The sequence below is a fragment of the Nicotiana tabacum genome, chromosome 6, assembly GCF_000715075.1.
Source record: "Nicotiana tabacum cultivar K326 chromosome 6, ASM71507v2, whole genome shotgun sequence".
Lineage (NCBI taxonomy): Eukaryota > Viridiplantae > Streptophyta > Magnoliopsida > Solanales > Solanaceae > Nicotiana > Nicotiana tabacum.
The window spans coordinates 147,414,557-147,486,645 of NC_134085.1; the positions used below are offsets into that span (position 1 = coordinate 147,414,557).

The window sequence follows — 72,089 nt, forward strand, 5'->3', positions numbered from 1 at the left end:
TTTGAAATATTGGCTAGCATAACAGCGGGAGATTCGATATGACGGAAAGGGGCTGCTTGATATGAAGAAGGATATAACATAATTTTGAATTGGAAGATATTGTCGCACATTTAGTTAAAATCCACGAGGAGTGAATGGACTTGTGCAGCTGGTGGATGAGCACGGGCTCAGGATGGATTAGTGATGTCGTAGTAATTGTACCCCATGCTGCGACGCTGGAAGATGCAGGCGCGTAGTCTCCAAATTTGGGGGATGTCTCCTATGAGCATATCAGCGATCGCGTGGTTGGCAAAGCTTCGGCGAAGGATTCTATTAGCTATCCGGTAAGAGGTCTAATATATGAATGTTGCTAGAGATTCAGAGTGTTCATGAAATGCTAAAGGAAGGATTTCGAGGAATCTGGCAGTTTAATTGCGCAAGGTCATGTCAATAAGAGATAAAGAACCTTGGTGGGTTCAGAAGTTGTGTAATAGTGGCTTCAAGCTAAGTGGGAGAGTCCTACCACCTACGGTTGGATTGTTTGGTCGCCTAGTTGTGAGAATTCTAGATATCGGCATATTGATGGGTTAAAGGAAAGAGAACATCAGTAGTAATTTGAGCAAATTAATTGAAGAATGAGTTCTATAATTGGCATCATCGATTCATGTTCGGGCATTAGGAAGACACAGGAATTATGCTTCGCATAGAAGTGAGTTGCAAGGAAGGTGATTCAGCCAGGTGCTTCTTTGAGAGGGCGGTCATGTGCTAGCGGAGCCTTGCAGTTGATTATATTCGGGACCATGTCAGAGTGGGTGACTCTCAACAAAGGTCCTAGAGAATTCAAATGTCAAAAATGCGGTGCCTAAGGGTTCAAGCCCGCAGTATGGTTAAGAATCAAGCTTTTGTAGTAGCTTATGATAAGAGTCTCAGAATGTTTACTTTGGATTGTAAAGGAATTATCAGAACGGGTATATAAGTTGAAGATGTGAAGGCGCATGCAAGGAGTGTATGAAACGATTCATAGGTTTGGAGATAGGGTGGTCTCGTGGGATGGTGTCACTCAAGGTGAGTGCAGATTCAGGTTGGTGATGTAAGGAATGGAGCTATTATTATCTCTAAGGCAAGTTAAGGATGAATTAGAAGAAGATAGATTGGTTAGTCATGGTTGAATTGACATAGTGATGGCGGTGCGTGCGAGGCTCGACGGCCGCCGTAATTGATAATGTTTGGACGTATTCAAGTATTATGGCCTGTTATGTATCGGCGGGTCCCGGAAGGGTGTGGTGGTTTAGGCCACTACTTGAGGATTTGGATGTTCTACGATTATGAAAATTCACTTGTGTGTTGCTATGGTTCTCCTGAAATGAGTTAAGTGAAAAGTTTCTATTTGATGAAGTATTAGTCTATTAATGGTTCCGGAGTAATGGAAAAAAATTGTGTTCTATCACATGGCTTGTTAGGTGCAGTGAATGGTATGAAATTTGAAGGTGAGGATCAAAGTTGCAGTTCGGTGTTTGATGAGGATGTCATGAGCTCGGATGAGCAGGAAGGGGATTTGGATATTTGGAGTAAGTTGGTATTGTCTACAGCGTCGCCTGAGATCGGTGATTTGTGAAAGAGGCTTTGCATCCTGGTTATGGAGTCTTGATTGCTTTTCAATGTTAGTGCGACTGGTGGTATGGATAAGCAGACTTGTTATCTATTACGGAAGGTTGTGGGAGCGTGCCCCACGGGGAGGTTGTATAAGTGTGGCATGTAGTTACTTGATTGATTGAAGAGTTAAACCAAGTATGAAGATTGTGGTGATGTCGTTAAATTGAGAATTGATGCCTAGAGGGCACTCGGTTTATTGGGTTATGGACTGTGGAGGATTACTCCGGTTATGATGGTTGTTCTTGTGTGTTATGAGAAAATGGGAGTTATTATGGACCTTTGAAAGGTTATTAGCTTAGTTCAGTGCGATCAGAATCAACTTGAGGTCTCTGGATGGATTTAAGTGTGAATATGGGCTCTATATCAGGCCAGATGTGTTCATTTCAGTAATTCACTCCTTATGGAAGAGTAGTCGGGGTGTTATTTCGTCGTTAACTATTTCATGTAATAATATATTACGCCATGTGAGTTATGAGACGACTTGGTGAATTTCTTATGTGTTGAGGTTCCGCCTAGAGATGATGTTATATGAGCAAAATGGCTCTTGAGATTCAGATCGTACATCGCACCTCAGTTGTGCTTGAGTTTGTAGCTTATAGCGCTATATGTCTCCCTAGGGATGGTATTATGCACTTAGCGTGCTTGTGACCGACATTCGGTATTTTGTTGTAATGAGCAATCTGGCTCGGTGTGTATCTCCTTATGTGAATTTTATGGGTGGATGGGGTGGCACGCCGCCATGGGTATGTTGTTTGGATCGGGTTGCGCGCCGCAATAGTGTGATGTTGAGTACAGATTCCTATATCTATTTTTATGTGTTTTGTTTCCTATCTTTCTGAGGAAAACTCATATTAGTTGTATGCCCGCGTCGCATGTATGATTCGCGAGCAGCGTGTTTGTTTAATTATGTTGACCACGTCGTATGTATGATTCGCAAGTAGGGTAATTGGATTTCCTTTTCAGAGTTCGTTTTCTTTTGTATCGCGTTGAGTTGGTAGCCCATTGGCACATTGTGGCATCATATAAGACTTCTGGTCATGCTGGGTGGCTTATTGCCTGAGCAGTTCGTACCGGGTGAGATGAGATCATTGGATTTAGGATCAGTGCAATCTAATTATATGAAGTATATTAAGGAGCTAAGACCATTATTTGGTTTAGAATGAGGTGATGGTTCTTGTTAGGAGTATAGACCCAATGATGTGTTGATTCAGCAGTTGGTTATAAATTTCTACACATCTCTTTCGTCGTGGCGGTATTGTAAGAGTTAGAGAAAGATCTATGTATGTCATGAGGTGCAATGGGAGCATCAGATTCGTGGAATTTCGAATAATTTGATCAGAGAATGTTATTGTGGTCCTGTGAGTAAAGTGGTGCAAGGTGTGAATTCAGCTAAGGTATGCAGTCATGTTTTGGTGCTGCGTGTAGTTAATGATATGGTGGGCATATGCTGGAACAGGCCTGGCAGAGAATTCCGAATGTTGGAATTGGGCTCTAAGGCTTATTTGCTTAAGTGAAAAAGGATATCTTCAGATTGATCGAGCTAGGGTGCCCAGCTGAGTTGTGGTAGCACGGGTAGGTGCTTGAGGTGTTAAACAATGGTTTCGGGCAACTCCAGCGCAGTTCGTAGCATGTTCAAGGACGAATGTATGTTTAAGTGGGAAAGAATGTAAGAACCCGACCGGTCGTTTTGAGCTCTAGCATGTCGTTCAACAGTTTGAGTCCATGAGCTGGCACTTCAGGTATTATGACTTGTGCGGACGGTCGAAATTGAATTCTGGGAAGTTCGGAGTTGACTTGGAAAGAGAATTCTCATTTGGGAAGCTTTAAGTTGAAAGAATTGACTAAGGTTGAATTTTTGAGTAAACGACATCGGAATCGGGATTCGAAGGTTCCAGCAAGTTCGTATAATGATTTCGGACTCGGACGTATGTCCGGACTGGGTTTTGGAAGACCCGGGAACGTTTCGGCGACTATTGTGGAAGTTAGCATTTTGGAAAAATCTCATAAGTTTGGGTTGAAGTGCATTTTAGTGTTATCGATGTTTGCTTGGGATTCCGAGTCTGGGAATAGCTCCGTATGGTGATTCTGGTGTTGGGAGAACGATCAGAAGTGAATTCGGAGGTCTGAGGGTCATTTTGGAATCATTTGACTAAAAATAGAAATTTGAAGGTTTTTAAGGAGTTTGACCAGAAGTGGACTTTTTGATATCGTGGTCAGAATCCAATTCCGAAAGTTGGAGTAGTTTCGTAACGTTGAATGCGACTTGTATGCAAAATTTGAGGTCAATCGGACGTGATCTAATAGGTTTCAACATCAAATGTAGAAGTTTGAAATTCTAAAGTTCATTAAGCTTGAATTGGAGTGCGATTCATGTTTTAGTGTTGTTCAATGTAATTTGAGGCATCGACTAAGTTCGTATCATGTTATGGGACTTTTTAGTATACTTGGTTGGGATCTCATGGGACTCGGATGAGTTGTGGAGGAGTTTTTGGAAGAGTTTGACGTTTTGAGCATAAGCATGTAATGATCCAAAGGTCCATTTTTAGTTTTAGAGATCGAAACTAGATTTCGAGACTTCCGGGATTTTGATAATGAATTATAGGAGTGATCTAGAAAGTTTGGTCTAATTTCATCAAGTCGCGATTGAGTTTTTAGCGCAAAACATAAGTTAATTTTTTAATGAGCGAAATTGGTATCGCATTGAGTAAATAAGCTCCGAACTGAGTTTCTATTGAAGGAATAGGTTCGTATTATTATTTGGGACTCATAGTAACAAGAATCGTCGAATTCCGAGTTGGTATGATGAAGTTATAGCATTTTTAGTGAAATTAAAAGCAGCTGAAATTTCTGGGCAGCTGCTGTGTTTTTCGCAGGTGCGTGAACAGTAACCGCAGGTTCGTGAACAGTACCGCACCTGCATGAACAGTAACCGTAGGTGTGAAAATGCTGGACAGCGTATAAATCGAGCAGTCCGAAATTTTTACTCATTTTTGGAGCTATGGAGCTCGGATTAAAGCAATTTTTGAGGCTATTTTCACCATATGGATTGGGGTAAGTGTTATATATCCAAAAGTGATTATATTTAATGATTCCATGGTTATTTTCATCAAGTATTAGTGAATCAAATGGAAGAAATTGGAGAAAATTTGCGATCTTTTCAAAAATGAAGATTCTGGATTTGGAGGTCGATTCGTTATCGGAATTTGATAAAATTGGTATAGTTGAACTCATATCGAAATGGGTTTTCGAATTTTATGAGTTTTTTGGAATCCGGACATGTGGGCCCGAGGGCAATTTTGTCAACTCTTCTAGCGGAGTTAGGAATTTATCTAATTTGAATTGCTGTGAGTATTAGAGCCTATATTTATGGATTTTCTCATTATCTTGGCTAGTTTTGGAGTGTTGCGCATTGATTTGAGTCGTCGGAAGGGCTTGAAAGCCGGTTATGGAACCTCGGAGCGAGGTGAGTCTCCTTTCTAACCTTATAAGAGGAATTGTTCCTGTAGGTGAAATAATTGGTTATGTGCTTCTATTTGTGGGGGCTACGTACGGACGAGGTGACGAGAGTCCGTGCGTAACTACTATTATATGTAAGTCCGGGTAGTCTAGGACCCAAAAGCATGCTATACTTGGAATATCTGTAATCTTGTTGGCAGTTGAATTGCTTAAATCCTATAGAATCGGTAAATAAACTTAAAAAAGGATTAAACTTCATTTTCTTAAATCGCTAAAAGAGAATTGGCTTTTATTTGGATAAACATTCCCCGATAAATTCTTAATTGGCTGTTTGAGCATGTATTTCTATGTGTACCTGCGTCGCATGTATGATTCGCGAGCAGGGTGATTGTTTATTTAAATTTGACTGCGTCACATGTATGATTCACGAGCGGGGTAATAGACGCATCTATGGTTCGCGCTATTCGACCCTCGGCAGTGCACATTTTTCATTTATGTTGGATCGGGCCGTACGACCTCGGCATGATATGCGCATGCTTGTATTGCTTGCCTGAGAGTTTTAAATATTGATAATTGCCCTTCCTGGCCAGAGATAAATTGATAAAGATAATGAAAAGTAAATCCTTGGAAATCCTTTATTATTTGAGAAGTTGTTTACCTGCTTTCCGGTTTTATGAGTTAAGTTTTGCTTTATGAAATCCATAAGTTCCTCATACTTTTACTATATTATTATTGGACCATTAGTAAGTGTGGAAGTCGACCTCTCGTCTCTGCTTCTTCGAGATTAGACTGGATAATCATTGGGTATACGTTGTTTTCGTACTCATACTACACTTGTTGTGCATTTTTGTTGCACAGGTTCATATGTGGCTAGTGGCTTAGTGGCATAGCAACATCGTTGATACAGAGACTTAGGTGAGCTGCATTTATCGAGACGACCCGCAGCCAGCAGACTCACCTTCAGAGTATTTTACTGTGTTTTTCATTTCTGTCCACTTTGTATTCCGGACAGTTACTGTATTTTATTCCATTCTCTAGTAAATGCTCATGAACTTATGACACCGGGTTCTGGGATGATTATGGGGTATCTTGTATTAACTTCTTAACATTCATATTTGATTTGAAACGATTATCTTTTACAGGTAAAATTGAAGGAAAATCATAGTTTTCAAAATTATTAAAACGAGAATTTACTTAAGTATTTTGATTGGCTTGCCTGACAGCGGTATCCGACGCCATCACGACCCTTACACCTTGCTTTTCACAATATTCCATTGATCTATTAACATTTAAAGGAAAATAAGTACCATGCCTACCCTGTAATAGATATGTGTCGATTCTTCCACATTCATCTGTTAAAAGAGAAAGAAAACAACATTACTTCTTTTTAAGTAATCAACCGAGGTGCTATATTGGTTAAAATGGTCAAGTTTTATGATTTTTTTTTAGCTTCAAACATAGTATGGTATGTTATTAAATTGTTATAGGAAATACAGTTTCCGGCTAAGATATATATTTGGTGTGATGCAATAGTAAAGTGATTTTTTTGATACAAAATAAAGAGCGGTGACTTTGTTACATTATTTTTAATAGTTAAGTGATTTTTTTATTATATAATTAAAAAAAATAACTTTATTACATTATTTTCCATAGTTTAGTGATCATATAAATAATTAACTCATAAATTTATTCATACAATAACATAGTAGTTGCTTATAATACTTTTTTTTTGTGGTCTTGAAAGATTAGTATTATATAACATAAAGGAAGTAGGGCAAATGCCATAATTGCTACTATCTAGAATTTACGATATGAAGTCGATAACTCATTGCATATTAAAAGGTGCCACAAGTCAAAAGAGGAGCAAAGATATAAATTCTTATTACAGAATGTGGTTCATTGTCCAATTGGCAAAGTCAGAGAATAGACAAAGTTCTTGCAATCAAACAGCAAAGTCAATGGGCAATGGGGATTGATTCTTTTCTACCTTACCATATCTCTTTGGGCAATCAATAAAGTTTGCTATCTTCAGCTACTGCTTATCCTGTACCTGTAGTGAATAGTCGGAACCCTCCCTTTTTAGACGCTCTAGAGTGTCGTTTTTATTTTCTTGAATTTCCTAAGTGATGGGCACTATTTCCTCAAACTTCAAAAGGGGCATTTTGAAGAGGTAACAAAATTGACTAGCATATGGAATGTTGATTAAAATATACATTTTATGATAAATACATTGGTGATTATTTGACTTATTATTCGCCAATTGTCAATACTAGCTATTACGAACATATCGCATATTTCACCTTTTTGGTTTCACAATATTTAACATAAAATAACAAAAATCAAGAAAGACTATTGCTGTTGAACTTGGAATTGGTCATGGTGATTGCTGTGGTCACGTTGTATACAGAGAAAAATTATAATAGTATGAAGCACTACTCCATTACTTAGTCTAATTTTATTGAAGTTTTACGTGAAGGGGCATAACTGGTAAACTTAATCTATGTGACCAGAAGGTCAAGAGTTCGAGCTGTGAAAAATAGTATCTTACAAAAATGTAGGGTAAAGTTGCGTAAAATAGACACTTGTGGTCCGGCCCTTCCCCGGACCCGCGCATAGCACGAGCGTAGTGCTCTGGGTTGTAATTTTATGATTTAATAGTCAAATTACCAATGGGTAAAAACAACTCTAGATGAAACTTATTTGTCTGGAGAAAATTTCATATCTTAATTAGGGGTGGCAAATGGGCGGGTTGGGTTGAATTTGGGCGGGTCAAGATAGGTTAGGTCAATAAATGGGTCATTGCCCAACCTAGCCTATAGTGTACTTGGGCTAAGATGGGATGGGTCAAGATGGGCTAAACAATGAGTCATAACCCAATCCGCCCAACTTGACCCATGTTTTAGAACCATGCTCATCTTGCATAAAAAAACTTTTTACCTTAAAATGTTAAGTTGAAAAATATTTTACGGGTAGGGGTGGGTGGTGCAAAAAAACGAAAAAACAGAAAACAGAAACAAATACCAAAAAAAAAGCAAAAAATTTTCTTTGAGCGGGTTTTGGGGGGGAGGGGGTAGGGGTGGGTGGTGCAGAAAATTGAAAATACAAAAAAAAAGGAAATTTTTTTTTGAGGGGGTTTGCGTGGGGGGGGGGGGGAGGTGGTGCAGAAAAACAAAAGAACAGAAAATTGAAAATTTTAAAAAAAGTAAAATTGGGGCAATTAAGTAAATTTCTAAATAAGTTGTGTTGAGATCCTTTTGTTTTGGGTGAGTTTCATGGGTTGTATTTGGGCTACTTAATGGATCATAATTACAACAACAACATACCCAGTAAAATCCATCTAGTGGGGTATGGGGAGAGTGGAGTGTACGCAGACCTTACCCCTACCCCGAAAAAGGGTAGAGAGGCTGTTTCTGGGAGACTCCCGGCTCAATAGGAGAGACAATAATATCAGAAAAGAAACAAGAGAAAAGGCATAACAACAAAAGATGCCAGAAAGAAAAATAACAACAACGAATAAGTGAAAGGATAATAACACAAAACTATGCAAAACAACAATGTGAACACAACATAGATCGCTAACAAACCTAAACAAAACTCTATCAAACTACCCGGTAGAAAGAGGGAGGAACTCTCGACTACCCCCTAGCCTACCACCCTAATGCTCGACATCCACATGTTCCTATCAAGAGCCATGTCTTCGGAAATCTGAAGCTGCACCATGTCCTTCCTGATCACATCGCCCCAATACTTCTTAAGTCGCCCTCTGCCTCTTCTCGTATCTGCCAAAGTCAACCGCTCACACCTCCTAACCGGTGCATCTAAGTTTCTCCTCCGCACGTGTCTGAACCATCTAAGCCGCCCTTCCCGCATGTTGTCGTCCACGGGAGCCATGTCCACCCTCTCCCGAATATCTTCATTCCGAAACTTATCCAGCCTAGTGTGCCCACACATCCATCTCAACATCCTCATTTCTGCTACTTTTATCTTCTGGATATGTGAATTCTTGACTGGTCAACACTCAGCTCCATACAACATGGCCGGTCTAACCACCACTCTATAGAACTTACCTTTGAGCTTGGGTATAACAGAACCCAAATTGACCCATAAACTAAATATTTGTAGCCCAACCCATTAATCCCTGAATGGGTTGGGCAGGTTGGATGGATTTGAGCTCAAATTGTCACCCCCAATCTGAATCTAATCAACATTTTTCCTAATCTACATATACAGCTACCAATAACTAATACTAGTAGAGATTCATCATGTATAACTAACAAAAACAGAGCGATAACTTTGATCAAAGTATAATCAATATGAGATAATGAATTCTAACTACAATCTTTATGTTAAGTCAACTAAAAATCACTCACTAGAAATAACAACTTACATCACTCTGAAAGATAAATAAATAAATGATTATGCTAGTAAGGGTCCATTATTAAAGCCCCAAACCAACATATGTTAATTGTCATGACGTGAATTATCCTTGTCCGATGTATCAAACTCAAAGGATGAATCTTTTCTACTGCTCCTTATCCGCAAAAGTCCATAAAGCTTCTTGAACTCTCTCACACTATCCTTGCAAAAGATTCCCGAGTCACCCGTTTCTTCCACGGTTCGAACCGACCCGCTCTCACTCAACCGCCGTGCATGCCGAGTCGCCGCCCTTGACTCGGTGTTGATATGCAAAGCAGAAATGACAGATTTCAATGCCCGGGTCGGGGAACTCCGGTTCGAAATCATAATCTCGCTGATCTCAGCCGGGCTCAAAACCGCCCCGGTTTGAAAAATCTCCTCTACTTGTGGGAACAGCTTGTGATCTTTTAAACCCAAATGACTATTCGCTAGGCTTTTGAACGCATTAAAATCACATAAAGGGAAGTGTATGTGAACATCAATTCTTCCTGGCCTTAGAACCGTTGGATCAATTTGATCTTTATTATTCACGGTAAAGATCATAATTCGCTCTTCCCCACAACACGAGAATATTCCATCCAAAAAATTAAGAATCCCAGATAAGCTCACAGCCGTTGATTTGTTCCCTAAATAACTATCGAGATCTTCGATAACAATCAGCGACTTGTTCGTAGTCTGTAACAGAAGCAGCTTCAGATCCGAATCGTCTGCTACTTTAGATAAATCAACGTCGTACACGTCGTATTTAAGCATATTCGCTGCTCCGGCGATGAATGTTGATTTTCCGGTGCCGGAAGGTCCGTAGAGGAGATAACTCCGTTTCCAAACTTTGCCGAGACGATGATAGTACTGTTTTGACTTTTGGAAATTTTCTAAATCAGATTTGACTTTGTTTTTGAGATCCGCGTCCATCACGATAGTGTCAAAAGTTGCTGGATGTGTAAACGGCACTGATCTCCACCGTCCATTTCTCAGAGGTTCGTTATCTACGTTCACGAATAATCTCACCTCCTTTTTTCTCTGCTCAATTTCATCGAACACAGAGTGTATATGTTGAAGGTAGGGTTGTAAAATTCGACGCTTGTCGTTTTTCCTGATTTTCATAACAAGCGATTTCAGGCCTGTGTTTTCGTCCTGTTCATTGATCCAACAAACTCTGGCGCAGAGGAAATTGTCAACGACGATTTGGTTTGAATCCAAAACGAGGTTGATTTCATTGGACTTGTCGCCGGAGAAAAGGTTGGTGAAATCAGAATCTTCAACACACGGCAGAGAATTCAGATAAGTGCAAACTTTTCTATACAATTGATTTTCCTGCATGTTGTGGTTGAATTGCGGGACTCTGTAGAACTGGTACACATAACAACCGTCCTCGAACAGTCGCCACCATTTCTTCAGAATTTGCACTAACGAAGTTTTCAATACAAACTTCAGAAGAAAACATGAAGCAATAATTGCAATCACATACAGAAACATGATTAAAAAAAGGGGTGGGGTATGAAATGAAATCAAACAGGGAAATGAACTAAAATGATGATAATAACAAGGTGGAAGAAATCATGAAGGTTGTAGTAAAGAAAGAATATAAAGTGCTGAGAAAAGCATAAAGAAAGTAGTAGCAATAAAGTGTATAAATTAAGAGGATGGGCGATTGGCAGGTTGGAACAATGAATAAGTCTTTATAAATGAATTTGATGTGTTTGAAATTAGGAGACGGCTACAGACGGGGGACGGCATTTGTTAGGTTTAATTGGTCAAATGAGAAATAATGGGGTTTTGTCTATCATTTTTATGATGCTCCTCGTTGTTTCTTCGTTGTGTTTATCTGACTAAACATTTGTTTTTGTTAGACTAAATACGTAATTCTATATACGAATTGTATTCATATGAATACTAGTCCGACATAATGTGTTTATTAGTAAGACTAAAGATTTTTTTTCTTGTGGTTTTCTTATTAAAACGAGTACATTTTTCTATATCAATTATTCCCATATGTGATGTTATAGTTAAAAATTCGCGTTGGTCATATTTGATTTTGACCAACTGAAGTAGCGTTTTTCAATTTCAGCAGCAATTTAAAGTCACGTTCAATATTCAAATTGCTTATGTGCTTTATTATATCCTTAAAAGTTGTTGCGTCTATTTCTGTCTTTTTCTAACATCCCTTTTTTATACTTTTCCAGAATAAAAAAAGGGTTTATTTTGCAGATGCTTTCTCTTATTTCTATGGAAGGGATGAGACAAAATATGTATCCACACTAAGTGTTTAAACCATGTTACATTTAATTCATGGTTAAAAGTAAATTGAAGAAAAAATGTATATAAAATACATAAGGTATATAACTGTTGATTTTGTATGAACATTGATGTGAACAAGTATTTTCTAAGAAGGGGGGCGGTAGTATTAATATAAAGACGTTCGAAACCAAAGAATTTTAAGAATTATCAAGTGATACTAAAATATCATATGGACCGTCTAGATATTTCAACCATGATATATTTCAACGGCACGTACTTTATCCTACCGCCTATGGGTACAATTGTTTGAAATTAGGTCCAGTGCATCTATATTCCACAAAGATTAGTCTACTTGAAAATCCGTTTCCAAAATATAGGGTCTCTACTGTTGAGTTTTTGTTTAAGATGAAATAGTCTTAAAATTAGAGTGAATGGGAAATGGGATTTGGATTCGGATTTGGTCAAATGATCGATCGATTGATTAATTTTTTGGACCAAATTTATTTGTTAATAGTGAATATTAACGTGATATAATCCGTATTTATAACGAATGTTTTCCAATCCGTGTATTGTGTTGCAACACTAAGCAACAATGCAGCCTAGTGCACCTCCCACAATGGTGCAAGTGTTCCTCCCACCAAGCAAGTGTATATACCACCATGTAAGTGCTTTCTCCATGATCTAGTGCTTGTTGCACTATGGAAGGGGCGGATTTCTCTCAAATAACTGCTATAAATAGAGCATAAGTTGGAGAGAAAGAAGAACACATCGGAAAAAACACTTGAAACACTCTGTATACACTTAATATACACTCTGTATACACTGGATATACACTCTGCATATACTGGATATACACTCTGTATACACTGCGTATACACTGGAAAAACGAATTGCAATTTGATATTCTCTTCAGTAAGAATTCAACATTGGCTATACTTTGCATTCCTTCATCTCAGAATTTCCATTCGACTTCTGAGTTGTCCTCCTTATTCTGCATTGTTTTTAACTACAAACAAAGCATCCATAAGTGTGATTTGTTGCCGAACTTTGTGTTCGTTGAAACACTGGGGTTTGAAGTACCGCTACACCAGTGTGTAATTCGTTCTATCCTGGGAGGAAATAATCTATAACCTTGGGTACTAGGAGGGGATTAAATTCCTTAAGGAAACGCTGTGAATTCAGTGGGCTCGAATTAATTTCTGTTTTTTTATTTATATTTACGTTTATAAGCTAACGTTCTAATTTCCAGAATCATTATTTACAAGTACAGAGGAACAACAATCTTAAGGAATTTAATAATTTAATAATTTAATTTCTGTATTTGTGTTACTTTTATTATTCTGGAAACTATAACCTTTGTGGTTTTTTGTGTACTCCCGTTTCGAGAGTTAAGCCTTCGTGGCGGTTTGTTGGAGATTAAAATCTACGTGATTTTTACTCCAGTTTTAAAACATTCGTGGCATTTTGTTGGAGATTAAAGTCTACGTGATTTTTCACTCCAGTTTTAAACGTTTATTAAACGTTTTATTGTGTCATTTTTACAGTAAAAATGGCGAATGACGGAAATCAAGATGTTCCGATGATGACTGCCAACGCATCGACAAGTCGAACTCCGGCGTTGGCACCGGCAGAGAAACCCGGAAAATTTTCCGGGATGGATTTCAAGCGCTGGCAGCAAAAGGTTCTTCTACTTGACTACGTTATGTCTACAGAAGTTCATCAAGGAAGATGTTCCTGATCTTCCAGATGAAACTCCAGAGAATGATAGCTTTCTCGTGATTGAGGCATGGAAGCATTCTGACTTCTTGTGCAGGAATTATATTCTTAGCGGGCTGGAGGATAATCTGTATAATGTATACAGTGGCGTGGAGACGTCAAAAGAATTGTGGAATGCACTTGAAAAGAAGTACAAAACTGAAGATGCCGGGATGAAGAAATTCGTCGCCGCAAAATTTTTGGACTACAAAATGGTAGATAGCAAGTCTGTTATTACCCAAGTCTAGGAATTGCAAGTGATTATTCATGATCTACTTGCTGAAGGTATGTTTCAAATAAATACTGATATTGAAAGTAATTTTTTTAGTAATTTTACTAACGGAATTTTCATTGAAGGTCTTGTCATCAATGAAGCATTCCAAGTAGCAGCAATAATTGAGAAGTTGCCTCCATTGTGGAAGGACTTCAAAAATTATTTGAAACACAAACGAAAGGAGATGTCCCTTGAAAATCTCATTGTTCGATTGAGAATCGAAGAGGACAACAAAGCTGCTGAGAGAAGAGGCCGTGGAAATTCAACAATAATGAGAGCAAATATTGTTGAAGATAACAAAAAGAGAAAGAAGGCTTCTGGTCCGAAATACAACCCAAGCAAGAAGCGGTTCAGTGGAAACTGCTACAACTGTGGGAAAACCGGACACAAATCTACGGAGTGTCGTGCTCGGAAGAAAGACAAGCAAAGGGGTCAAGCAAACATGGTAGAAAAGCATGATGATGTTGATGACTTGTGCGCCATGCTTTCTGAATGCAACCTGGTAGGAAACCCAAAGGAGTGGTGGATTGATTCTGGAGCCACTCGCCATGTTTGTGCTGTGAGGGAAGCATTTTCTACATATGCTTCTGATGGACCCGAAGAGACGCTCTCTATGGGAAATGCTGCTACAGAAAATTGAAGGATACGGTAAGATATTTCTCAAGATGACTTCTGGCAAGGTCATGACTTTGAACAACGTCCTTCATGTTCCTGAGATTAGGAAGAACTTAGTCTCTACCGGACTTCTTGTAAAGCACGGTTTCAAGTGCGTTTTTGTATCTGACAAGGTAGTGATTAGTAAGAATGAAATGTTTGTAGGAAAAGGTTACCTTACTGAGGGCCTTTTCAAGCTGAATGTAATAATTGTTGAAACTAATAATAAAACTTCAGCTTCTTCTTACTTACTTGAGTCAAATGATTTATGGCATGTACGTTTAGGTCATGTCAATTATAAAACCTTGCGAAAAATGATAAACTTGGAAGTATTGCCTAAGTTTGAATGCGAAAAATCAAAATGTCAAATATGTGTGGAATCTAAGTATGTTAAACATCCTTATAAGTCGGTTGAAAGGAATTCAAATCATTTAGACTTAATTCACACAGATATTTGTGACATGAAGTCAATACCATCTCGCGGTGGAAAGAAGTATTTCATAACTTTTATTGACGATAGTACTCGATATTGCTATGTTTACTTACTTAATAGTAAAGATGAAGCAATAGACACATTCAAGCAATACAAAAATGAAGTTGAAACGCAACTTAACAAGAAAATCAAAATGATAAGAAGTGATAGGGGTGGTGAATATGAATCTCCTTTTGAACAAATATGTTTAGAATATGGAATTATTCATCAAACAACAGCCCCTTACACTCCCCAATCCAATGGGATTGCGGAAAGAAAGAATCGTTCATTAAAGGAGATGATGAACGCATTGTTGATAAGTTCTGGTTTGCCACAGAACTTGTGGGGGGAAGCCATTCTTACGGCCAGCCGAATACTAAATCGAGTACCCCATAGTAAAACACAATCCATTCCATATGAAAAATGGAAAAGAAGGAAGCCCAACTTGAATTATTTTAAAGTGTGGGGGTGTTTGGCAAAGGTGCAAGTTCCTAAACCCAAAAGGGTAAAAATAGGACCGAAAACAGTTGATTGTGTTTTCATAGGATATGCAACTAATAGTAAAGCATATCGATTTCTGGTTCATAAATCAGAAAATCCTGACATTCATAATAATACGGTTATAGAATCAGATAATGCTGAGTTCTTTGAAAATATATATCCGTATAAAAAGGAATGCGAGTCGATTGGTGAAGTATCTAAACGACCTCGGGAAGAAACAAAAGAAAGTACATTTAATCAGGGGGATCCAAGACGTAGTAAACGTCAAAGAACGTCTACTTCGTTTGGACCAGATTTTGTGACTTTCTTATTGGAAAATGAGCCTCGAACATTTAAAGAAGCTATGTCTTCTTCGGAATCATTGTTCTGGAAAGAGGCAGTCAATAATGAAATAGAATCCATATTGAACAACCATACATGGGAATTGGTTGATCTTCCTCCTGGAAATAAACCTTTGGGTTCTAAATGGATTTTTAAGAGAAAAATGAAAGATGATGGCACTATTGATAAATTCAAGGCAAGACTTGTTGTCAAAGGGTATAGACAACGAGAAGGTCTTGACTACTTTGATACATACTCCCCAGTTACAAGGATTACGTCCATACGGATGTTAGTAGCATTAGCTGCAGTGTATGGTCTTGAAATTCATCAAATGGATGTTAAAACGGCCTTCTTAAATGGAGAGTTGGAGGAAGAAATTTACATGGAACAACCTGAAGGGTTTGTGGTTCCACGTAAAGAAAATAAGGTATGTAGACTTGTTAAGTCCCTTTACGGACTAAAACAAGCACCCAAACAATGGCATGCGAAATTTGACCAAACAATGTTGTCAAATGGTTTTAAGATAAATGAATGTGATAAATGTGTGTACATTAAAAATGTTCCAAATCACATAGTCATTGTTTGCCTATATGTGGATGATATGCTGATAATGAGTAATAACATTGCCAACATAAATGCTACTAAGCGTATGCTAACTAGCAAGTTTGATATGAAGGACTTGGGAATTGCAGATTTAATTCTGGGGATTAAGATCCAAAAGACTCCTCAAGGCCTGGCATTGTCACAATCTCATTATATTAAGACAGTACTTGAAAAATTCAAGCACTTGGGCTTTAAAGTTGCAAAGACTCCAATTGACGTGAATCTTGCACTATCAAAGAACAAAGGCCAAAGCATATCACAATTGGATTATGCTCGTGTGTTGGGATGCTTAATGTACATCATGAATTGTACACGACCAGATATAGCTTGTGCAATAAGTAAACTAAGTCGATACACGAGCAATCCAGGCCAATCTCACTGGATGGCAATGAAACGAGTTTTGGGATACTTAGAACATACCCAAAACTTTGATTTGCACTACAGTAAATATCCTGCGGTGATTGAAGGATATTGTGATGCAAATTGGATCACCGGTTCAACTGATTCGAAGTCCACAAGTGGATATGTATTCACTATTGGTGGAGGAGCGGTATCTTGGAAGTCGTCCAAACAAACATGTATTGCCCGCTCTACAATGGAGGCTGAGTTCATAGCCTTAGATAAAGCCGGTGAAGAAGCTGAATGGCTCCGGAATTTCTTGGAAGATATTCCATTTTGGCCCAAACCGTTGGCACCAATATGCATACACTGTGATAGCCAAGCGGCAATTGGAAGGGCTGGGAGCGTTATGTATAACGGTAAATCTCGTCATATACGACGAAGACATAAAACCGTTAGGCAACTTCTCTCTAGAGGAATTATCACGATTGACTATGTAAAGTCAAGTGATAATGTGTCAGATCCACTTACAAAAGGCCTAACTAGAGAGGTAGTTGAGAAATCATCGAGGGAATGGGACTATGGCCGAGAACAAGTCATTGTGGCGGTAACTCTACCTAGAAGACTAGAGATCCCAAGATCTAGGTTCAAGGAGATCAAACAAAGTCATTAATGACGGTTCAACATTGTCAACAAAATTTGTTTTAGCCCATTCTCGTGATGAGACAATGTTCAGTACCAAGGATAAATCATTAAGGCTTTTTAATGATTTCTAAATTTGATACAGGGTATATCAAATAGTGTATCTATGAGATGACACGTTTAGGAATCACCTATGTATGTGTGAAGTGTTAGCCGCTTCAAGGAGAATTTTGCAAGGCCAATTCTCTACGCACTTATGAAACCAGGCAGTGTTCATGGCTGAAACGAACACAACAATGAGAACCAAAGACGGTTAAGGGATTGATTGTGTGACTTATGGTTGTCTAGGTATACATTAAAGTTCGACGGTTCAAAGATATCAAATCTACGGAAAGTTCAAAGGGAAACCTACTTATCCAGATGCAATTAATTCTTGTTTGCAAATCACACAAGTTTTTCATGCATACTTCCATGATATAGCCATTCCCCATTCATGTGGGGGATTGTTGAGTTTTTGTTTAAGATGAAATAGTCTTAAAATTAGAGTGAATGGGAAATGGGACTTGGATTCGGATTTGGTCAAATGATCGATCGATTGATTAATTTTTTGGACCAAATTTATTTGTTAATAGTGAATATTAACGTGATATAATCCGTGTTTGTAACGGATGTTTTCCAATCCGTGTATTGTGTTGCAACACTAAGCAACAATGCAGCCTAGTGCACCTCCCACAATGGTGCAAGTGTTCCTCCCACCAAGCAAGTGTATATACCACCATGTAAGTGCTTTCTCCATGATCTAGTGCTTGTTGCACCATGGAAGGGGCGGATTTCTCTCAAATAACTGCTATAAATAGAGCATAAGTTGGAGAGAAAGAAGAACACATCGGAAAAAACACTTGAAACACTCTGTATACACTTAATATACACTCTGTATACACTGGATATACACTCTGCATATACTGGATATACACTCTGTATACACTGCGTATACACTGGAAAAACGAATTGCAATTTGATATTCTCTTCAGTAAGAATTCAACATTGTCTATACTTTGCATTCCTTCCTCTCAGAATTTCCATTCGACTTCTGAGTTGTCCTCCTTATTCTGCATTGTTTTTAACTACAAACAAAACATCCATAAGTGTGATTTGTTGCCGAACTTTGTGTTCGTTGAAACACTGGGGTTTGAAGTACCGCTACACCAGTGTGTAATTCGTTCTATCCTGGGAGGAAATAATCTATAACCTTGGGTACTAGGAGGGGATTAAATTCCTTAAGGAAACGCTGTGAATTCAGTGGGCTCGAATTAATTTCTGTTTTTTTATTTATATTTACGTTTATAAGCTAACGTTCTAATTTCCAGAATCATTATTTACAAGTACAGAGGAACAACAATCTTAAGGAATTTAATAATTTAATAATTTAATTTCTGTATTTGTGTTACTTTTATTATTCTGGAAACTATAACCTTGTTTCCAACCTTTGTGGTTTTTTGTGTACTCCCGTTTGGAGAGTTAAGCCTTCGTGGTTTGACTGATTCAGGTTAGTGTTGATAGAGTAACACTCTTTAAAGTTGTCATTATAGAGCTCTAACCAAGATCCTTGTGTTAAAAATGAATCGATCCCAACTATCCTACCATACTCAAAGTTATAAGATTTGAATTGATTTTCATCCTTTTATCATCAAGTATTTTCCTATAGTATAAAACAAGGACATGAAGATTACTGCGAGACTGTGAAAGGTTAGGTCGGGTTTTTTCGATAATATCTAAGGTTAGTTACACTCGTTGTATGACACGTGATATTTCTAGTTCCCTTTCAGTCGTCTATTGTGGCATTATTGGAGTTTTAACGAATCCCGGGAACTAAAACTTGTATAATCCATACACCTGTCATCTTTTTTACGCTCTTGCGGGTTTGCCTACCATTAGGACGCAGGGCGAAGTATAGCAATAACTACTTTTAATCCTGTTATTTAAAATATATTCATAATTTATACTGTATTTTAAGATTAGCTAATTTATCCAAACTTCAGGATTTAGTATTCTGAATTTGGAAATTCATAATTTACTTACCTGAATTTTTGAGCTGCTAATTTGAAATTCAAGATTAAGTATCCTGAATTTTTGAACTACTAATTTAAAATTCAGGACATAAGATTCGAACTTTAAGACACATTGTTCAAACTTTAGGACACAATGTCCTGAAATTTGAATTTTGAGGTTTAATCTTTAGGACGTTGTGTCCTAAAGTTTGAGTGAAATTGGCTAATTTTTAAACATATTGTAAATTGTAGATATATTTTATACAGCATGTTAAAAGTGGTTATCTGGTGTCATTTCCACTAGGAAATACTACGCTCTTGCAGGTTTGCAAGTACTAAGCTCCCATTTGGTCATGGATTTTGGTTATATTTTTCAAAAAAAATGAAAATATTATTTGTTCATAGAACATAATCAGTTTTTTAGAGAAAAAAAATTTGCTCACAAAATTTCAATTTTGTTTTCAAATAAAATGCATGTCCAAACACAACTTTAACTTCAAAAAATTATTTTTCAATACAATTTTTTTTTTAAAAAAATTCAATTAAATTTATGTCCAAAAGTTACCTAAATAAGAATGAATATTTTGGTTCTGCACGATTTAAGATCAGTTGGTTTTGGTGCGATATTAAAGTTTCTGCTCAGACCAATTATTGATAGGGTAGAAGCTTGCAATTATAATCATTTGCATTTGTACATGAACACTGATGACTCTGTCTTTGGGTTCCACAAGTAGCGAAGTTCCCCTAGATCCTCACAAGCCTAGACCCCGATTCACTTCCTTTTCCAAACTTTGAGGCAAAAGGACATCACAAGGCAGAACGGGAAAAACAGGGATATTTTCCAATCCCGACACTTCTTTGACGTTTTCAATCAACATTAACTGCCACTACAAAAACAAGACTTATTCTAGAGGAGCTGGTCCCTACGGTCTAAATGAAATATCCTAAGCCGTATTTTGCTCATTAATTAGTTTAAACTTCCCATCCTCGAATCCTTTACGCACATCTATAGTCATAGGAAGTTGCCGAATTTTAATCCAAGATGAATTAAAAGAAAAAATGGGTAGACTCGTTGGAGGGTATGACTCCATGCTCAATAAAATGAATAAAAATCATGAACGATTCAATTCAAAGTTCACTAACAGCTTGTTTGGATGGTTGTTACTAGTCGTTTCATAATGTATCGTATTATATTGTATCGTTTGATGAATACAATTTTTGGATAGACTGTATCGTTTGTCATCGTTTCATGATATCACGCATCAACAATATGAATAATAAACTTGCAATATTATTAAAAAAAATTATGATACAAGGTAGAATTATTATATAAGAAGATAGGGAAAAGGATAAAATAAGATTATTTATTAATAATGAAGGGCGAGATGAGAAGAAAAAATAAGGTAACGACGCGACCACACCAAATCGATCGTTACATAAAGTGGCACTTTTCGTCGTTATGTAACTACGGATTTAACGATATGATACGATAAAATTTAAGTAACAATCAAAACGAACATTGGATTTAAAGTAACGATACGATACAATAGGTAACAACCATCCAAACAAGCCGTAAAGAGTAAAGACAAACAAGTTAAATGATTTTTTTTTTCATTAGCTTAAATTTTGTTAACCGATATAAAGTAGAAAGTATCCGCTGAAATAGCTAGCTGGATTTACGTGATTATACACGATTATACATATATTATACACAAATTATAGATATATTATATATCTAGTTATTTTTAATTTAAGCAATTTAGTGGATGGCTCTTAGTAATTCCACTAAAATTCTAGTGAAAGTGAAGTTGAAGGCGGTGGTAACGGTGTCGAGGAGCTTGTGAGAGCGAGAGGAAGAAGATTAGAGGAAAAATGAAAGGAAAAATAGTTCATCGGAAAAGGTCATCGGCATTTATGGTCTTCGCTGGAAAAAGAGAGTGATTTTTTTAATTGTTCAAACACACTCTCTATGTCACCTCAACAAAGATAAGGCGTGAAGTTGAAACTTCGACCTTAGTTCAGGGATACTTATGCCTTTTCCTAAAATTTCATATGGACACAAATTGGTCCAAATAACACCCTAGGAAAAGATGACATATAGCCTGCTAAAATGTTAAAGAGGTCACTGCCCATCACCCCATAAAATTCAGCAGTGATTGTCTCTACCATCCACAAATACCCTAAGATAAATCGCTGCCATTTGATTAAATTAGGATACACCAGGCAATAAGCATTTATGGCAAAGGATAAGTGGTCACTATCAAAAGCTGTCAATTAACCGCGCAAATGTTCCGATTGAAGTCAAGAAACTTTGAAATTACTGGAATTTTTTTGTTCCCGTGGAGATAAGATATACTCTTCCCCTTTTCATAAAAGGCACAAATTTCAATTTCCCATATATGCATGCAAGTACTAAACACCTAGCCAGTTAAAGAAAATGTAATACGTGAAAACAACCCGGATGCTAAAACCTCTTGATATTGAACGAGCACACCAATGATTCACCCCTACGCTGTTAAAATCAGGCAATGCTACTCCAGAATATGCGATACTTTTATAAGCTGACAGCAAAACTACAGTTGTCAAAAAGAATTGTGTGGCATCTACTTCCGCCGAGAAAGAATCAAATTTTACAGACTGATACTTTATAGGGATCACTATAGCCAATTAAGAATACTAGTTATCTAACTGAAGAATCAAAATCTGGGAAACGACTACCTTAGATAGCTCGTCAATTGCAGCTCGGACAGGGTAATCAGAATCCACATGCCTTGACCATCCTGCTGCGAGTAAATAGTTTTCCTGTCGAAGCTGCAATTTACAGGCTGATACTTTATAGGAGTTCCTGTGGCCAATTAAGAATCCCGGTTATCTGACCGGAGATTCAAAATTTGGGTAATCACAAGCTTCGAAAGCTCGTTAATTGCTTCTTGGACAGGGTAATCATCTGAATCTGCATGCCCTGACCATCTTGCTGACAGTGAACTTAATCTGCTGTATTCACTTGCAGCAACAGTTGTCTTTTTCGATGTTGCTAAAACCCTCTCCAAATCCGGTTCTGACAGCGGCCTTGGCTCCTGCTCAAGGAAAAACAAGGATACTTACACCCCCTACCGACCTAGATAGATTGCAAATGTCTATCTCTCTTTAAGCAACCTTGTTACTCTAATTTGTCCAGCTTAACAAGCTTAGCTATATTGCAGATGTTTTTTTTTCTTAAAGAAAACAAAAGATTCTAGACTGGTCCTTCTGTTTTTATTTTAATTTTTCCTTCGACGACCGATAACAAAGTTGAATCAGGCTCCTAAGTCTATTGTATATCCAGAAAAATCAAAAGGATAGCATGTACAAAGAAAATTCTAATAGTTTACTTTAGCAGTACTTGTGAAAAGGTTCTCTCTGTAGAAAAAAGGCCTAACTCTGTCTCTGCACTGTATTAAAGATTTGGAGGAGGGAGAAGCAGTTCCATTACACCAGCTGTTTCTTGTAGCACAAAAAGTTCTAGTTCTTCTGACACATTTTTCTCTTATTTTACCCTTTTTATCCTTTTTCTTTCAGTGGGTTAAACCCAACCCATTCATCAGAGTCATAGTCCTTAAAACTGCATTTATGTCAGTTAACTATCAATTAACAACTATAAGTTAGAATTTTGAGAATAGAATATAATACTAACCGCAGATTGCTTTCCACTCTTCTCATCATCAAGCAGGTCCCGGATGGGGAAGTAGGCAGCTTTTTTACAGAGCTCAAGAAGATCTGAACCAGTGTATCCATCACACAATCCAGCAATGCGTTCATAGTCAATGTTATCTTGTACCTTCTCGCCCCTCAGGATAACCTTCAAAATCTCAGCTCTCTCTTTGCAGTCAGGCATACCGATCTCAAAGGCCTGAGGAAGGCGTCGAAGAATTGCTTCATCAAGCTCAGATGGCCGATTAGTAGCAGCAAGTACCATAACCCGGGCATTATCTACATAAGCATTATCTCAGTAAATAAAGTCACAAAACTTTCTCGCTAGACCACATTAACTAGCTAAGAGACATGACCATCTCAAATTGCATAACTTGCTGAGAAAATTTTGCAGCAAATGAGTGGTGATTGGTGAATGAAAGCTACTAATAAGGAAATCATCTCATTAAGGAGTGAACCTACGATCTGTGGTAAAACCATCCCATAAAGCCATGAATTCAGTTTTCATGTTTGTTAATGCCTCATTGTCAGTAGCCTTGCGCTGACCCAAAAAGCTATCCACTTCGTCAATGAATATGATTGCTGGCTGCAGCTTATACGCCAAACTAAACAAAGCGGAAACTGTAAAGATTTCAGAAGCATATATCAATGAAGAAGTCTAACATCAAGTGGAATATTAAGTCTATACTAAACCAACTTTAAGTCACTTAAATCAAATCAGTAACACGAGCAATCACCCAAAAAAAATAAAAAAAAATCAAAGCAAGATCATCCAATACTAGTTACACTTTAAGGGTTTATAATACCTCACCCCCGGGGGGGGGGGGGGGAGTGTTTATTCTTAAGAATTTCTAGGTGAAGTTTTTATGCATCCAGTTTTATAACGTAACTAAAACCTAAGAATCTCCCTGGAAACCCAGAATCGAGCCTCATGTCAGGCCAAAAACTCCCTGTACTTTTGCTCCTTGGCTTCAGTGCAACAGGGGTGCCTATGGTGTGGAAGTTCAACTATTTCCATGAAATGACATAACAGGGAGCAAATTTTGAGGATTTTCAAATGAATTATCATGAGATCATGTTCGCACATCTGAGACTTAATGAAGAAGCACACATAATTTGTTGAACAATTACTTGCAACAAGAAAACATATGTAGCCAAATGTCACATATACTTGAATCTATTTTACTGGAACTCTTAGTTTTATTCTTTTAGTCTAACAACAACAACAAACCCAGTGTAATCCCACAAGTGGGGTACTGGGAGGTTAGTGTATAAGCAGACCTTACCCCTACCTTGAGAAGGTAGAGGCTGTTTCTGGTAGACCCTCGACTCAGGAAAGAGAAAAAAGGAGGAGTAACACGCAGCAGCAAAACCAATCACAGAACCAAAGCAAAAAAACAACAAGTAATAATAGACATCTAAGAATAAGAAAGTACAAGACTAACACTAAGTAGTACACTAATAGTACTGGTATGAACAAGGAAAACGCTCGGCTAGCTAAACTTCTACCTTAATTCTCAACCTCCACACCTTCTTATCAAAGGTCATGTCCTATATGCAGGAGCAAAAGAATTGTTGTTGTTGTTGTCGTAGTCTAACAAAAGAATTCTCATAATTTGGAAAAATTGTCTGATACAGAAAAAAAAAGCTTGTGATTCTTATGATCATACAGAGAAGTTGAATTGACCTTCAAAATAAAAAAATTTACACACTTGAGCTGGTTCGCCATTTCAAACTAGGAAAACAAAATGCTTCATTTGAAAAGCAAATGAGAAGAGTCCCAAAACATTGGAAACCTAAAATACGACAAAAGGATTTATTAAACCATTGTGCTAGAACTCTTCCAACCGAAAGATGAACGGGAGAATACCATATGGTGTCTTCTATATTGTCCTATAAGAAGCGTAGGACAGGAAATCTGATAAAGGCAACCTCTTCAACTTCACTAAATTTGCTTCTGGTTTGAATAATCTATAATTCTCATTCCTATTCCTAAAATTCAGAAGTGAGCATCCACTTAAAGTTTTTCTATCACTACAATCATTGTACTTTAACGAATTTCAGATCCTTGTGCTGCACAAGCATGGATTTTAGATGCTGATTCCTGAATTTTGCGGCAAGAAACTTGTTTGAAATTTGCAAGCAACTGGACATTTTTCTGTGAATCCCAGTTCAACATAACATTAGAAAGAAAGAACTTTGAAACCGCCAAACCACCTTGAACCAAATTGTAACTGCCCAACTGAAGTTAGCCAAAACTAGTAGAGTATGTTCAATTTGAATTCTTGATTTCAAGAACCACCAATGACAGTTCGGTTTAAGATTTTAGGCAAAGAGTGCCCATTCACATCAGGAATAGTGGCCGTTAAGGATATAGTTGCTTGTAAATTTCTTTTCTAAATCGAGATTGGATTGATGTTCAGTGTACTTCTAAATACGATCACCCAGAAAAAAACTGTGCACACCCTACTCTTTACCCTACTCAACAAGAACAAAACAAAATGAGCAAAAGCACCATATTATGGCCCAAAACAAATTCAACTGAAAGAGAGATATCTCTAAAAATGGAGATCATAACTTGTAAACTTTACATGCACATAATAAATGCAATCTAAGCTTAGCCACAGAAACTTGAAATCATGATTTTTATCACCTGGACAACTTCATTTGAACAAGATAATACCAAACAGAAAAATCACTAACACGATCTTCAGAGGACTGGACAGAACTAAACAACTCTTCCCATGATCAATTTTAACCCCACCCCTCACCCCCAAAAAAGAGTACTCCATAATAATTAAGTTGCAAAAAAACACTAGGTTATCTTGATATCTTACTCACGGTCAAATAATGCTTGTTAATCTGAATAACAACTGAGAGTACAAGAAGGGCTGAGCAAAGGTGAATAATCAAACAACATATCAAAGAAAACATAATGCTGAAAAAGAATCTTGAAAGAGTAAAGAAAAGATCTAACTCACCCAGCTTTTGGGCATCACCAAACCATTTGCTCATCAGATTCGATATTTTCACATTAATAAAAACAGCACCTGACTCTTTAGCAATTGCTTTGGCAAGCATGGTCTTTCCAGTGCCAGGCGGTCCATAGAGCAACACTCCTTTTTGAGGACCCAGAAGTTTCCCAGAAAAGAGTTCAGGCCTCCTCAAGGGAAGTATTACCAATTCATACAGAGCTTGCTTAATAGATTCCAATCCACCAATTGAATCAAATTTCACATCTATATGATCAGGGTTAATCACATCACAGGCTATTATATCCTGTTGAAGCAAAGCACAAAGGAGTTCAAATAACTCAATATGAAAATGATTGTTTTTTACTGCAAGTTCCAATCATGTTTAAATTATTCGCACCATCAAGGAATTATAGCATGCTAAATGAAAAAAGTATGTAGGTTATAATCGATTTCTAATATAGCCTTGGGAAACAAAGTATTGGAAGGGTAAAAAAACTCTAAAACAGTAGGGAAGTGATCATAATAGACAAGCATTTGAACCCTACACACTAAGGAATATCAAATTAAAATGACTTCCATCATTTTTAACCAAACTGAGCTACACAATGATTTCAGAGGGTGAAGTAAAGGGTACAAAGTTCCAAAAACATTGGATGCAGGTGCAGTTGGCATGTAGTAAAATGTTCTCGCATGGAATCTTTTGCCTCGGGCTACTATTCTAAATCGTTTTCTCATGTTTGGTTGAGTATAACGATATGCTAATCATACAAGATTTACGACTGGAGGAGTGTTTCAGTAGAATCTGAAAACAGACAATATAATTGTCGGTTAAAACAAGTGATAAAGAGTAAGAGTTGGGATCCATTTTTCCATTTTGATCAAAAACATTTTCTTCAGAGAAAGTTGTTTTTTCTTTGAATTCAAGTAATGCATATACTGGAAAATGATTGAGTACAACTAGTAGTGGCAAAATGATTAGAAGAAAACAATTATTTACCCATATTGTCTATTAAAAAATGGGTTGGATAATGAACTTTTTAAAAAACATGTCAAATATGGATAAGAACCATATTATTCACTTAGAAAATGGATGCCCAATGGATAGGCAATGGCTAACTAATGGCTTTAACTTTTACATTTGTGAAGCCTCTGGAAGTTCCTCAAGTTTGGGAAGGAATTCTCCTTAAAGTGATCATATTCAAAAAGTCATGGATAATATGGATCCATATTATCCGCCATTTAACCCGTTTTTTATCAGTATTAAATATGTGTTGGGTCGGATAATTTATCCGTTATGCATTACCCATTTCGAAACCCCCCCCCCCCATATCCGACTCATCCCGCCCATTTGCCACCCTTAAGTACAATATTCCTCCACACCAAACACAACCTATCTGTTTGACAAGCACAATGACGTGATTATTTACCAACAGACTGTCCACTGAATAAAGGATGGTCTACACAAAATAATACTAATTAATAAGTAGCATATGTACCGTTGAGACTCAATTTTTTCTAACATTTATCATGATTGAACCCAGTTAACACTTGAGTCAGCGTTCTAAAATCCAGACTCAAGTAAAGTTAAAATACTGGCTCCGCTACTATACCATAATATTCATTCTAAACAATACCACATAATATACCATAATGAACAGGAAAATGTAAAGCAAACAAAATAAAACCAAAAATTATAAGTATAAATAACAAAAGGAAGCGACTTTAGTTTTATGTTAAAAAAATTCAAAAAGGGGGAAAGAGTGAGAAAGCACAAACGAGACTGGAGAGCAACCTCATAGGAATTGGTTTGAACAAGAGGTCGACCAAGGCGCTTAGCAATTTCCTTCTTGTGCTCAAGAGCCTTCTTGGAGGCATGTCTGTTCGGGTCAAGTTGTCGGAGGCCCACAAACAAAACAAGGCTGCTCAGAGCAGCGCTCGCCGCGTACAGAAGCAATTCTTGCAACAACTTCGTCTCCGATGAACCACGCCTCATCTTAACGTCAGAGGTTTCTCAATTTGATTCACAGAAATACAATGGCGTTTCGATGGGGTAAAGCCTTTTGGGTTTGCCCAATAAAAAAAACCTGTCCGAACCGCCAAGATAACGGAAACGAGCTTAATTTACGTAAATAACCTTTCCCAGCAATTTATATGTCAGCGGGGGCGATGTTTAGTTCGAAGTCACAAGCCTAACTTACCGTTTGGGCTATGGCCCAAATCAATGCATTTGGGTTTCACGGCCTTGGCTGAAAAAGAAAATAAAATTGGACTTTTTATAAGAGACTTTTACCTAGTCAAACTATATTATAAACCTACTTTACTACCACTAGAGATGTGTAAATATAGCACGGTATAGCCAGTTTTCGGACTAGTCATTCAAAAATAGCCAGCGTTTACGAAGTCAATGAAAAATAGCTACTATTTTGCTGCAACAGAGACCGGTCCAGCATAATATACTGGAGTTCAGTGCACCTGTGTATGAACTCCAGCATATTATGCTGGACCGGTATACTTTGCTGACTCTAGTATAATATACTGGAGATTGGAGCACCGGTGCTCCAAAGTCCAGTATATTATACTGGACAATTATACTTGCTGGAACTCCAGTATATTATGTTGGAGTTCTAGTGTACTTATGCTGGAACTCCATCATATTATGTTGGAGTTCCAGCATACTTATCCTGGAACTCCATTATAATATGCTGGAGTTCAAGCATACTTATGTTGGAACTCCAGTGTCATGTACTTGCGTATTTTGCAAGGTTTGAACAGTGTTTTCGCTCAGATTTATCTTTACATGAAAAGTGGTTAAATTTCGATTACTTTTGAAACTAGGCTATTTTTGAACGACCAGTTGTAAATCTGGCTATTTTTGAATTTCTCCCTAGAGATATTTGTAGAAATGGCGTGTGGTAACCACTATTTAAGGTGGTATTTATTTTTATCCAACAATTTTAATGTTGAGCAAAAATAGTCACTACTCTATTAAAATTAATATGAAAAGATATTTTTACTCTTTCTTCCATTTTTTTTCTTCCCAAACCCTCACTTCTCTCTCGGTTTATCAAAAGCCTTTATCAAAAGTTCAGAACTCTTACTTGTCTCTCCAGAACTTTAGTACAAGGTGAATTGGAGTTGTAGCTATCGGATAGCGACACCAATCTCTGCAATAATTCTATTTATATTTTCTGGAACACACATGTTCAAGATCAAGTCCCGTAATATTTGGAATGTAACAAGATTAATAATATGCATTACAATTCTAAGGTTTTTTTTGGGTAAAAATTGACCCTTTATCAAAAGTTCAAAACTTATGCCTCATTCAAAAAATAAGGATATGTAAACCTGAACTTAGAGTTACAAGTTCAAAAGTTAAGGACATGTAGTCCTGAACTTAGAGTTACAAGTTCAAAAGTTAAGGACATATAGTTCTAAACTTAGAGTTACAAACTCAAAAATTAAGGACATGTAGTCCTTAACTTAGACTTACAAGCTCATAAATTAAGGACAGCTAGTCCTGAACTTACAGTAACAAGCTCAATTAAGGACACTTAGTCCTGAACATAGAGTTGGAAGTTCAAAAATTAAGGACATTTGGTCCTTAACTTAGAGTTACAAGCACAGAAATTAAGGACAGGTAATCCTAAACTTAGAGTTCCAAGCACAGAAATTAAGGACAGGTAGTCCTGAACTTCGAGTTACAAGTTCAAAAGTTAAGGACAAGTAGTCCTAAACTTAGACTTACAAGCTCATAAATTAAGGACAACTAGTCCTTAACTTACAGTTACAAGCTCATAAGTTAAGGACACTTGGTCCTGAACTTTATGAGCAGAAGGGTATTTTCGTCCGGACGGGTAAAATTTATTAAAGTAGTGGTTAAAGATTAAAGACATTTTAAATAGTGACTTAAAGGTAAATACATATCTTATTAGTGGCTAACTGTGCACTTCCCCGAGTTATTTTAACTTAACTAGCAAAATACAATTAAATTAAGTAAAATAATTTATAATATAGTCTATATAATTACAATTATGATTTAAGAGTATCCATTAACTATAAAGCCAATTTATGTATATTGGTTAGCGAATCATATTTTTGACGAGCGAATAAATATATAACTTTCCATTTGTTTCCTTCGCAAACATGCATAATTTTTGAAGGCAAAATACATATTCCCTCCGTTCACTTTTACTTATCTATAATGGATTTGCACATCCTTTAAGAAATAATAAATAGAGTACATATTTTATAATAATAATACCCAAAATAATAATAGCATTTCAAAAGGTCTTCAAAAATGATGAATAGAATTAGTAGTTAATGATAAGGGTAAAATAAGAAGAAAAAGATATATTTCTCTTGACTTAGTAAATTGGACAAGTAAAAGTGAAAATGTATTTTAGTATAGTGCACAAGTAAAAGTAAACAGAAGGAATACTACTAACCTTTACACGAAGCTGATAAGTTGGGGCTTCAACGAAGACGCTATATTAGTAATACTTTTCAATTACAATCTAATGCTAAATCTTTTTGTCAAACATCCGATGAAGCTTTGTCCAGTTGGACTAACTGTAATAGTAATTTTCTAAGAATAGATAGTAGTACCTCAGGATAGATAGTACTGATAGTAGTAATTATCCGTATGTTTGTAATTCTGCAGCATCCATGCAGCCCCCTGTAATGCATCTTAATTAATAGAAGTAGTCTTTTAAACCAAAAAAGTATGTGCACCAAAAGGATATGTGCATGACACATCTTTTGCATAGAGTTCATTACTTAATTATAGTTCATAAAAAATGGAGTATATCTTTACCTTAATATATCATAACTGTAGTAAATTAAATCTGGTCATCCTAGTAAATTGTTCCCATGTCGAAGATTACCTGGTCACCGTTTTTCTTTTTTTGACATATTTTCTGCTCTTTAGGTCAACGATTTTCTTTTTTGGTCATAGCTCGGAGAAATTATTACTAGTCATCCGTTGGAAACTTATATCGGCCGCTAGCCACAAATTACAATATATTATATTTTATAGTTTAAAACTAATTCTAGCGGCTACTCACCGAAATTGACAAACTCAACTGACACGGAAACACAACGGGAAGTAGCTTTTAAGATGACTTTTAATTTCTTCAAAGGGAATCATTCATCATTTTATTTATTTTTTTGGCTTTTATGCTATTTAGATATTAATATTTTATACATACTTGTGTAGAATATAAAAATAAAACTTTTGTCATAAATGTTACTTTTTTGCCAGCTGATGGAAGGGACAAAACGGACATGTGTTTGGGACGTTACATTCTTTTTATATACATTAATAATATAGATTTCAATTCAATGTTTGAAAAAGATTATGCTAAGAAATTGATTTCTGCCTTTTCCTATGCGAGTTCAAGATGTGCCCACACTGTAAGCTAGATAAATAAATAAACCTATAAACCATTATAATTAGGAGCACTAGTATAATCATTGTTGATATCTAATTTTTTCCTGTATATTTTTAATATACAAAATACTTTCAAAATAACATGAATATGCATATATAAGTATGTCCCAAGGTTTTAATATTTTTTCTCTTAATTTTAAGAATTTTTAAATTAATTTATTGCCTTATTTTCGCAAGAAAAACTCAATAATTGTTCCCAAAATTATCAGTTTGGTGATTCATCTATTGGATTCTCATATTTGCATTAAATATAGCAAACATAATTTTTGTATATTTTTTATAAATTTATTTAGTATTTTTAAAGCTAAATTGCACGTAATTGTGATATTAGCCTTGTTTAAGATTTAATGGTGTTTATATTTATAAAAATAACTTCAGTATTTTTAATTGGATAATTATGTATTATTAATCATTTTATTGCTTTTAATTTATTTTTGGAAATTATTTTACTATTTTTTATAAAATAAATAATGGAAAAATAGTTATTTAAATGATAGCCCATTTGTATTTCAATTTTGGCCAGATTTGAACCCCCAATCTCAAACCCAATACCCAGCCCAAATCCTAAATCTACCCAACCCATAACCCGTTTGAATAACCCGCCCGGATCCCCATTTAATCCAGGTCGTTGATCAAAATGATCAACGACCACCATTCACCCTTCCTAAATTAAACTAAACGACCCCCCAAACCCCGCTCATTTCCCTCACTCAACCGACTCTCTCTCTATATCTCTATCTCTGGTTCTCTCTAGAACCTTCCCTTCCCCCTCCTTTCCGATGAGTCTCATCCACCTTCTCCGGCCATCTCCTGACCTGAATCTATGGTGGTCTCACCACCTACCAACCTTACATGGTGCATACACGCTCGTTTGCTGAGTTTTCATGGCCTGGCCATGAAGAAGCTTCGTCCAGTCCTCGTTGATTCAAGTTATATGGCCATCTCCGGCCTTGCTCCGGCAAGATATGTCTGTTTCGAGCATGGCTTCGATTCCTCCTTCTTTGATCCAGGCCTTTCTCACCGTTTGGGTTCCTCTGAAACTCTAGCTTTTGAGGTTTTTCTGATCTCTTTAGATCTGTTCCAGATCCGTGTTTTTCCTAAGTTTTAAAACGATTTCTTGATATTTCTTTCAAAGCTATGTTTTCAAAACCCTTTATTTTTTTTCCTGACCTAGGGTTTCTGAGTTATTTAGGCTTCTCTGATTTTCTTTTTCTTTTGTATGTTTTTTTTACTACGTTTCTTCTACTGTGTTCTCTGTGAGTTTCTTATTAAGTTTCTTCCAATGTGTTCTTAATTAGTTTCTTCTACCATGTTTCTTTATATGTTTCTCCTACTTTATTCTGATTAGTCTTCTTCTACTATGTTTCTATGAGTTCTTCTACTGTAATTTGCATGTTACTCTTTTACTATGTTTCTAATAAGTTTCCGTTACTGAAAAGCATGTCGAAGGCCCCAGTTCCCTTCTGAGATCTTTGAACTTGTTTTCGATTAGTATCTTCTTCTTACTTGTCCTCTCATCTCGGCACTCGATTGATGGTAAAACCTTAGAATTTGGGGTTCATCCGAGTTTGAGAACATTGGCTATGTAATATGTTTGTTCTTCATCTTTAAAACCGTTCGATTTCAGAAACCCTAACTATTTCGAGTTTATGAATTTGTTTCTCAACTGAGTTTCGAAATCTTTCAACCTCTGTCTCTTTAAGCAATTCTGATTTTCCACTAAACTCTTGTAAGGTCTTTTACACTGAACCTTTTGTATGCTATTTGATGCTACTTCTCTTATACATCGCTAACCTATGTGACTATCATGCTCATGTAGTCTATTATCTACTAATTTTGTAATGACACGTCATTTTCTTTCAGCTTAGCATGTTTGTATGCTCTTTATATGTGCTGAACTTCCCTCTAAAATGGCTTTCAAATTTGTGATTAGTTCAGACTTCCTCCTATATAGGTTTGATTGATTTCTTTCCCTGTTGGCTTATTTCCCTGTGACTCAACTTAAGTTAAAACATTTCTCAACTTTACTGACTTGGTTCATTCATGGATTAGTGATTACAAAACCTCTGATCCTTGATTTACTGGATACTAATTGATTTTTCTTACCTTATTTATGTCACCGTGTATTTCAAAATTCTGCCCTTAAGTAACTTCTTATGTATTTACCCCTAATTGCATGCTTTGCACAAGATGTTTATTTGATTTCTTCCCTTAAATAGTTTTCCCGTTTGAATCTGAGTTCCTTAATTAAGGAAAATCTTGTATTTATTGATTTTTAATTGATACCCCAGTCCCTTAATTGTTTTCTTACCTTATTTCTGCCTATTTTTCACACTATAAGTACACTACTCTTTCATTAGCACAAGGAATCAATCCCTCACTCATAGTTTTTTTTTCTGAAACTACACTTACACACAATAGTATTCTCTCTTATTTGCTTGCATCGTGGCCTGTTTACAAGACCTACTGCTTTTTCTTTTTTTATTTCTTTGAAACTGGTATGTTCTGATTTAAGCTTTAGCACCACGACAATGTGTTTATTTACTACTTTTGTATCCATGTCTACTTACTGTTTCTGTACAGTTCAATACTTAAATTCGCATGCTGATTTCTTTCTGCCTGTTTCTATTAAGAATCCCAAACCCCTTCCCCCTATGTGTTTGAGCTATGGCTTAAGGCATGGCAATAGGCAAATTATTGTCCATGAATTAAGCTTGATCCCTTGGGATCCTAGCCTCTAATAGTGTGTTCTAACAGGCTTATGGGTGTGCTAGCATTCACCATTGTTGGGTATGCCCACAGCCTGCCCTTGGCTCTTTACAACCTCCTCGTTCCTCTGTACCCTTATGTGTACTTATTTGTAGTTGCTTCCCTTCCCCTTTCCCTCTCTCAGAATTCTTTTCTGCACTTGCACTCCCTCTTAGTCTTTAAGTTCCGCCCCTCTCTTGTGAGCCTTGCCTTGGGACTTTGAGTTCCCTCTGAACTTGGACACTTAAGGGTTGGCCCTTCCATACTGCACTTGTCCTAATATGATAATACATTTGGGTGTGAGTATTGCCCGGAGTTCTTTTGAGGCTCTTAGGGAACTTTGACACACTCGAATGGGAGAAAGGCTTTGGATCTCGATCTTATGGAGTTGGTTTACCTCATATTTCAAACATGAAGTCTGAATCAGGCTCTCCTTTGGTTGTACTTTTATTTTTTTCTGATGTATTTTACTTTATTCTGGGTTGTAATAATTTTATAATAAATATTTGGGGTTGGTTAGTGAAAGAGCGGGTAACTATGTATGCAAAGGGTAGATGTCATGCCTATAGGTATTTCTGAATTCTGCACTCTCTCATAGATGTCATGCCTATAAGTATTTCTGAATTCTGTATTCTCACATAGATACCACGTCTATAGGAATTCTGAATTCTGCATAGATATCACGTCTATAGGTTTTCGAATTCTGCACATTCAAATGCATACAGAAAGCATGTCTATAGGGAATTTTGAATGTCCATTTTTCATATAGAAATCATGATCATAGGTCTGCTACTCTCGTTTAGAAATCATGCCTATAAGTCAATTCGGAAAGAAGTAATTTTTTGAAAGAAAAATTGGGGAAAACGTTTAAAAACTCAAGTAGAGCACATATATAGAACAAATCTAAGAAAAAATCAGAGAAAACCTCGAATAGCTTAGGGTTTAGAGGAACACTAAAATGAGAAAGGCTTTGAAAAGGTTCGATCTGAGTCAGAGAGGTTAGAACCATGCTCAAAACATCATTGTACGCCGGAGCAAAACTGGCAAGGGCCATAGAACCTTGGATCTGTAGAGATCTGAACGGACACCTTCGAGGTCAGACTTGGGACCTTCGAATACCAAGTGTTTGAGAGCAGAGGGAGATGAGTTTAAGCCATCCATAGCTTGAGAGGCTATGGATTTCGGTGAGCTTGAGGTAGAAGACAGTGAGAGAGGCTAGGGTTTAGAGAGAGTTTGAGAGGAGAGGGATTTCAGAGGTGGCTGATAGAAGAGAATGAGGGGATTAGGGTAGTCATTGGGGAATTAAAAAGGTAAGGAATGATCGTGGCCGTTGATCAAAATGATCAATGCCCTGGATTAAAGAGAAGGACGGGCGGATCGGATAAGCGGGTCAGGGTTGGGTTAAATTGAAATTGCGCTGGGTAATTTGGGCTATAATTGAAACAAAATGGGGCTATATTTTAAATTGCCAGTTTTGCCCTTTTTATTTTATAAAAAATAGTAACATGATTTCTGAAAATAAATTAAAGGTACTAAATTAATTAATAATATATAGATATTATATTAAAAATGCTGGAACCAATTTTATAATTATACGCATAATTAAATCTTAAAATAGGCTAAAATTGCAATTAAATGCAATTTAACTTTTAAAATATTAAATAAATTTACAAAAATGTGCAAAATATTACCTTAGCTATATTTTGGTATAATGTTAGAATAAAATAAGCTATTCACCAAAATGATGATTTTGGGTATAATTACTAGTTTTTGTATTGCTAAAATAAGGTAATAAATTGATTTAAAAATCTTTTAAAATTAGGAAAAATACTAAAACATTTGGATATACCTATATATGCATACAATATGATATTTTGAAAGTATTTTGCATATATAAAATATACAAGAAATAAATGGGTATCAACACCCCCCTCTTATGAGCCTTGCATTGGGACATTTAGTTCCCTATGAACTTGGACATTTGAGGGCTGACCTTTCCACACTGCACTTGTCCTAATCTGATAATACATTTGGGTGTGAGCATTGCCCAGAGTTCTTTTGAGGCTCTTAGGGAACTTTGACACACTCGAATGGGAGAAAGGCTTTGGATCTCGATCTTATGGAGTTGGTTTACCTCATATTTCAGACATGAAGTCTGAATCAGGCTCTCCTTTGGTTGTACTTTTATTTTTTTTTAATGTATTTTACTTTATTCTGGGCTGTAATAATTTTGTAATAAAAATTTGGGGCTGGTTAGTGAAAGGGCGGTAACTATGGATGCAAAGGGTAGATGTCATGCATATAGGTATTTCTGAATTCTGCACTCTCACATAGATGCCATGCCTATAGGTATTTATGAATTCTATATTCTCACATAGATACCACGTCTATAGGAATTCTGAATTCTGCATAGATACCACGTCTATAGGTTTTCGAATTCTGCACATTTAAATGCATATAGAAAGCATGTCTATAGGGAATTCTGAATGTCCATTTTTCATATAGAAATCATGATCATAGGTCTGCTACTCTCATCTAGAAATCATGCATATAAGTCAATCTGAATTCTGCATATGCATATAGAAAATATGCCTAAAGGTCTTTTTGAATCTTGTATATCCATTTTCTCACATAGAAATCATGTTCATAGGTCTTAAACAAATTCCTGCACCTAGATACCATGCTCATAGGACTTAAACATTCAATTGCACTTGGGCATCATGTTTTACACATAATTCAGCATCTACATATCATGTTCATAGGTTTAAAACGAGTCTTATGCATTTTTATACTACGTCTTCAAGGTTTTAAATTAGCAATGCCTAGAAAGCATGCCTATAGGAGTTTCTAATTGAATCTGATTCGCCTCACTTAATGTCAGATATAAAATCAGTAATAACGAGTATCATCAGTTTCAGAGCCTATAACTTTCGTTAAAGTGCGCTTTCTTTTCATAATCTGACTTCCCCTTCTTACCAGCATATACTCAGTTTATTTTTGAGACCTTATTATTTCATGGCTTTCCTGAATTCAATAGATACCATGCCTATAGGATCCTTTTCCAACACTTAGGCAAGCCTTAGGATAAAAGTTATAAACTGAATCTGTGTTATTAACTACAACCAGCAGATAGACCTGATTCGGGCTTCTTATCTGAGTTATGTAATAAATTAGTTTGCCTCAACCTTTAAGTTCTCAGACCATAAACAGTATGTGAAAGTCATGCTAATTATGTGCTTTCTTTGTTCAATGGGGTATATCTGAGCCTTTTACTTGTTATGCGCTTTCTCCAACTTGCAATACATGTTTTTGTATGTCGCCTTAGAATTTTGCCTTTGAAACTACAAATAAGCCTAATATCCCTCACTCTTAGGATTAGTAGTCCTAAATGCCTCCGGACTGATAGGATTGGGACAGGTAATAGCATGCAATAAGTAATCAAGACCATTTTGCGCTTTAATACCTCAACGAGGTGGGAAAGGGTAGATATGGATATGATCACCACGCGATAATGTCTCGTGTAGCCCCTCACTGAGGAGTGATTACCGGATGTTATGTGGGGTGATCCATATTATTAATAAACCTAGGACCCCCCTTTTCCCTTTTGTTTCTTTGTTTCTTCTAAAGATTTCAAACTATTTCTTTTAAGAAAATCAGCTTCCTTTTAATTCTTTCCAATTTTATTTGTAACCATTATGTGAAAATCCCCTCTTATTTGAAGTTTTATTTGCCTACATGTTATTTGCACCTAAATTCACAACAATAGTTTGGCCGGGAATCACACTAGTGGATTCTGAGGGGTGCCCAACACCTTCCCCTTGGAATAATTTCAAGCCCTTACCCAATCTCTGGTTACTCAAATCAAACCTTCTTGGTGTCCTAATGCACCTTAATCATTAGGTGACGACTTTTCAAATGCAAATCCAAATTCCCAAAAGGGAATGAGTTGTCCTCCCAAATGTATAAACCCGATTTCGCGAGAAAAATGGGGCGCGACAGCGTGGCGACTCTGCTGGGGATCTTTTAGGCTTTTACCATTTCAGACTGTTATTGTGGCTTGACATTTTCTTTATATGCCTTTATTTGTTTAATACCTTTAAACATTCAATTCCCCTTTTCAACTACAAAACTGACTTGTCTTTTGTTTCTTTCCTTTATTTCTTTTATTGCTTTCCTTTACTGCTTTCCTTTATTACTACTTTAAATTATGAAGAACTGTTGTATTTACTGCTTTCTCAACATGCAAATACGTGACAACATGCTTTAGTTATTGCATAAACATGTTTTTAACATCATATTCCACTCGTGCCAAACAAAATATCATAGCAACGCTTATAATGAGTGGTTGCGCTCTTCCGATATTATCACCCCCTAAATCCGGCAAAGGCATATTTGCGGTAAAACCAGTCGATTAACAGTATAGTTGACGGTTCCACACCTTTCCCTTTTGAGTTATCCGCTCAAGGGTACCAGTCTAAAATCCCATAGAAACCTCACTCTGTTTAAACTGTGCATGCATCATGGTCAAACCTAGCCGAGTCAGTTATGTTGTCCGCATAATGACTCTTTAAGATAGCCTTGTCCAAAGTCCACTAGGCTTCCCTAAACCCAAACGGACATCCCCACGTTCTGTGCATTTATTTGGAGAACTAAATGCTTCATGCTAATTGTTGATGTTAAATAGTCGAGACTAATGGGGGTAGGGTCTTAACCCTTTTGTTTTACAGAAAATGAAGAACGAGGTCCCCAACTTTGGTATGGTTAGCATACCCTCACTTTTGCTAGACTGGTGGAGGAGTCTTCCATCAAATGACCAAATCAATAAGTGGAAGGAGAGGGCCGCCAAAGCTAGCGAAAAGTTGGAATATCTAGAATACAGTCTGCTGGAATTGGAAGGAAAAGCGAGGAAAAGAGTCACCAACTGCCAGAACGCTGAGGGAAACGAAGGAGAACACCTGATAAAGACATGTTTACTGGTGAACCTACGGGAATTGGAGGATCTGATCAACGAGAGCATTTAACCTGAGGAAGGTCCTTCTGGGACCAAGTAGATAGGAGTTCATCTTTTTCACTTTATAAATGTAATAAGGCCAATGGCCATTAGTGACATTTTATTTCCTGTTATTTAGTGTCGTTTTGGGATTCGTCTACTTTTTATCAACAAATGAGGCATTTAGCACTCTAAGTTCTCCAAATCAATTTGTCGCTAGGCCTACCTCGGGCACAAAGAGGTTCCCCAAGTTAGGATACGATTTACATTCTTGCACTATGTGTTTAAATATCGCAACATTTTTCTTATAATCCTCACTAATTTGTTACCTTTTTGTTTTTACTTCTATTTTATTCCCCTCCCCAAAGGTTAGTTCGTACACTCTGGCATCATCATCCTATTCCACGAGATCCAGGGGTCCTCCACCCACTCCTCCTCTTAATCCTATCAGAAATGAGAACAAAGGGAAAATGGAAGATTCGAACAACACCAGAAAGGAAAACTCAACTGAACGGGTAGAGGTCACTTATGGTACTCCGGTTTCCAAAGAAAGTGCGTCCCAACTCGAGCAGAAACTGTTGAAGTTCCAGAAGGAACTTGATCAAGTTCAGAATCTGGCGAATTTGTCATTTTCCCTCACCACTCCAGATATCAACTTTCCCCACACTCAAAACCCTACAACTCCTCAAAATATCCCAAAGAAACAGAATCATCCCATTCTTCACCATCACACTGTTCCATCAAAGAACCACTGCAACACTTGTCACACCTCCAACAATACTCCACTGCTCATCCCAGAACCTTTGAACTCCACAAATGGCCACTTTCACACCCATTATAACACCCCCATCTACGTGGGGACCGTGCCACACTCCACCCAACCCATCTCAAGCACACTCGAGTCTGATGATAAAGACTCACTCATCAAGAATCTGGCTGAAGAACTTAAGAAATTGACCAGCAGGATCCAGGGCGTCGAAGGAAGTAAGGGGATTGAAGGGTTGAACTATGAATATCTCTATATACAGCCCGATGTTGAACTACCCGAGGGGTACAAACTTCCGAAGTTCGAAATGTTTGATGGTAGAGAAGATCCAAGGGTCTATCTGAGAACGTAGTGTGACAAGCTGGTTGGAGTAAGGAAAGACGAGAGAATCTGCATGAAGCTTTTCATGAGAAGCTTGAAAGGAGATGCTTTGTCTTAGTACATCAGCCAGGATCCAAAGAAATGGTCAAACTAGGTAAGCATGGCGTCCGGCTTTATGGACAAGTTCAGGTTCAACATGGAGAATGCACTGGATGTGTTCTACATTCAGAATCTAAAGAAGAAGCCTACAGAAACATTTCGCGAGTATGCTACTCGCTGGAGGTCCGAAGCTACTAAGGTCAGACCTGCTTTAGAAGAGGAACAGATGAACAAATTCTTTGTCCGGGCTTAGGACCCGCGGTATTATGAAAGGCTGATGATGATTGAGAGCCACAAATTTTCCGACATTATCAAGCTGGTAGAAAGGATCGAAGATGGTATCAAAAGTGGTATGGTTACAAACTTTGAAGCCTTGCAAGCTACCAATAAGGCTTTACAGTCTGGTGGTACGTCCAAGAAAAGGGACGTAGGTGCTGTAATGGTGGCACAGAGAACCAAATCCCCTATTAAATACCAAACCTATCTAATGCCTCCACTCACATATCAGCCTACTCCGAACTACCAGGCACCCTCACCCTCTTACCAAACTCCACCGCCCACTTATCAATCGCCTCCACCTCCCACATATCCACCTACTTCACCCAGATATTCCCAACCCGTACATGTTTACCAAGCCTACAATGCTAAACCATCCCACCATCAATCACCTCCTACACGCCAAAACATCCCTAAATCTCGACCAACTTTTGACCGCAGACCTCCAAAACAGTATACAACCATTTCCAAATCCATTGACTAGTTGTACGGGAGGCTCAAAGCTACTGGTTATGTCACCCCTATCCCTGCTATAACCCCCGAGAACCCTTCTCAGTGGGTTAATCCAAACAAATCCTATGCATATCATTCCGACATGAAAAGACACACCATCGACAAATGTCGCTCCCTGAAAGACAAGATCTAGGCTCTGATTGACAACAAAATTATTGTGGCAAAGGAACCTGCTCTAAATTTCCGCAATAACCCTCTACCAAACCATAAGAGTGGAAACGTTCACATGATTGAAATAGAGGATGATTGAGACCCTAAGGGATCGATCGGTTTGATCACAGAAGGCAACGATCCAAAGGAGCCAATAGTCACCCTTAATCCGATTGTAGTCCAGATTCAGCCTTCTGGGGGCGCCGAGGTAAATATGTCCTGTAAAGCCCCAGAAAATTTTGCTTAGTAATTTATGATTTCGTGGTGCCAAGGTAGGCTAATTATTTTATCTTGCGTGCAAATAAGGATTAATGATATTATGGATATCATTTGGATATGGTAATAAACGTATATAAGTCTTATTATAATTGAGTTAGGGTCTAAGGAGAAGCCTAAGTCCAAGACAAGTTGGAAAATTACCAAATAGACTAAAGTTGTAAATGAGTATGCACAAGACCTCACTTTGGACAAGTATATCTCTATTTATGTAAGGTTTTGTGCGATTCACAACCTATCAAATGAAAGGTCTTTGAGTCTAGTTTCCAACGCTTCAAACCATTCGTCATTCAGACACTCATACCAGAAGTTATGACCAAATTACCAAAAGCAGTGCAGAACTTTTCACTACCGCGGCGCCCCATGCGGCGCACTTGTAGGGAGGTACAGAGAGCATCCAAAAACATTTTCTGAGCACTTTTTTCACAACGCGGCATCCACGTGGCGCAACTATACAAAATCGGGTTTTTTTGTTATAAAACAACCTCATTTCGTCAAATAGATGGAAGAGACCATTTCTTAAGCAAAAAATCAAATACTTTTAGAGAGAGAGAATGCCCTAGAGTGGGAAAGTGTTCCTCATCAATTCTTCTATAACTCTTGTTCAAATCTTGAAGGATTAACAAGGAAAACCACACTAGGTCTTCATCCTTGAGGTAAACTTCTATACACTAACCCTTAATTTCGAATTTTAGCTAAAGGCGGGTATTTATCAAGAAAGTTTGTGGGTATTGGAGTTGTTATCTTATTTGCATGTGTTGTCAAAAGGTGTAGGAACATGGTTGAGATAAAAATGGAAAAGTATGGGTTGTGGGTTGATGAAATCCTCTATAAAAGGACCATAAAGATTTAACGCTCGTATGATGTTTGATAAAGTGCTCAAATGAGCTAGAATTATGAATATCTTCCTAATTTGTGTTCAATTTTGTTATGTCTCGAAGTAGATGGGCATTGCTAGAATTTCTGGAATGTTGTAATAACTTAAGGAAAATCTCTTTGAGGTATGTATGGCTAAAACCCCCTTTTATTAGAAATTGAGCTCCGTTGGCATTTACGAAAGTGTTGTAAGATTTGAATTGGTTAATGTATTGATTGTTATTGCGCATTAATTGATTTGCAATTAACTACACATATACGTGAAGGATGTGCCTCAATGTGAGTAATGTACTATTCTTGATAATTAGAGAAGTATGAAGAATACAATTATGTGTTGAAATGCTTAAGCTATAAGCCAAGATAGAAACTGAGAATTATTCATGCTAGTTGTGTGCCCACTTACCTGTACTACAACTTGAATTACTTTTGTATATGCCTATGATCACAACCTGCAAGATGAATGCTGAAAATGGAAAACGATGTGATAATGGTAGTCTTGAGTGCCAAGGAATTGATATGATATATATATGAAATAAAGATTCAGATGTGATGACTAATGAGAAAGGAACAATGCCTAGATAAGGCGGCCTAGCCGATCGGGTCGTGATCGGACACCATGCCACACACATGGTGGTAATGTGCTGATATTGAATTTCGGATAAGGGAAATGAAATAGTGATTGAGATATATGCCTCCAATGAGGCAACCTAGCCGGTCGGGTCGTGATTGGACTCCGCTCAAGTTAGCGGTGGTATTGAGAACAGTGATGAAGATATGAAAGAAATGCCCCAAACTAAGTTTTGGAAATTATATTAAGGATTGAATGAATTGCATATTTGATTTACTCATGTGATTTACTTGTACTTGCTTGATAGTTCTTTCTAGTAAAATGGTGTTTAGGTATACATACTAGTGCTATTCGATGGCACTAACGTCTCTTTTGCCGGGGGCGCTACATTTTTTTTATGAATTTAGGTGGCTCCATTGCGGATAGTGCCGATCGCGCATAGCGGAGTACCTTCTTCTGAAAGTCTTGGTGAGCCCCTTTCTCGTTCAAGGGGTTATATTGTACATCTTCTTATTTTGGACTTTCACTTTTGAGGTATAGCCGGGGCCTTGTTGCCGGCATTGTTATCACGTCTTTTGTATTCTTAGAGGCTCCATAGATGTTTGTGTGGGTTATATATGGGTATTGGATAGGTCAATGGACCATGTTGTAACCTTGTACTCTTGCTTTCTTCTACACTATAACTTGTATGGAACCTTGGAAGTTTAACCACGTTTTAAATGTTGTGATATAAAATGAACTAAGATGTTGAATGTACTATCTTTCCTAGTTTAAATAAAGGTAAGCATGTCTTCCTTATTCCTATCAAGTAGGGTAGATAGCGGTTGATAAGGCTTGCTCAGTTGGGTTCATCGACTGAGCGCCGGTCGCGCCTCCCGAAGTTGGGGCGTGACATGTCCATTCCACTTGAGTTTGAAGCACCACCCTCTGCAAAGACGCCAACACCGATTGAGGTCAAATTTATGTCACCAACAAATGCACCTACACCATTTGAAGTTGCACTTTCAGCACCCAAGGAACATGCTCCATTCGGGGTGAAGATAGCCATGCCAATCCCAGTAGCAATGTCAGCCGTGATGCCATTCCACACAAAGGCTATACCATGGGACTATACAGCTGAGGCAAGAAGGAAAGGCAAGGTTAGGTTCGAGGAAACTGTTGCCGCACAGGGTATGACAAGAACTGGTAGGGTCTATACCCCAGAACACCTAGCTGAGTCAAGCAAGCAGGCCTCCAATCGGTCTCCCATCATTGAGACGGGTCCAGACGATCTTTGGAGAAAGATACAAGCCAAGGAATACTCGGTCATCGACCAGCTGAACAAAACACCGACGCAGATCTCCATACTTGCTTTGCTACAAAATTCTGAGGCACACAAGAATGCTTTGTTAAAGGTACTAAGTAAGGCATATGTACCAAGCAACATCACCAGAGGAGAGATGGCAAACATGGTAGGGTATGTATTGGAAAGTCACAAGATCACTTTTCATAAAGATGAGCTGCCACCAGAAGGGTTGAGTCACAACAAGGCGTTGCACATCATCGTGCAATGCGAAGATTATTTTATCACCAGAGTCCTAATTGATGGAGGGTTCAGCCTTAACATTTGTCCATTGGTAACTCTCAGGACTTTGGGAAAGGGGCTGCATGAGATCAAGGATGGGGCCATCAATGTCAAAGATTTCGACGACTCCCAAAGGTTTACCATTGGCAAAATCAGTCTGTGTTTGCAAATGGGGCCTACTTGGTTCAATGTTGATTTTCAAGTAATAGATGTGCCGGAATCTTACAATTTGTTGTTAGGACGACCGTGGATTCATGTCGCTGGGGTTGTAGCGTCAACACTACATCAGGCGGTGAAATTTGAGTGGAACCACCAAAAGGTGATCATTCACAACGACGGTAGCAATCCCATATATAGTCGCCAGACCATCCCAACAATCGGAGGCAAAAGAAAGATAGGCGGGGAGACCTATCACCACATCGAGTGAGTCAACGCCGTCGACAAGGACAAATGGTGGGATAATAAAATTGAAAGCATATTGAACTGGAGCGGATACGAACCTGGCAAGGGACTTAGCAAGAACCTCCAAGGAATCACTAAGCCTATCAAACTAAAGAAGCATGACACCACCTTTGGTCTGGGATATGAGTACACTTGGGAGGAATTCAACAACTAGTTGCCACCATGGCGCGGTCCTTACTATATACTGGAGCAGCCAATACCACATTTGAAGCAGACTTTCCAGCCAGCCGATGTTATCTATGGGTCAGAAGAAGAGGAAGCACTTGCAGCAGTAAGGAATTTGTTCCTGGAAGACAATGATATGGATTGTTGTGTTGTTTTCGGGAGGAGGGGGAGGAAGGCCCTTCCATATAGGTAGTGAGCAAAGCAGCATGCCTCAATAACTGGACCATCAGAACCACCAGAGCCCGGAAAGCTTTGGGGTAGCAAGGCTCAACAATCATCATGCACTATCTTTCATTTTTACTAGTTAACTTTCCGTTCGCATTTTTAAATTTTGCAACAAGATCTTCAATGTTCAAAACAATTATGGAATTTTTCAAAGCATTTTGATTTTCCCTATAAATCTTACTCTTATTATTCTCTCTCATTACTTTGCTTATACAACATTACTATTACTTATCTTGATGAACCAATGACTGTGACATGCAACGAGACAACGCAACAAACGGACACAAATTTAGAGAAAGATGAAATACCAGAAGAAATTGTTAAGGAAGTTGAGAATTTTGAGAATAGACCTAAGTCCAACCTGGACGAGACCGAGATTGTTAACCTGGGAGATGTAGAGAACGTCAAAGAAACAAGAATCAGTGTCCACTTATTGCCATCAGAAAAGAAGGAATACACAGAATTTCTAAGGGAATAAGAAGACATATTCGCTTGGTCGTATGATGACATGACTGGTCTAAGTACATCTATTGTGGCACATAAACTGCCAATTGATCCGACATGTCCGCCGGTAAAGCAAAAACTCAGAAAGTTCAAGCCTGATATAAGCTTGAAAATCAAAGAAGAAGTCACTAAGCAGGTCAAAGCCAAGGTTCTCATGGTAGTAGAATATCTCACGTGTTTATCCAACATCGTACCGGTGCCAATAAGGACGGGAAGGTCAGAGTCTGTGTCGACTACCGGGATCTCAACCGGTCCAGTCCAAAAGACAACTTCCCCTTGCCAAACATACATATTCTGATCGACAATTATGCCAGACATGAGTTGCAGTCATTTGTAGATTGTTTTGCGGGGTATCATCAGATCTGGATGGATGAAGAAGATGCTGAGAAAATGGCTTTCATTATGCCGTAGGGGATGTACTGTTATAAGATGATGCCGTTTGGATTAAAAAATGCTGGGGCCACCTACATGAGGGACATGACCACCATTTTCCATGATATGATACAGAGTAGGTAAAGAGTCGTTACGAGCAACTGGCTTTTATCGATAGGAAAAGAATGAATGTCGTTTGCCACGGTCAGCTTTATCAGAATAGAATGTCCCGAGCCTTCAACAAAAGAGTCAAGCCAAAACAGTTCATACCGGGGCAGCTGGTGTTAAAGAAAATTTTTCCACATCAAGATAAAGCCAAAGGGAAATTCTCTCCCAACTGACAGCGTCCGTACATGGTTTACCAGGTTCTAAAAGGAGGAGCCCTCATACTTGCAGAAATGGACGGAGAAGTCTGGCTACAGCCGATCAATTCAGATGTAGTCAAGTGCTACTATGTGTAATCATTATGCTTTCCTTTGTGATGTAATTTGAACTACGCCTGATCTGATTCCCGTTTAAGAGGGATACATAGGCAGCCCTATGGGTTCGGTCACAATTCAACAAAACTTTCATTTCCCCCCGTAATTGGAAACTGGGGCAGAATTTTGAGGAGGACCCTTAAAATTCCGAAGTTAATTTCAGCCAATCATCGCTAGCAGCAGTCAGAAGTAGAAACCCAGTAAACTGGGGTAGAATTTTGAGGAAGACCCTTAAAATTTCGTAACAAGGAAGGTTGCAATGTCTTGGACCACATCACAGTCGCCGGTTCATCTAAAAGTTGTTCTTGATTATACACTTATGTCATATTTTTTACAAAATCATGCATGTTTATTTCTGAAATCGCTTTGTTTAGCAACGCTACTTCAATGATATGTACAATATCACCAGATCCAAGTCGAGAAGGTCAAGTAGATCCAACGGGGATACGAACTAACCTCCCCCCTTACAAAACTCACAATTTTTCTTTGGATGCAGGCACTTGAGTTGCAAAATCATCAAATATACTATACACTCACGAGACTCACATTGCTTAGAAATACGACTCTCAAAACCGTTGCACTTACTTGCAGCTGCTATCCGCACGTAGTGTCCCTGGCAGATACAGTATCCCTAACAGTCGTAATATCGCGATCCGCTATCAGCTAAGAAAATTCTATTATTATTTGCCTTTACTTCCTGCATAAGGCTACCATTCTGCCTTCCGAGACTAAGCTCTGTCTCCATCTGCATTTCTGCATTGCATAAGGCTACCATTCTGCCTTCCGAGACTAAGCTCTATCTCCATCTGCATTTCTGCATTGCATAAGGCTACCATTCTACCTTCCGAGACTAAGCTCTGTCTCTATCTGCATTCTGCATTGCATAAGGCTACCATTCTGCCTTCCAAGGTTAAGCTCTACCTCCATCTATATTTCTGCATTGCATAAGGCTACCATTCTGCCTTCCGAGGTTAAGCTCTACCTCCATCTGTATTTCTGCATTGCATAAGGCTACCATTCTGCCTTTCGAGGTTAAGCTCTACCTCCATCTGCATTTTTGCATTGCATAAGGTTACCATTCTGCCTTCCGAGGTTAAGCTCTACCTCCATCTGCATTTCTGTATTGCATAAGGCTACTATTCTGCCTTCCGAGGTTAAGCTCTACCTCCATCTGCATTTCTACATTGCATAAGGCTACCATTCTGCCTTCCGAGGTTAAGCTCTCCCTCCATCTACATGACTGAAAGATCGCCACCTCCACATTTGCATGGCTTAAAGGTCGCCACCTTATTTACATTTGCATTGGCTGAAAGATCGCCACCTTATTTATATTTGCATGGCTGAAAGATCGCCACCTTTTTTACATTTGCATTGGCTGAAAAATCGCCACCTTATTTACATTTGCATTGGCTGAAAGATCATCACCTTATTTACATTTGCATTGGCTGAAAGATCTCCACCTTATTTACATTTGCATTGGCTGAAAGATCGCCACCTTATTTACGTTCGCATTGGCTGAAAGATCGCCACCTTTACATTTGTATGGATGAAAGATCGCCACGTTATTTATGTTTACATTGGCTGAAAGATCGCCACCCTATTTACGTTTGCATTGGCTAAAAGATCGCCACCTTATTTACATTTACATTGGCTGAAAGATCGCCACCTTATTTACATTTGCATTGGTTGAAATATCGCCACTTTATTTACGTTCGCATTGGCTGAAAGATCGCCACCTTATTTACATTCGCATTGGCTGAAAGATCGCCACCTCTACATTTGCATCTCATGGGCTGAAAGATCGCTACCTGTTGCATTTCATGGGATGAAAGATCGCCAAATTGTCCAAAGGCGTCATTGTTCAGAGGCACCATTTTCATAGCCCGAGAACACCATGCCATGGCCTGAGGGCTCCCCTCCTTTTCCTTTTTAATCCCTTGCATATCATTATTCAAAGACATCATGGTTCGGAGGTATAATTCTCATAGCCTGAGAGCATCATTTCATGGCCTGCAAATCCTTTATTATACGCTTCATGGACTAAGACACCATGGTCTGAGGACGTCATCCTAACCGTCCGAGGACAAACATTCATGGTCCGACGGGAATTTGCATCATGTTTAATTTTACGCACAATATATGCTTGTATTGTTAGGTAAACTGGCGAGCAATGACCATCTCAGCAGGAGCGATCCTGCTCCAATTCCCGCATCCCTATAAGATTTCAGCCATCCACCCCAACCTGAATATTGCGTCTGTTCTTGAAAGTCTCCATCAGGCCTACTCTGCCGATGGATCCTAAACTGCATATGGCTTGATTCCTGTAAAACTAGGGATATGTAGGTAGCTAAAAAACCAGAGTACGGTCTAAGTCTCCTTGAACCCTTTCGTTCGGTCAAAATTGGCCATCATATCTTTACTCGACAACTCTTTCATCCTTCCCGGGTAAAGAGAGGCAGCTGTTGATATCCAATTTTTCCCTGTATATTTTTAATATGAAAAATACTTTCAAAATAGCATGAATATGCATATATAAGTATTTCCCAAGGTTTAATATTTTTTCTCTTAATTTTAAGGATTTTTAAATCAATTTATTGCCTTATTTTCGCAAGAAAAATCCAATAATTGTTCCCAAAATTATCAGTTTGGTGATTCATCTATTGGATTCTCATATTTTCATTAAATATAGCAAACATAATTTTTGCATATTTTTATAAATTTATTTAGTATTTTTAAAGCTAAATTGTACGTAATTGTGATATTAGCCTTTTTTAAGATTTAATGGTGTTTATATTTATAAAAATAACTTCAGTATTTTTAATTGGATAATTATGTATTATTAATCATTTTATTGCTTTTAATTTATTTTTGGAAATCATTTTACTATTTTTTATAAAATAAATAATGGAAAAATGGTTATTTAAATGATAGCCCATTTGTATTTCAATTTTGGCCAAATTTGAACCCCTAATTAAACCAAATCTCAAACTCAATTACCCAGCCCAAATCCTAAATCTACCCAACCCACAACCCGTTTGAATAACCTGCCCGGATCCCCATTTAATCCAGGCCGTTGATCAAAATGATCAACGACCACCATTCACCCTTCCTAAATTAAACCAAACGACCCCCCAAACCCCGCTCATTTCCCTCACTCAACCGACTCTCTCTCTATCTCTCTATCTCTGGTTCTCTCTAAAGCCTTCCCCTTCTCCCTCCTCTCCGATAAGTCTCATCCATCTTCTCCGGCTATCTCCTGGCCTGAATCTATGGTGGTCTCACCACCTACCAACCTTCCATGGAGCATACACGCTCGTTTGCTGAGGTTTCATGGCCTGACCATGAAGAAGCTTCGTTCAGGCCTCGTTGATTCAAGTTTTATGGTCATCTCCGGCCTTGATCCGACAAGCTATGTCTGTTTCGAGCCTGGCTTTGACTCCTCCTTCTTCGATCCAGGCCTTTCTCACCGTTTGGGTTCCTCTAAAACCCTAGCTTCTGAGGTTTTTCTGATCTCTTTAGATCTGTTCCAGATCCGTGTTTTTCCTAAGTTTTTAAACGACTTCTTGATATTTCTTTCAAAGCCATGTTTTCAAAACCCTTTATTATTTTTCCCGACCTAGGGTTTCTGAGTTATTTAGAGGCTTCTCTGATTTTCTTTTTCTTTTGTGTGTTTTCTTTACTACGTTTCTTCTACTGTGTTCTCTGTGAGTTTCTTATTAAGTTTCTTCCACTGTGTTCTTAATTAGTTTCTTTTACCATATTTCTTTATATGTTTCTCCTATTGTGTTCTGATTAGTCTTCTTCTACTATGTTTCTTATTAGCTTCTTCTGCTATGTTTCTTTGAGTTCTTCTACTGTAATTCGCATGTAACTCTTTTACTATGTTTCTCATGAGTTTCCGTTACTGAATAGCATGTCGAAGGCCCCAGTTCCCTTCTGAGATCTTTGAACTTGTTTTCGATTAGTATCTTCTTCTTACTTGTCCTCTCATATCGGCACTCGATTTATGGTAAAACCCTAGATTTTAGGGTTAATCCGAGTTTGAGAACATTGGCTATGTAATATGTTTGTTCTTAAGCTTTAAAACCGCCTGATTTCAGAAACCCTAACTATTTCGAGTTTTTGAATTTGTTTCTCAATTGAGTCTCGAAATCTTTCAATCTCTATCTCTTTAAGCAATTATGATTTTCCACTAAACTCTTCTAAGGTCTTTTACACTGGACCTTTTGTATGCTATTTGATGATACTTCTCTTCTACATCGCTAACCTATGTGACTACCATGCTTCTGTAGTCTATTATCTACTGATTTTTCAATGACACATCATTTTCTTTCAGCTTAGCATGTTTGTATTCTCTTTATATGTGCCGAACTTCCCTCTAAAATGGCTTTCAAATTTGTGATTAGTTCAGACTTCCTCATGTATAGGTTTGATTGATTTCTTTCCTTGTTGGCTGATTTCCCTGTGACTCGACTTAAGTTAAAACTTTTCTCAGCTTTTCTAACTTGGTTCATTCATGGACCAGTGATTACAAAACCTTTGATCCTTGATTTACTGGCTACTAATTGATTTTTCTTACCTTATTTATGTAACCGTGTATTTCAAAATTCTGCCCTTAAGTAACTTCTTATGTATTTACCCCTAATTGCATGCTTTGCACAAGATGTTTATTTGATTTCTTCCCTTAAATAGTTTTCCCATTTGAATCTGAGTTCCTTAATTAAGGAAAATCTTGTATTGATTAATTTTTAATTGATACCCCAGTCCCTTAATTATTTTCTTACCTTATTTCTGTCTATTTTCCACACTATAAATACACTACTCTTTCATTAGCACAAGGAATCAATCCCCCACTCTTAGTTTTCTTCTGAAACTACACTTACACACAATAGTATCCTCTCTTATTTGCTTGCATCGTGGCCTGTTTACAAGACCTACTGCTTTTTCTCTATTTGTTTCTTTGAAACTGGTATGTTCTGATTTAAGCTTTAGCACCACGACAATGTGTTTATTTACTGCTTTTGTATCCATGCCTACTTACTGTTTCTGTACAGTTCAACACTTAAATTAGTATGCTAATTTCTTTCTGCCTGTTTCTATTATGAATCCCAAACCCCTACCCCCGATGTGTTTGAGCTATGGCTTAAGGCAAATTATTGTCCATGAATTAAGCTTGATCCCTTGGGCTCCTAGCCTCTAATAGTGTGTTCTAATAGGCTTATGGGTGTGCTAGCATTCACCATTGTTGGGTATGCCCACAGCCTGCCCTTGGCTCTTTACAACCTCCCCGTTCCCCTGTACCCCTATGTGTACTTATTTGTAGTTGTTTCCCTTCCCCTTTCCCTCTCTGAGAATTCTTTTCTGCACTTGCACTCCCTCTTAGTATTTAAGTTCTGCCCCTTGTCACGCCCCCTTTTTTTCTCGCGAAATAGGGTTTATGACATTGTCAACTCTTTTAACGGGTATTAAAAGAGAAGAGCCGCCACCTAATGATTAAAGTGCATTAGGACACTTAGAAGAGTTTGATTTAGGAAAACCAGAGATTGGGTAAGGGCTTAAAATTATCCCAAAGGGAAGGTGTTAGGCACCCTCAGGATCTACTAGTGTGGTTCCTGGCCATGCTACAATTATGACTTTAAGTAAGAAAATAAGAGTTTCAAATATGAGGGGGTTTTCACATAATGGTTGCAAATAGATAAAATTAAAATAAGTGAAAGGCAAGATGAAATTTAAGAAAAATGGTTTAAAATTTTGAAAGGTAAACAACGAAATAAACAAGTAAAGGGAAGAGGGGTCTTAGGTTTATAAATAATATGGATCACCCCATACAATGTCCGTTAATCTCTCCTTGACGAGGGATTACACGTGACATAATCGCATGGTCATCACATCCATATCTACCCTTTCCCACCCCGTTAAGGTGTTAAAGCGTGGAATAATCTCGTTTTCTTATTGCATGCTATTATCCGCCCCAATCCTATCAGCCCCGGAGGTGCTTGGGACTACTAATCCTATAATGGTGGAAAATTTGGCTTATTTGTGGTTTCAAAAGGTAAAAATACTAAGGCGACAAATAAAAGCACGTATAACAAGTATGGGGCAAACACATAAGCAGATACGGCTCAAACAGACCTCCTTAAATCAAAGAAAAGCATCTAGTTTAGCATGTCTTGCATGTACTGATTAGGGTCTGATTAAAACTTAAAAGGGGAAAGCAGGCTGATTTATCACATATTTTAAGATAAGAAGTCTGAATTAGACCTACCCGCTGGTTGTAATTAACAAAAAAAAAACTTGTGCAGTCATAACTTTTATCCTAAGGCTTGACTAAGTGTTAGATGAGACCTATAGGCATGATATGTACTGGTTTCAGAAACAAAGAGGTAAACTGATTGCAGATTGATTCAGGAAAAAAGTTTCTAGTTTTTTAACAGAAGAGTACAAGTTCTGTAGTTGATAAAGCATTACTACTGAAAACCTACAAACGAGTGAGACGATTCAGATTTTTGATTAGGAACCGTATAGACATGCTTTCTATGTGTTGCATCTTTTATTACGAATGCGATTTCCGATCACATTGATTATTAAGGCCTATAATTGTGTTTGCCTAATGAGAGATGAGTATACGAGAATCAGAAAGGTCCTATAGGTATATTATCTACATGCATGTGCATCCTATAGACATGGTATCTATGTAGAAATTCTTATAGGCATGTTGTCTAAAGATGATAATGCAGAAATTCTTATAGACCTGGTATCTATGCATGAATCTATAGCCATGGTATCTATGTGTGAGTGCATAAATTCAGAAAGAAAATCTCATAGGCAGGATGTCTACATGATATACAGAGATCAGAGATTCCTATAGACAAGTTATCTACCCTTTGTATACAGTTATTCCCATCCCTTTTTACTAGCCATCCCCAATAGTTATTACAAGTTATTACAGCCCGGAATGAAATAAGAAAAGCAAAATTAAAAGTACAACCAAGGGGAGCCTAATTCAGACTCTATGTCTGAAATATGAGATGAACCAACTCTAAAGATCATGATCTAAAGTCTTTCTCTCATCTTTGGATGTGTCATAGTTCCCTAAGAGCCTCATATGGACTCTAGGCAGTGCTCACACCCAAATATTACCAGATTAAGAACATAGTGCAGTGTGTAAAGGTCAGTCCTCAAGTGTACAAGTTCAAAGGGAACTCAAGGTCCCAAGGCAAGGCTCACAAGAGGGGGCAGAACCTAGAAGCTAGGAAATAGTGCAAGTGCAGAAGTGAAATTCTGAAAGGGGAAAGGGGGGAAAAGGGAACAACTTAAAAATCAATGCATATAGGGGTATAAAGGAGTAGGGAATTTGCAAGAACACAAGAGAAGTAGGCTAATGAGCATACTCAGCAATGGGATATGCTGGCACACCCTCCAGCCTGTTAAAGGTTAGGACCTCACTGGTTCAGAACTCAAGTCATGGGCAACAACTCATGTTGCCATGACCTAAGTTATAACTTACAAACACATAGGGGTAATGGGGTAGGGAGCAAAGATTCACAGTAGAAATAGGCAGTCGAACATAGGCATATTAAGTTAAATATTGAACTCTACATAAGCAGTAAGGTAGCCATGGATATAAAAACTTTAAGTAAACACATTGGGGTGATGCTGAAACTAAAATTAGGACATACTAGTTTCAGAGAAAACAAACAAAGAGAAAGCAGTAGTCTTGTAAAGCCAAAGTGCAAACGAGCAATCAGAATGCTATGAGTTTAGAAGAGAATTGTGAAGTCTGAAGTGTAGAAGTATTGAATTGAAGGTGTCCTAAAGTGCAGAAGGGTCGTGCCCTTTTATAGTGCAGAAAGCAAGTAGAAATAGGTAAGAAAATAGTTTGGAAATCAATTACACAAAGTCTCCTTTTAATTAAGGGATTCTGATTTCAAACGGGCAAAATAATTAAGGAAAGGGGTCAATCAAACACTTTTCCAGAGCATTAAGAGAGGCTAGGGTTTCGAGAGAGTTTGAGAGGATAGGGATTTCAGAGGAAGTTGATAGAAGAGAATGAGGGGATTAGGGTAGTCATTGGGGAATTAAAAAGGTAAGGAATGATCGTGGTCGTTGATCAAAATTATCAACGACCTGGATTAAAGAGAGGGCCGGGCGGATTGGATAAGTGGGTCAGGGGTCGAGTTAAATTTAAATTGGGCTGGGTAATTTGGGATTTGAAATTGGGTTATTTGGGGGATCAATTTGGGCTATAATTGAAACAAAATGGGGCTATATTTTAAATAGCCAGGTTTTCACTTTTTATTTTATAAAAAATAGTAACATGATTTCTGAAAATAAATTAAAGGTACTAAATTAATTATTAATATATAGATATTATATTAAAAATGTTGGAACCAATTTTATAATTATACGCGCAATTAAATCTTAAAATAGGCTAAAATTGCAATTAAATGCAATTTAACTTTTAAAATACTAAATAAATTTACAAAAATGTGCAAAAAATTACATTAGCTATATTTTGGTATAAATATGAGAATAAAATAAGTTATTCACCAAATTGATGATTTTGGGAATAATTATTAGTTTTTGTATTGCTAAAATAAGGCAATAAATTGATTTAAAAATCTTTTAAAATTAGGAAAAATACTGTAACGTTTGGATATACCTATATATGCATAAATATGATATTTGGAAAGTATTTTCCATATATAAAATATACAAAGAAAATTGGGTATCAACAGCTGCCCCTCTTTACCCGGGAAGGATGAAAGTGTTGTCGGGTGAAGATATGATGACCAATTTGACCGAATGAAATGGTTTGAAGAATCTGACCGTGCTCTGGTTCCTGAGCTACCTACATATCCCTGGTCTTACAGGAATCAGGCAATATGTAGTTCAGTATCCGTCGGCGGAATATGCCGATGGAGATTTTTTCAAGAACGGACGAGATATTCGGGTTGGGATGGATGGTTAAAGTCTAGCGGAGCTGCGAGAACTGGAGCGGGATCGCTCCTGCTGAGAGGGTCGTTGCTCGCTGGTTTACCTGCTAATAAGCAATACCAGTGTATATTGTGCGAAAAATTTAAACATGATGCAATTTCCCATCGGACCATGAATGTTGTCTTCGGACGGTTAGGATGACGCCCTCAGACCATGACGTCATGGGCCATGAAGCGTGTGATAAGGATTTGCAGGCCATGAAATGATGTTTTCGGGCTATGAGAATGATGCCTCCGAACCATGATGCCTTTGAATAATGATATGCAAAAGATCAAAGGGGTCCTCAGTCCATGAAATGGCGTTCTCGGGCTATTAAAATGGTGCCTCTGAACAATGACGCCTTTGGACAATTTGGCGATCTTTCAGCCCATAAGATGCAATAGGTGGCGATCTTTTAGCCAATGAAATGCAATAAATGGCGATCTTTCAGTCGATGCAAGGTATAAATGAAGCGACGATCTTTCAGCCAATGAAATGCAATAAGTGGCGATCCTTCAGCCAATGCAAGGTATAAATGAAGCGGCGATCTTTCAGCCAATAAAATGCAATAAGTGGAGATCTTTCAGTCGATGCAAGGTATAAATGAAGTGGCGATATTCTAGCCATGTAGATGTAAATAAAGCGGCAATCTTTCAGTCGATGCAAGGTATAAATGAAGTGGCGATATTTCAGCCATGCAGATATAAATAAAGCGGCGATATTTTAGCCATGCAGATGGAGGTAGAGCTTAACCTCGGAAGGTAGAATGGTAGCCTTATGCAATGCAGAGAATGCAGATGTAGGTAGAGCTTAACCTCGGAAGGCAGAATGGTAGCTTTATGTAATGCAGAGAATGCAAATGGAGACAGAGCTTAGTCTCGGAAGGCAGAATGGTAGCCTTATGCAACACAGAGAATGCAGATGGAGACAGAGCTTAGTCTCGGAAAGCAGAATGGTAGCCTTATGCAACGCAAAGAATGCAGATGGAGACAGAGCTTAGTCTCGGAAGGCAGAATGGTAGCCTTATACAGGAAGTAAAATGGCAAATGGCAATAGAGTTTTCTTAGCTGATAGCGGATTGCGATATTATGACTGCTGGGGATACTGTGTCTGCTGGGGACACTGCATTTGGATAGCAGCTGTGAGTAAGTGCAATGGTTCTGATCGTAGTATTTTCGAGTAATGTGAGTCTCGTGAGTGTATAGTATATTTGATGATTTTGCAACTCAAGTGCCTACATCCAAAGGAAATCGTGAGTTTTGTAAAGGGGGGAGGTTAGTTCGTATTCCTGCTGGCTCTACTTGACCTGCTCGGCTCTATTCCGGTGATACTGTGCGTATCATTGGGGTAGCGTTGCTAAATAAAGCAACTTTGGTAACAAACATGCATGATTTAGTAAAAAATATAACATAAATACATAATCGAGATTAGTTTTCCTTAGATGAACCTACGACTGCGACGTGGTTCAAGACATTGCAACTTCTCTTGCTCCAGAATTTTGAGGGTCCTCCTCAAAATTCTGCCCAGTTTACTGGGTTGTTGCTTCTGACGGCTGCTTGCGGCGAATGGCTGAAATCACTTCGGAATTTTGAGGGTCCTCCTCAAAATTCTGCCTTAGTTTCTACTTGCGGGGGAAATGAAAATTTTATTGAATTGTGACTAAACCCATAGGGATGCCTACGTATCTCCTCTTATACAGGAATTAGGTCAGTCATAGTTCAAATTAAATCATATAAGGAAAGCATAAAGATTACACATAGTATGGTTTGACTGCGTCTGAATTGATCGGCTTTGGCCAAACTTCTCCGTCCATTTCTGCAAGTATAAGGGCTCCTCTTGTTAGAACCCGGTGGACCATGTATGGACCCTGCCAGTTGGGAGAGAACTTCCCTTTGGCCTCATCCTGATGCGGGAAAATCTTCTTTAACACTAGCTGCCCCGGTGTGAACTGTCTCGGCTTGACTCTTTTGTTGAAGGCTCTGGACATTCTGTTCTGATAGAGCTGACCATGGCAAACTGCGTTCATTCTTTTTCCATCTATAAGAGCTAGCTTCTCATAACGACTCTTCACCTATTCTGCATTGTCGAGTTCTGCTTCCTGTATGATCCTCAAGGAAGGAATTTCTACCTCGGCAGGAATGACTGCCTCTGTACCATAAACCAGCATATAGGGAGTCGCCCCGATTGATGTGCGGACTGTGGTGCGATACCCCAATAAAGCAAATGATAACTTCTCGTGCCACTGCTTATGCTTCTCTATCATTTTCCTTAGTATCTTCTTGATATTCTTATTGGCGGTCTCTACGGCTCCGTTCATCTAAGGTCTGTAGGCTTTAGAATTATTGTGTTTGATCCTGAAGGTTTCACACATGGCTTTCATCAAGTCACTATTGATATTGGAACCATTATCAGTAATGATTGATTCTGGAATTCTGAACCGACAAACGATACGGTCGCGGACAAAGTATGCCACAACTTTCTTAGTCACTGCCTTGTACGATGTTACTTCAACCCATTTGGTGAAATAATCAATTGCCACTAGGATGAACCTGTGCCCATTTGATGCGACATGTTCGATTGGTCCGATAACATCCATTCCCCAAGCGGCGACGGCCATGGTGAGCTTGTTGCATTAAGCTCGTTTGGAGGGACTTTATTATATCTGCATGTATCTGACAGCGGTGGCACTTCCGGACATACTGGATGCAGTCCATTTCCATATTCATCCAAAAATAACCAGCTCGGAGTATCTTCTTGGCTAAGACAAAGCCATTCATATGTGGCCTGCAGGTCCCAGCATGGATTTCTTCTAGTAATTTAGATGCTTCCTTTGTGTCGACACACCTTAGTAATCCCAGATCTGGAGTCCTCCTATATAGGATTCCTCCGCTATTGAAGAAATTGTTGGATAATCTTCGAAGTGTATGCTTTTGAATAGGGTTTGCAAGCTCTGGGTATTCTCCTTTCGCCAAGTATTCCTTGATATCATGAAACCAAGGTTTTACATCCGCTTCTTCTTCGATGTGAGCATAGTAAGCTGGCTGATCGTAGATCTTTACTAGAATAGGGTCAATGAAATTCTTATTTGGATGTTGTATCATGGATGATAGGGTAGCTAATGCATCGACAAATTCATTCTAGAACCTTGGGACATGCTGGAATTCTGTCTTTGTGAACCTTTTTCTCAACTCCTGCACATGATGTAGATAAGGGAGTATCTTGGAGTTCTTGGTCTCCCATTCTTCTCGGACCTGATGTATAAGCAAGTCCGAATCCCCAATCACTAGCAACTCTTGGACGTTCATGTCAATGGCTATCTTGAGTCCCAAGATGCAGGCCTCGTACTCAGCCATGTTGTTGGTGCAAGGGAATCTGAGTTTGGCAGACACCGGATAATGCTGACTGGTTTCTAACACTAGGACTGATCCTATGCCAACTCCTTTGAAATTTGCTGCTCCATCAAAAAACATTCTCCAACCATCATGGGATACTGCAATGTCTTCTCCTATGAATGACACCTCTTCATTAGGAAAATACGTCTTTAAGGGTTCGTATTCTCCGTCCATGGGATTCTCGGCAAGATGATCTGCCAAGGCTTGTCCCTTGATTGCTTTCTGAGTTACGTAGACAATGTCGAATTCACTCAACAGGATTTGCCACTTGGCTAGCTTGCCAGTGGGCATGGGCTTCTGAAAGATGTACTTCAACGGATCCATCCTTGATATGAGATATGTGGTATAGGCACAGAAATAGTGCCTCAACTTCTGAGCTACCCAAGTTAGAGCATAACAGGTGCGTTCTAACAGAGAATATCAAGCCTCGTACGAGGTGAACTTCTTGCCAAGATAGTAGATGGACTGCTCCTTCCTCCCTGTTTCATCATGTTTCCCAAGAACACAACTGAACGCTCCATCTAGCACTGCAAGGTAGAGTAATAGGGGTCTACCTGGTTCGAGCGGGACCAAAACTGGCGGTGTTGACAGGTACTCCTTGATTCTGTCGAAGGCCCTTTGGCAGTCATCAGTCCATCTGGTAGCGGCGTCCTTCTTCAACATCTTAAAGATTGGCTCACAGATGACAGTAGATTGAGCTATGAACCGGTTGACATAGTTGAGTCTCCCCAGGAAACTCATCACGTCCTTCTTGTTCTTTGGTAGTGGAAATTCTTGAATGGCTTTAACCTTTGATGGATCTAGTTCTATTCCTCGACGACTTACAATGAACCCAAGTAGTTTTCCGGTAGGAATCCCAAATGTACATTTCGCGGGATTCAGTTTCAGGTTGTACCTTCTTAGTCTGTTGAAGAACTTCCTCAAATCTTCCATGTGATTAGTGGCTTTCTTGGTCTTGATGATAACATCATCTACATACACCTCGATCTCCTTATGTATCATATCATGGAAAATGGTAGTCATAGCCCTCATGTAGGTGGCCCCTGCATTTTTCACGCCGAACGACATCATCTTGTAATAGTACATTCCCAACGGCATAATGAAAGCCGTTTTCTCAGCATCTTCTTCATCCATCCAGATCTGATGATACCCAGCGAAACAATCCATGAATGACTGCAATTCATGCTTGGCGCAATTGTCGATCAGGATGTGTATGTTTGGCAAGGGGAAGTCGTCTTTCGGACTGACCCGGTTGAGATCTCGGTAGTCGACACAAACTCTAACCTTCCCCTCCTTCTTTGGTACTGGCACAATGTTGGCTAATCATGTTGGGTATTCTACTACCCTGAGGACATTGGCTTTGACTTGCTTAGTAACTTCTTCCTTGATTTTCAGACTCATGTCAGGCTTAAACTTTCTGAGCTTTTGCTTTACCGGCGGACATGTTGGATCGGTTGGCAGTTTGTGAGCCACAATAGATGTACTCAGACCAGTCATGTCATCATACGACCAAGCGAATATGTCTTCATATTCCCTTAGAAATTCTGTGTATTCCTTCTTTTCTGATGGCGATAAGTGGATATTGATTCTGGTTTCTTTGACGTTCTCTTCATATTCCAGGTTAACAATCTCGGTCTCATCTAGGTTGGACTTAGGCCTATTCTCAAAATTTTCAACCTCTTTAACAATCTCTTCTGGTATGTCATCTTCCTCTGAATCTATGTCTGTTTGTTGCGTTGTCTCGTTGTATGTCATAGTCATTGGTTCATCAAGATAAGTAATAATAATGCTATATGAGTAAAGTAATGAGAGAAAAATAATAAGAGTAAGATTTATAGGGAAATTGAAATGTTTTGTTAAATTCCATAACTGTTTTGAATATTGAAGATCTTATTGCGAAAATTCAAAAATGCGAAAGGAAAATCAACTTGTAAAAATGAAAGATAGTGCATGATGCTTTGTTCAGCCTTGCTACCCCGAGGCTTTTCGGGCTCTGGTGGTTCTGATGGTCCAATTGTTGAGGCATGCTCCTCGGCTTACAGCCTGTATGGAAGGGCCTTCCTCCCCCTCCTCCTTGAAAATGACACAACAATCCATGTCATCATCTTCCACGAATAAATTCCTCATTGCTGCCAGTGCTTCCTCTTCTTCTGACCCATATATAACATCGGCTGGCTGGAAATTCTATTCCAAATGGGGTATCAGCTACTCCAGTAGGTAGTAAGGGCCGCGCCATGGTGGCGACCAGTTGTTGAACTCTTCCCAAGTGTACTCGTATCCCAGACCGAAAGTGGTGCCATGCTTCTTTAGCTTGATAGGTTTGGAGATTCCTTGGAGGTTCTTGCCAAGTCCCTTGCTAGGTTCATATCCCCTCTAGTTCAATATGCTTTCAATTTTGTTGTCCCACCATTTGTCCTTATCAACGGCGTTGACTCGCTCGATGTGGTGATAGGTCTCTCTGCCTATCTTTCTTCTACCTCCGATCGCTGGGATGGTTTGGAGACTGTATGTGGGATTGCTACCGTCACCGTGAATGATCACCTCTTGGTGATTCCACTCAAACTTCACTGCCTGATGTAGGGTCAGTGCTACAGCCCCAACGGCATGAATCCAAGGCCATCCCAAAAGCAAGTTGTAAGATGCCGGCACGTCTATTACTTGAAATTCAACATCAAACCAAGTAGGCCCCATCTGCAAACACAAGCTAATTTCCCCAATAGTGGACCTTTGGGAACCGTCGAAAGCTTTTACATTGATGGACCCGTCCTTGATCTCATGAGGCCCCTTTCCCAATGTCCTAAGTGTTACCAACGGACAAATGTTGAGGCTGGACCCTCCGTTAATCAGGATTTTGGTGATGAAATAATCCTCACATTGCACAGTGATGTGCAATGCCTTGTTGTGACTCAACCCTTCTAGTGGCAACTCATCTTCATGAAAAGTGATCTTGTGACTCTCCAATACCTGCTCTACCATGTTTTCCATTTCTCCTCCGGTGATGTTGCTTGGTACATATGCCTCACTCAGCACCTTCAACAAGGCATTCTTATGTACGTCGGAACTTTGCAGCAAAGCTAGGATAGAAATCTGTGTCGGTGTTTTGTTCAGCTGATCAATGACTGAGTATTCCTTGACTTGTATCTTTCTTCAGAGATCATCGGGCCCAGTTTTAGTGATGGTCGGCCGACCAGAGGCCTGCTTACTTAACTCAGCTAAATGCTCCGGAGTATAAACCCTGCCAGTTCTTGTCATACCCTATGCTGCAACTGTTTCCCCGAATTTAGCTTTCCCTTTTCTTCTTGCCTCGGTTGTGTAGTCCCAAGGGATGGCCTTTGCATGGAATGGTGTTATAGCCGACATTGCTACTATAATGGGCGCCTTTACCCCAAACGGAGCATGTATTTTGGACAGTAAAATTGTAACTTCAAACGGTGCGGGTGTGTTTGCTGGATACCCAAACTCAACCTCAATTGGTGTTGGCATCTTTGTGGTGGAGGGCGCTTCAAACTCAAGTGGTATGGACATACTCACCTCAGTGTCCCCAGAAGGCTAGATCTAGACTACAATTGGATTAGGGGTGACTGTCGGTTTCTTTGGATCATCACCTTCTGCGATCAAACCGATCGATCCCTTAGGGTCCCAATCATCTTCTATCTCAATCATATGAACGCCTCCACCCTTGTGGTCGGGCAGAGGGTTGTTGCAGACATTCAGAGTAGGCTCATTTGCCACAATAATCTTGTTATCAATTAGTGCCTGGATCTTATCTTTTAGAGAACGACAATCATCAATGGTATGCCCTTTCATGCCGGAATGGTATGCACAAAATTTATTTGGATTGACCCATTGATAAGGGTTTTCAGGGGTTATAGCAGAGATACGGGGTGGCATAACCAGCAACTTTGAGCCTTTCATACAGCTGGTCAATTGGTTCAGCAATGGCAGTATATTGTTTGGGAGGTCTACGATCGAAATTCGGTCGGGGTCTAGGAACGTTTTGGCGAGTGGGAAGTGATTGATAGTGAGAGGGTTAAGCATTGTAGGCTTGGTAGACATGTGTGGGTTGAGAATATCTTGGTGAAGTAGGCTGATATGTGGGAGGTGGAGGTGATTGGTAAATAGGTGGTGGAGTTTGGTAAGAGGGCGAGGGTGCTTGGTAATTTAGAGTAGGTTGATATGTGAGTGGAGGCATCGGGTAGGTTTGGTATTTGATAGGGGATTTGGTTCTCTGTGCAACCATTACGGCACCTACGTCCCTTTTCTTGGACGTACCACCAGATTGTAGAGCCTTGTTGGTAGCCTGCAAGGCTTCAAAGTTTGTGACCATACCACTTTTGATGCCTTCCTCGATCCTCTCACCTAGCTTGATGATGTCAGAAAATTTCTGGCTTTCAATCAGCATCAACCTTTCATAGTACTGTGGGTCTTGAGCTCGGACGAAAAATCTGTTCATTTGTTACTCTTCTAAAGCCGGTCTGACCTTAGTAGCTTCTGATCTCCAGCGAGTAGCATACTCACGGAATGTCTCCATGGGTTTCTTCTTTAGGTTTTGGATGTAGAACACATCTGGCACATTTTCTATGTTGAACCTGAACCTATCCATGAAATTTGACGCCATGCTCACCCAGTTCGACCACTTCTTCGGATCTTGGCTAATGTACCAAGACAGAGCATTTCCCTTCAGACTCCTCATGAAGAGTTTCATGCGAACCTTTTCGTCCTTCCCTACTCCGACCAGCTTGTCACAATATGTTCTCAAATGAACTCTTGGATCTCCTATACTATCGAACATCTCGAACTTCGGAGGTTTGTACTCCTCGGGCAGTTCAACATCGGGCTGTATGCAGAAATCTTCATAGTTTAGCCCCTCAATTCCTTTGCTTCCTTCGACGCCCTAAATTCGGCTAATCAACTTCTTAAGCTCTTCAGCGAAACTCCTGATAAGTGAGTCTTTATCATCATCAGACTCGGGTGTGCTTGAAATGGGTTGGGTGGAGTGTGGCATGGTTTCCACGTAGATGGGGTGTTATGAGTGTGGAAATGGTCATTTGTGGAGTTCACAAGTTCTGGGATGAGCAGTGGAGTATTGTTGGATGTATGGCAGGTGTTGTAGTGGTGGTGACGAGCGGGATGGCTTTGTGGTATTGGGATGTTTTGTGGAGGTGTGAGGTTCTGAGCGTTAGGAAAATTGATATCTGGGGTAGTGAGAGAAAATGATAAGCTTGCCAAGTTCCGGACCTGATCAAGTTCCTCCTGAAATTTCAACAGTTTTTGCTCGAGTTGGGATGCACTTTCTTTGGAGACCTGAGCACTATGAGTGACCTCTACCCGTTCAGATCGTCCATCTTTTCTTAGTTCTTATTTTTGACAGGACTTGGAGGAGGAGTGGGTGAAGGGCCCTTTGATCTTGTGAAATATGATGACGATGCCAGAGTGCACGAACTAACCTTGGGGAGGGGAGTAAATAAACAAAAAGTAAAAACAAAAAGGTAACAAGTTAGTGGGGATTATAAGAAAGTGATGCGATATTTAAACACATAGTGCAAGAATGTAAATCGCGTCCTAATTTGGGAGCCTCGTTGTGCCCGAGGTAGGCCTAGCGACAATTAATTTGGAGAACTTAGAATGGTAAATGCCTCATTTTGTTGATAAAACGTAAACGAATCCCAAATTGACACTAAATAACAGGAAATAAAATATCACTAGTGGCCATGGGCCTTATTACATTTTATAAAGCGAAAAGTAAATTCCTATCTATTTGGTCCCAGAAGGACCTTCCTCAGGTTGAATGCTCTCATTTATCAGATCCTCTAGTTCGCGTAGGTTCACCAGTAAAAATGCCTTTGCCAGGTGTTCTCCTTCGTTTCCCTCAGCGTTCTGGCAGTCGGTGACTCTCTTCCTCACTTTTTCTTCCAATTCCAGCAGACTGTATTCCAGATATTCCAACTTTTCACTAGTTTTGGTGGCCCTTTCTTTTCACTCATTGATTTGGTCATTTGATGGAAGACTCCTCCACCAGTCTAGCAAGAGTGGGGGTGTGCTAATCATACCGAAACTGGGGACCTCGTGCCTCATTTTCTGCAAAACAAAAGGGTTAAGACCATACCCCTACCGAACTCGACTATTTAATATCAACAATTAGCATAAAAGCATTTAGTTCTCCAAATACATGCACAAAACGTGATAGTGTCCATTTGGGTTTTTGGGAAACCTAGTGGACTTTGGATAAGGCTATCTTAAAGAGTCATTATGCGGACAACATAACTGACTCGGCTAAGTTTGACCATGATGCATGCACAATTAAATAGAGTAAGGTTTCTATGGGGGTTTTAGACTGGTACCCTTGAGCGGACAACTCAAGAGGGAAAGGCACGGAACCGTCGACTATACCGTCAATCGACTGGTTTTACCGCAAATACGCCTTTACCAAATTTAAAGGGTGAAATATCGGAAGAGTGCAACCACTCATTATAAGCGTTGCTATGGTATTTGTTTGGCACGAGTGGAATATGATGTTGAAAACATGTTTATGCAATGATTAAACAAGTTTTCACGTATTTTCACGTTCATAAAGTAATAATTACAATAATTTAAAACAGTCATAAAGGAGTGCAGCAGAGGAAAGCAGTGAAGGAGACAAGGAAAAAAAACAAGAGACGAGTCAGTTTCGCAATCGAAAAGAAAATTGAATGCTTAAAAGAAATAAACAAATAATTGCGCATAAAGAAGCATAAATCACAATAATAGCCTAAAATGGTAAAAGCCTAAATATCCCCAGCAGAGTCGCCATGCTGTCGCGCCCCCTTTTTTTCTCGCAAAATAGGGTTTATGACATTGATATCTCTTTTAACGGGTATTTTAAGAGAAGAGTCGCCACCTAATGATTAAAGTGCATTAGGACACTAAGAAGAGTTTGATTTAGGAAAACCAGAGATTGGGTAAGGGCTTGAAATTATCCCGAAAGGAAGGTGTTAGGCACCCTTCAGGATCCACTAGTGTGGTTCCCGGCCAGAAGTGAAAGAAGTAAAGGGAAAGGTAAGTTGAAAGGCAAGGGGTGACATTTGAGAAAAAGGGTTTAAAATTTTGAAAGGTAAACAACGAAATAAACAAGTAAAGGGAAGGGGAGGGGTCCTAGGTTTATAAATAATATGGATCACCCCACACAATGTCCGGTAATCGCTCCTCGACGAGGGGTTACACGTGACATTATCGCGTGGTCATCACATCCATATCTACCCTTTCCCACCTCGTTAAGGTGTTAAAGCACGGAATAGTCTCGTTTTCTTATTGCATGCTATTACCCGCCCCAATCCTATCAGCCCTGGAGGTGGTTGGGACTACTAATCCTATAATGATGGAAAAGTTGGCTTATTTGTGGTTTCAAAAGGTAAATATACTAAGGCGACAAACAAAAGCATGTATAACAAATATGGGGCAAGCACATAAGCAGATACGGCTCAAACAAACCTCCTTAAATCAAAGAAAAGCATCTAGTTTAGCATGTCTTGCATGTACTGATTAGGGTCTGATTAAAACTTAAAAGGGGAAAGCAGACTGATTTATCACATATTTTAAGATAAGAAGTCCGAATTAGACCTGCCTGCTGGTTGTAATTAACAAAAATAAAACTGGTGCAGTCATAACTTTTATCCTAAGGCTTGCCTAAGTGTTATATGAGACCTGTAGGCATGATATCTACTTGTTTTGGAAACAAAGAGGTAAACTGATTGCAGATTGATTCAGGAAAAAAATTGCTAGTTTTTTAACAGAAGAGTACAAGTTCTGCAGTTGATAAAGCATTACTACTGAAAACCTACAAATGAGTGAGACGATTCAGATTTTTGATTAGGAACCCTATAGACATGCTTTCTATGGGTTGCATCTTTTATTACAAATGCGATATCCGATCACACTGATTATTAAGGCCTATGATTGTGTTTGCCTAATGAGAGATGAGTATACGAGAATCAGAAAGGTCCTATAGGTATATCATCTACATGCATGTGCATCCTATAGACATGGTATCTATGTAGAAATTCTTATAGGCATGTTGTCTAAAGATGAGAATGCAGAATTCTTATAGACCTGGTATCTATGCATGATTCTATAGACATGGTATCTATGTGTGAGTGCATAAATTCAGAAATAAAATCTCATAGGCAGGATGTCTATATGATATGCAGAGATCAAGGATTCCTATAGGCAAGTTATCTACCCTTTGCATACAGTTATTCCCATCCCTTTTCACTAGCCATCCCCAATAGTTATTACAAGTTATTACAGCCCGGAATGAAATAAGAAAAGCAAAATTAAAAGTACAACCAAGGGGAGCCTAATTCAGACTCCATGTCTGAAATATGAGATGAACCAACTCTAAAGATCATGATCCAAAGCCTTTATCTCATCTTTGGATGTGTGGAAGGGCCAACCCTCAAGTGTCCAAGTTCAGAGAGAACTCAAGGTCCCAAGGCAAGGCTCACAAGAGGGGGGCAGAACCTAGAAGCTAGGAGAGAGTGCAAGTGCAGAAGTGAAATTCTGAAAGGGGAAAAAGGGGAAAAGAGGGAAAATGGAACAACTTATAAATCAGTGCATATAGGGTATAGAGGAGTAGGGAATTTGCAAGAACATAAGAAAAGCAAGCTAATGGGTATACTCAGCAATGGGATATGCTGGCACACCCTCCAGCCTGTTAGAGGTTAGGACCTCACTGGTTCAAAACTCAAGTCATGGGCAACAACTCATGTTGCCATGCCCTAAGTCATCACTTACAAACACATAGGGGTAATGGGTTAGGGAGCAAAGATTCACAGTAGAAACAGGCAGTAGAACATAGGCATATTTAGTTAAATATTAAACTCTACATAAGCAGTAAGGTAGCCATGGATATAAAAACTTTAAGTAAACACATTGAGGTGATGCTGAAACTAAAATTAGGACATACCAGTTTCAGAGAAAACAAACAAAGAGAAAGCAGTAGTCTTGTAAAGCCAAAGTGCAAACGAGCAATTAGAATGCTATGAGTTTAGATGAGAATTGTGAAGTCTGAAGTGTAGAAGTATTGAATTGAAGGTGTCCTAAAGTGCAGAAGAGTCGTGCCCTTTTATAGTGCAGAAAGCAAGTAGAAATAGGTAAGAAAATAGTTTGGAAATCAATTACACAAAGTCTCCCTTTAATTAAGGGATTCTGATTTCAAACGGGCAAAATAATTAAGGAAAGGGGTCAATCAAATACTTTTCCAGAGCAGTACAAAAGGGGTAAATACATAGAGGTTTATTTAAGGACAAAGTCTTGATAGTACCCAGTTTGTGCAAATAAGGAAAGGAAATCAGTTAACAGCTAGTAAATCAGAAATTGAGGATTTCGTATGAATGAACCAGGTCAGGAGGATGGGAAGGATTTCAACTTAAGGAAAATCAGTACCAATCAATTAAACTTATTAAAAGGAATTCTGAATCAATCACAAGTTGGAAAACCATTTTGAAGAAAGATTCCTCATATTTAAAAGCACACAGACACATTAAACATGAAGAAATTTGTCATGCTATTCAATAGAAGAGTCTACTGTAGGAGAATCAGAATTGTGTGCAAACAAAAAAGTTCACACTTAGTTCATAGACCCAGAAATAAGTCTGAAAGAGTCAAGGGTCCTTAAATAGAACCCTAGTTTGATCATATGACCAAACTCAGAGGAAACCCCCAAATTCTAGGGTTTCCGACTCGAGTCAAATACAAAGATGAGGAGGCAACATGCTTAGAGATTTATTTTCAGAATCTCATGAGAAGACAAGAAAATACAAATAACATTTAAAGCAGACAGAGTGTAGGAGCATAATGAGAGAATAGTCACGACAGTAAAAGAAACGTGTTTAAGAAAACCTTTTAGAAGGGACTTAAACAGAGTTCAGTAGAAGAGAAAGCAATAACACTTAAGAACACAATAGGAGATATAGCAGAAGAAAGTACTTTTCAGAAGGAACTTAGCCAAGGTTCAGAAGAGAAAAGAGATGGTATAACACTTAAGAAAACCGTAGAAGAAACATGTTTAAAGAGGTCTTTTAAAAGAGCTCAGACAAAGTTCAATAGAAGGCAAACAAATCTTAAGAACTCAGTAGGAAATACATATAGTAGAAGAATACAAAAATACCGAAAAAGCATAGCAAAAGATCATATAGGAAAACACAGCAAAATAAACATGCGAGCATGGTACAAAACACAGTAGAAAAACAAAGCATAGAAGAACATGTATAGCATAAGAAAGCAGTAGAAGCACATGCGTGACAAATACACACAAAGAAAGGAAAAGAAGAGTCGGAGAGACATTTTAAGCTTTTTTAGAAACCCTAAATCGGAAAGAAGTAATTTTTTGAAAGAAAAATTGGGGAAAATGTGTAAAACCTCAAGTAGAGCACATATATAGAACAGATCTAAGAAAAAATCAGAGAAAACCTCGAATAGCTTAGGGTTTCAGAGGAACCCTAAAATGAGAAAGGCTTTGAAAAGGTTCAATCTGAGTCGGAGAGGTTAGAACCATGCTCAAAACATCATTGTATGCCGGAGCAAAACCGGCAAGGGCCATAGAACCATGGATCTGTAGAGATCCGAACGGACACCTTCGAGGTCAGACCTGGGACCTTCGAATACCAAGTGTTTGAGAGCAGAGGGAGATGAGTTTAGGCCATCCATGGCTTGAGAGGCTATGGATTCCGGTGAGCTTGAGGAAGAAGACAGTGAGAGAGGCTAGGGTTCTGAGAGAGTTTGAGAGGAGAGGGATTTCAGAGGCGGCTGATAGAAGAGAATGAGGGTATTAGGGTAGTCATTGGGGAATTAAAAAAGTAAGGAATGATCGTGGCCGTTGATCAAAATGATCAACGACCTGGATTAAAGAGAGGGCCGGGCAAATCGGATAAGCGGGTCAGGGGTCGGGTTAAATTGAAATTGGGCTGGGTAACTTGGGGGATCAATTTGGGCTATAATTGAAACAAAATGGAGCTATATTTTAAATAGCCATTTTTTACTTTTTATTTTATAAAAAATAGTAACATGATTTCTGAAAATAAATTAAAGGTACTAAATTAAATTAATAATATATAAATATTATATTAAAAATGCTGGAATCAATTTTAAAATTATACGCGCAGTTAAATCTTAAAATAGGCTAAAATTGCAATTAAATGCAATTTAACTTTTAAAATACTAAATAAATTTACAAAAATGTGCAAAAAATTACCTTAGCTATATTTTGGTATAAATGTTAGAATAAAATAAGTTATTCACCAAAATGATGATTTTGGGAATAATTACTAGTTTTTGTATTGCTAAAATAGGGTAATAAATTGATTTAAAAATCTTTTAAAATTAGGAAAAATACTAAAACGTTTGGATATACCTATATATGCATACATATGATATTTTGAAAGTATTTTGCATATATAAAATATACAAGAAAAAATTGGGTATCAACACCCCCCTCTTATGAGCCTTGCCTTGGGACCTTTAGTTCCCTCTAAACTTGGACATTTGAGGGCTGACCCTTCCACACTGCACTTGTCCTAATCTGATAATACATTTGGGTGTGAGCATTGTCCAGAGTTCTTTTGAGGCTCTTAGGGAACTTTGACACACTCGAATGAGAGAAAGGCTTTGGATCTTGATCTTATGGAGTTGGTTTACCTCATATTTCAGACACATAGTCTGAATCAGGCTCTCCTTTGGTTGTACTTTTATTTTTTTTCTAATGTATTTTACTTTATTCTTGGCTGTAATAATTTTGTAATAAACATTTGGGGCTGGTTAGTGAAAGGGCGGTAACTATGTATGCAAAGGGTAGATGCCATGCCTATAGGTATTTCTGAATTCTGCACTCTCACATAGATGCCATGCCTATAGGCATTTTTGAATTCTGTATTCTCACATAGATACCACGTCTATAGGAATTCTGATTTCTGTATAGATACCATGTCTATAGGTTTTCGAATTCTGCACATTTAAATGCATATAGAAAGCATGTCTATATGGAATTCTGAATGTCCATTTTTCATATAGAAATCATGATCATAGGTCTGCTACTCTCGTCTAGAAATCATGCATATAAGTCAATCTGAATTCTGCATATGCATATAGAAAATATGCCTATAGGTCTTTCTGAATCCTGTATATCCATTTTCTCACATAGAAATCATGTTCATAGGTCTTAAACAAATTTCTGCACCTAGATACCATGCTAATAGGACTTAAACATTCAATTGCACTTGGGCATCATGTCTTACACAGAATTCAGCATCTAGATATCATGTTCATAGGTTTAAAACGAGTCTTCTGCATTTTTATACTACGTCTTCAAGGTTTTAAATCAGCAGCGCCTAGAAAGCATGCCTATAGGAGTTTCTAATTGAATCTGATTCGCCTCACTTAATGTCAGATATAAAATCAGTAATAACGAGTATCATCAGTTTCAGAGCCTATAACTTTCGTTAAAGTGTGCTTTCTTTTCATAATCTGACTTCCCCTTCTTACCAGCATATACTCAGTTTATTTTTGAGACCTTATTATTTTATGGCTTTCCTGAATTCAATAGATATCATGCCTATAGGATCCTTGTCCAACACTTAGGCAAGCCTTAGGATAAAAGTTATAAACTGAATCTGTGTTATTAACTACAACCAGCAGGCAAACCTGATTCGGGCTTCTTATCTGAGTTATGTAATAAATCAGTCTGCCTCAACCTTTAAGTTCTCAGACCATAAATAGTATGTGAAAGTCATGCTAATTATGTGCTTTCTTTGTTCGATGAGGTATATCTGAGCCTTTTACTTGTTATGCGCTTTCCCCAACTTGCAATACATGTTTTTGTATGTCGCCTTAGAATTTTGCCTTTGAAACTACAAATAAGCCTAATATCCCTC

General features: G+C 38.4%; 2 protein-coding genes across 2 annotated transcripts; both read right to left on the reverse strand.

The window, feature by feature from the left end:
• Positions 1-9,264: 9,264 nt before the first annotated feature.
• LOC107777912 (AAA-ATPase At2g46620-like) lies at positions 9,265-11,401 on the reverse strand. The gene has a single exon (XM_016598081.2). It carries the CDS (start codon positions 10,978-10,980, stop codon positions 9,550-9,552), a length of 1,431 nt encoding a protein of 476 aa, XP_016453567.1. The 5' UTR covers positions 10,981-11,401; the 3' UTR covers positions 9,265-9,549.
• A 10,489-nt stretch (positions 11,402-21,890) lies between these two features.
• Positions 21,891-28,134, reverse strand: LOC107810052 (uncharacterized). Its single transcript, XM_016634784.2, has 5 exons — positions 27,809-28,134; positions 26,023-26,320; positions 23,504-23,662; positions 23,025-23,320; positions 21,891-22,428 (listed from the first exon to the last, which is right to left on the reverse strand). Exons 1-5 carry the CDS (start codon positions 28,007-28,009, stop codon positions 22,207-22,209), a joined length of 1,176 nt encoding a protein of 391 aa, XP_016490270.1. The 5' UTR covers positions 28,010-28,134; the 3' UTR covers positions 21,891-22,206.
• Positions 28,135-72,089: the final 43,955 nt, after the last annotated feature.

Coding starts and splice junctions, on each gene's coding strand:
- LOC107777912 (XM_016598081.2), bottom strand. CDS start 10,980: ATGTTTCTGTATGTGATTGCAATTATTGCTTCATGTTTTCTTCTGAAG.
- LOC107810052 (XM_016634784.2), bottom strand. CDS start 28,009: ATGAGGCGTGGTTCATCGGAGACGAAGTTGTTGCAAGAATTGCTTCTG. Junction 23,663..26,022: donor TGGTGATGCCCAAAAGCTGG/GTGAGTTAGATC, acceptor AAATCTTTACAG/TTTCCGCTTTGTTTAGTTTG. Junction 23,321..23,503: donor GGATGGTTTTACCACAGATC/GTAGGTTCACTC, acceptor ATGCTTATGTAG/ATAATGCCCGGGTTATGGTA.